The sequence below is a fragment of the Caloenas nicobarica genome, chromosome 5, assembly GCF_036013445.1.
Source record: "Caloenas nicobarica isolate bCalNic1 chromosome 5, bCalNic1.hap1, whole genome shotgun sequence".
In the NCBI taxonomy this organism is placed as follows: Eukaryota; Metazoa; Chordata; class Aves; order Columbiformes; family Columbidae; genus Caloenas; species Caloenas nicobarica.
The window spans coordinates 44186707-44246669 of NC_088249.1; the positions used below are offsets into that span (position 1 = coordinate 44186707).

General features: G+C 45.4%; 2 protein-coding genes across 2 annotated transcripts; both read right to left on the reverse strand.

Annotated features, from left to right (window-relative positions):
- Window positions 1–22776: 22776 nt before the first annotated feature.
- C5H11orf96 (chromosome 5 C11orf96 homolog) lies at window positions 22777–23895 on the reverse strand. The gene has a single exon (XM_065636342.1). The coding sequence runs from the start codon at window positions 23462–23464 to the stop codon at window positions 23102–23104; it is 363 nt and encodes a 120-aa protein (XP_065492414.1). The 5' UTR covers window positions 23465–23895; the 3' UTR covers window positions 22777–23101.
- Window positions 23896–35875: 11980 nt separating this feature from the next.
- On the reverse strand, window positions 35876–59715 carry ALKBH3 (alkB homolog 3, alpha-ketoglutarate dependent dioxygenase). The gene is made up of 9 exons (XM_065636969.1): window positions 59490–59715; window positions 58542–58654; window positions 57271–57305; window positions 55289–55336; window positions 53621–53724; window positions 52345–52433; window positions 49020–49229; window positions 40381–40479; window positions 35876–39852 (listed from the first exon to the last, which is right to left on the reverse strand). The coding sequence occupies exons 1-9, from the start codon at window positions 59575–59577 to the stop codon at window positions 39760–39762; spliced, it is 879 nt and encodes a 292-aa protein (XP_065493041.1). The 5' UTR covers window positions 59578–59715; the 3' UTR covers window positions 35876–39759.
- Window positions 59716–59963: the final 248 nt, after the last annotated feature.

Sequence of the window (59963 nt, forward strand, 5' to 3'; positions counted from 1 at the left end):
TGCCCACGGAAATCGGGCAGGAGGCCACCACACATATTATTCCCAATATATTTTAAAATTGATTTAGAACTGGTGAAAGATGACAGCCCCAGAGCCTGAGATATATCGCTAAGATAGAGCAGCAGGGCAAGCTGCCCAGATACTTCCCATTATCAAAATGCCTTCAGGGAAAGGGGGAATTCAATCTTCATGGCCTGCTCCATGTTTTCTTTCCTGGGAATGCCAATTATTGTTCAATTGGGCATTTTCTAAAATGTAATTTTGAACAGTTTATGAACTCAGTGAAGATCATGAACTCACGGGAGACCACTGAGTGGCCATGAGACGACTGTCAGCGAGGATTTTTGGACACAATTAGCCAGGGTCATGTTCTAAGCAGCGACTGAGAAATGAGTGTCCCTCTAACCTTTTTGCCAACCTTGCTTCTTGCCTCCTAACGATTGCTAAATTGAATCTGAAAACATCCACACTGATGACAGGAACAAGAGCTCTGATTCCAGGGAACAAGTGTTGATGACAGGGGAATTGCTGGCTTTAGCAAAGCATTGGTTCCTGGCCTCTGCTCTATCAGATGAATGTTTCCTTGCTATGTCCCCAAAATCTCTCCTGGGCAGGGGAACAAGCAGTAGAAGCACACTCAGTTATTTTTCAGAGACTTTCCCCTCTTGGTTGTCAAAGATCTGAAGGAGCTGGCGACCAGCCCACTCTTATTCTGATAAATGCTATTTGCAACTAAAAATGGATTAAAATAGCCTCTGAAAGCTTGTCTGAAGGGGAACAAGCAGTCTTGTTCAGAGATGCCATTAGCAGAAAGATGTGGAGAGGGCTATTCTGAGGGCTGCTTATTTTTGGGTTTCACCCCACTTTGTCATTTGCCCTGACCAATGCAGAACAAGGAGTTTATAATTAGCACTTGGGGCACTGTTGATGGGAGCAGAAATGGGCCCTGGCCAAAATTCAAACTCAAGATTCCTCTGGTTATTCTTCTGTTCCCCTTCCCAGGATACAGACCCGGGGAATCTGGGCTTTGGCCACTGAGTCCATTAGAGAGCATGGATTCTCCGCTGACCACAAAAAGGTGATACTTCGGGAGCTAGGCACTGGCCATCTTTATTGCCTACACGATCCTGCTCTCGGTCTTTTGGAAATCCAAGTCTTCCCTTCACGGCTAGCTGGAAGTGAGGGAGATGCCAGACTTTCAAGGGTTAACAGAGGGAAAGTACCAATTTCCAGCTATCATTTTCAATCACTAAATAGTCATATGCAATTAAATGGTTAAACCGGGAGGGAGGGGTGAGCTGAGGCAGGTGCAGAGTGGAAAAAACAGAGCCTGTGGTCTTAGAAGTTGAGCTGGGTGGCAGCAGCAGGGCAGGATTTCCAAAAGCTCAACCCGCCGCTGCAAGCCAGCAGCCAACAGCAGCACTGGGGGTTTTGCCACGCATTGCACTGGGAGCAGAGCGAGTCTCTGCGCCCAACGTCCACCACAAATGCTTCCACAGTCACCAGGGTTAGCTGTCACAGCTCAGCTCTCCAAATTAATGCTTCTCAGATGGAACAACCCCACCAGACCCCAGACAGGCCTAAAAAGAGGAAGATAGGGCCTTTGTTTGCTGAGGTGGTTGGTCTGTAACCCCACCTTGTCACCACCACGCGTCTCCCCAGCCTGTAGGTCAGGTGCCCATTACACTCCCAGCAAACTGCTGGTTAACTCTTCCCGATCTCCTGGGGCTTAGGGTACCTTGTCAGAGGCCACGGCGTCCTTGCACAGAGCAATATTCAGGCTTCACAGTGAGGTGGGTTAGGGTCTGTTTCTTAGAAATCATCTCAGAGTTTTGTACTAAGAAATTCCCCTCTGCAGCAGGGAATTAGGACAACGGGGATGCTCAATCTCTCATGTCCTGTTCCTGCAGCACCTCACAGTTGTTGTGGCTTTTGGTCCTCTGTGCTGTAGGTCTGAAGTTACTTCAATATAAAAGCACTGTGGGCAGAGAGTGCTCCATGATCCATGGTGGGAGGCATGCAGGGGGCAGGCAGGAAATTCTCATATGCCTTTCCAGACTTTAGGGTATCCCACTCGACGGCAAGTCTTCTATAAGATGCAGCATGACTCAAGAGCTTTGCTCTCTTTCCCAGTTTTCTACAGTCTCCAGACTCTTTCTAGGCTACAGGGGGCTGTAGCAAGCCTATATGACCAGCCTTTTCTTCTCCTAGTTGATATTCTGATAATCAGCAAGCCATGAATAAAAAATTCAGTTACTGCTGATACTAACACTGCACCTAATGTGGCAAGCTTGCTACTGCTTAATAGCAACAGCCTTCTACCTCCATGTAAATATATTTTTGTATTGAAATACTTCTGCTTTTCACATTTATCACTCAGAAAGAGATTCATGTAACAAATAAGGAATTAACAAATTAGACCTGTGTAAGTAATGAGTCATAAATGAATGTACAATATTCTCCCTTGAAAGCATCAGTGGTAACTGTAAGGAACTACTGTGGTTGTGTGATTTCCACGTGCATCTTCTGCTCCCAGGGGAGAGCACTTGCTCCTGCTTCTCCTTAAGGTTTAGCTGGAAAAAAAAGTGACACTGAGGTTTCACATCACCGATAGTAAACTTCATGTTGCAACTGGTGCTAAAAATAGCTAAGTCATGTAAGTAAGAACAGTAGTAATAGGCAGATGAACTAAAATTATGTTGTGGCACCTGATTTTCATGGTGAAGCTTCTAGGAAGATCTTCTCAAGCACAAGATTGTCACACATTAAAAAACAAACAAACAAAAAAACAACCCCTCTCCTCCCAGACAACAGCTACCACCATGAGAAAAAAGGTATGGTGTTCCTCTTTCAGTGAGGCCTCTGTTTCCTCAAATCAACTCCTTCTGATATGAAGCTGCAAGAAAGTCATGATTACTTCTTAATAGTTGATGCATTTCCCCTCTCTTTTCCCAGCCTACTGAGAATACTGGAATCCCACTTTCAAGCTTTTTCTTTCCATAGACAGGAAGTACAGAAAGTGTTATAAAAGCAAAAGCAGAGATTTTTGCCAAACCAGAGGCTTCCAGGAGCCAAGATAGTAAGGAAAAAAAATCCTTACAAAAGATTTACAGTCAGACCTGGGATTTGGAGCTGAGTTACAGTGACATGAGTTACCATGAGTAACTGGCCATGCACACAGGATGAGCCAGGACTTTTGCAAGACAAATGAAATTAAACTCAGCCCATGATAAAAGATGATCAGCTCATACTTGGCTGCAGCACGTACACACAGGCAGCTCCCCAGCTCAGCAGCATCACCGTAGCTTGCAATGGCTTAGCAACGCGATGGCGAAGGGGAGCTCTTCACAACCTGGAGCCCTTCAAAGCAAACCAGCCCACAGGGATGTCCTTGTCACTGGGTGTCAGACTGAGTGACAGAGGCAGGAGAGACGACCACAGGGCACTGCTGGGCCTTCCCAGAGCAGGCTGGGTGTGCGCCCCTCAAACTGGTGCCCCGGGGAGCCAGGGGAGAGGGGCTGTGGTGGCAGGGGGAGCATGCAGCTAGGGGAGAGAGCTGTCACTGCAAGAGGAGTAGTCATAGCCCCCGGGTTCACCCCCTCTACCTTCTTGCATGTCTCCTCCATCCCCTTCCCATACCACTCACAGCCAAGCCCTCCTTTTTATGCTTATCTGTTTCCATCCACAAAAACATTCCCTCTCCAGCTTTAGGTCAGCCGCCTGCCTGTCTCTGTGCAGCCAGCTTAAACAGCAGCAGTGACACAACAGCTGTACTGCAAACAACTCCTAACGAAGCTTCAGGAAGATAAAAAGCCAGTGCAGAAAGTGAATTCCCCAAAATCCCCCCGGTCTGCAGCCCAGAGGCAGCACTTCATTCATTACTGCTGTGATGGTGCTCAGAAAATGTCTGAGGCGTGACAGGAGCCACCGCGCCGCACCAAACACATCACGTACTGGTACAAGATAAATGAACTGCTCTTCCTCTGTACTAACTCAACCCTACCTCCTATAAGAGGAAGCAAAGCTCAGTCCTAGAGAGGGCAAAACTATACCTACCCAGTACTGCAGGAGAGACTTACAGTGGTGGGACCAGTGTCCTGCAGTGCCCAACTCATCCCAACACTCCCTGCCTGTGCACACAGCTGGCTCCAGTACAGGTGAGCTGCTGGGCTTTCATTTCACAGTGTGTTGACTCTGAATGCTAAAAATTGTCCTGGAGACTTCCTCACCTGAAATGCCAAGGGGATGTTTTAGCAGAAGTGACCCTGAGATTGTGGTCATGAGGAGCCTGGTGCTGGGGATGTCCCATAGCCCTGTTTTCTCCCCAGTACCCCCACTCTGATCCCGGGGCTGACAGACCTCACTCACCTCACAGGGCTTTTTGCAGCAAGGAGGCAGGATTAGAAATCAGTGGCAATAAGCACACAGCAAGGGAAATATTTTGAGATAGGCTAAAAATAGAGTTCTGACCCTGCGTGTTTATATATAGTGAGGTCTATACGTACACTTGCTGGCAGTAAGTCAGCATAGGGGCAAGGACGTCCCTGCAATGTGCAGAGAGAGGAGAAAGTTGAAAGAGAAAAATTGCTGGGTGCGGCTGCCAGGCAGCCCCAAAACAGTGGCTCCCAAGGGCAGAGGTGCAGCAAGCACGGCCGCCCTGTGGGCAGAGGTGGCAGACCCTGACCCAGAGCATGAAGTCACAGCACACGCAGCTCCCACCTCAACAGCCCTGCAGGTGCCTTCTTCTCCAGGACATCAGATGGAACCACATCAAGGTGCATGACAGGTGATGAATCCACAACGTGGGGGAGCAACAACAGCTCAGGGCTACGGCTGGAGGGGTAACTTCTGCCAGGACTCCTCCAGCCCAGGACTTGAGTAGCATCCATGGGAGCCCATTAGAAGCAGCTGCAGAGCGGGAAAGAAGGTACAGTGCTGCGCAGAGGAAGATGGAAGTTATAGGCCTTGCAACAGGGGTGACAACTCCAAGCACAAGAATTCTGGCTTATGTCTTACACCTGGTCTGGACACAACCAAACCCTCTCCTTTCACCCCTCTGCCTCAAAATGCTGACACTCCAGTCTGGCACTTCATCCAGACCCCTGTTGCTTCAGATTTTATCATTATCAAGATACATTTATCACTATCTTTAAACCCTGGCTTTTGGCTTTGCACAAGACTCTCAGTTTCTGCTCAGGAAAGAAAACGTGTTTCTAGTCCTCCTGTGTATAGAGAAGTGCTCGAGACTATTGACCTAATTGTATCCAATAGGATACAGGCTATATCTGAAAACAAGGAAAGGGAACCAAAATGCATTCTTTGTTTAGTCTCGAAACTTTTTGTGCACATAATTCATGTTTTTCACAGCCTGGAGTCATGGCTGAGCAGGCAGAGGTGAGTGGCACAGATTGCCTCCAAGTCCTCTGTCCAGAAGAGGATCAGGTGTCTGATCCTGTTACATCAAGACACTGCTCTAATGAACCTGTATGTAGAGAGTAATCCTCTCTCTCTTGCCTTAGGCACCTTGAGCCCTCCGTGTGTCCACACTAGAAGAACTGCTTTTAAAACCCACCAGGATTATACATCTCAAAGAGCAATTCAAAACTCTGTATCCTTCTTCAACACCACATTGCCCATGAGGTGTGTATCATAGACCTCTGCTGGCTGAAACCAGACCTGGTCTCGGAAGCATCTCCTGAGACGCTTGTGAGCTCTGGGATCAGAAGATGTTTTTGAAATCATCTCCCCTCTCTGAGATGCTTTGAGCAGCCACTGTGCTGCCTCACCACCAGCTCCTCACATGCCGCTGCTGTGCTAAGACGTGGTTGCGGTTGGCAGCAAGCAGGGCTACGCTCACAAACGGCCCAGTTGCATGGCAATGCTGGGCTCCCAGGTGTCTTCCCACTCACGAACAGGAACAGTCTAGAATTAGGTTCCCAGGGCTTACTTTACAAGGTGGGGAGGTTTTCAGGTTGTTAAGCTAGCAGCAGAGCAAGCTGGAAATCAGCCAAAGTAGCCAACAGGAATGGCCAAGGAGAACGGCGTGGATGACAGCCTCCTGGCTAAGAGCAGCAGCTCTCTCCTCAGGACTATGAAGTCTGAGACCCTGCCTAGGGTGACAAAACCAGCCACAGAGCTGTGGCCAGGGGTTTTGTAGACACCTCTAGCTACACTGTCCTCCAAGATGTGGAGGAATCAGGTTGATTCCCAGCGTCAAATCAGGCAGAGTAAGGACAGACACAAGTCTTGGTTTCTGTCCCGCCAAAAGTTAATGCTCTATCGGCTGGATGGTGGATAAAGTAACACACAAATGCCATTGTTTGTTGACATTTATCTGAGGTCTATTCTAGGAGACCTGATCTGAGGACAGCTATGGGGTCAGGCCGGTCCTCTCTGAGACTTCAGCCAGCGCTGTTGGGCAGACAATCAGAAAATTGATTTCCACAAATAGCTGAGCATCTATAGGTTTAAACAGGAGTGCTTGTGACACTGAAATGTTAGGTACAAATTCCTAAAGATATGGTGAGTCCTGTTTTGGATTTAGGCCTTCAGGACTAGGAAGTGCTGACTTTGGGGTGAATGTTCAGCCTTGGCTTTGCCCTCTGAGATTTGGCAGTACAACAGATTCAATATCTGGTATTGACAGGACTAACTCTGCTCCTGCACTAAGCAGATACCTGAATGTAAAATGCATAAATAAAATAAAAAGGAAAATGTATTAAAAATAAATACATAAATTAATATAGATCTACAATAAATAATTAAATAAGTTACTAAATAACATCTTCTGCATACATCTAGTTCTGCAATCCTGTTTTCTGAAGCTATGGCCTAAATAATATACCTGCCCAGAGCTGAGCAAGCTGGAGTGCCCCTCATCTGCAGTGTGGCTTTGGCACAGCCCTGCCAGTTGGTCCCAGGGAAGCAAAAGCCACTCTCGTTTGACCACAGTAGCCCAAAGAGGTCTGTGGAAGCCCCAGAGCCACATTGAAAGCTTCTGCTGCTCTGCACAGCTGTGCACACAACTGCTGCACCCTCATGTGCCATGTGTTCATGCGTAAGAGAGCCAGGATAGCACAGAATACATCCCTAATGCCCAGCACGCTTCCCCTTTGCTTGTTATCCAGGCAAGGTCCACTGATCCAGACAGATGACTTTCTTACCTGAAGGTTGTACTGATCCATGGATAGATCCATCCTGCCTGGGCTTGGACCCCCTGTCACACCAGTCCAGAGTAAAGCTCTTCTGCTGCAAGCTGGTCCCCGTGGAGAGTGCAACATGCTTCAAACCACATCACCTACTTGTTATCAGCACCTCCCGTGAGTTGTTTCCACGACTGTCTTCCTACCCAGGAAAAAAGTGCTGGATCAGACTCATGGAAGAAGAATTACATCCAGCAGCCCCAGGCTGCTCACCTAGGTTGATGTCCTGCAGACAGGACACCGAGATGCATCAAGGGCACACATTGCTACGGTCAGGCACGAGGCTCTTGGGAAAGGAAGCGTGCAGGCAGGGAGGGCGAGCTGTGCTTCCCACTCACGCAGAGACTTTGGCAGAATCAAGAAAAAATTATTAACCACATCCCTCATTTCATCACAAAATCCTCTCTGCTGACCCCCTTGTTAGAAGCAGAAGTCAGAAGCAAGGCCCCAGCGAAAAGCAGCAGCCTTAGGTTGGCCATGCAGTGCCCTGGCTGTACTTTGCACTTTAGAAGCTAGTATTTGGTTTTATTGCTAAAGATACAGAGATATGTGGGTTCCCACTGCATGAAGAGCATTTTGTTCTTTGCACTAATCGATAGTCAGCAAGCAAGCAGAAATCCCTCTTCTAAAAGCCTTTTTGGATCTCTGTCTGCTGGAACCTGATATGTGAGGAGCTGAGGGTTTATGCATTTGGTGTCCAGGGAACATTGCACAGAGGGAAAGCTGCCGGCCGTGAAACAACAAAGCCAGGTGGCTGGGACACACAGAAAGGATTAACAGGCATCATTTATCTTTTGGATTTTATTTGCTGTCTCCTTGTCCCAGGACAGCTAACTGCAAAGGAAGCCTGACCTCAGCTCAGATATAGCCCTGCAGAAAGCACGGGGAGCACAAAGAGGGGCTTAAAGCAGGCTCGGTGGTATGACTGAGGGCAAAACAGATAACAGAGAACACTCTTTCATAGAACCACAGAATTGTTTTGGTTGGAAAAGACCTTTAAGACCACCAAGTCCAACCATTAACCTAGCACTGTCAAGTCTACCTCTAAACCAAGTCTCTAAGGACCTCATCTATGCATCTTCTAAACACTTCCAGAGATGGTGGCTCCACCATTTCCCTGGGCAGCCTGTTCCACTGCTTCACAACCCTTTCAGTTAATAATTTTTTCCTAATATCTAATCTAAACCTCCCCTAGTGCAACTTGAGGCCATTTCCTCTTGTCCTATCACTTGTTACTTGGGAGAAGAGACTGGCACTCTCCATGCTACAACCTCCTTTCAAGTAGTTGTAGATAGCAATAAGGTCTCCTCTCTGCCTCCTTTTCTCCAGGCTAAACAACCCCGGATCCCTCAGCTGCTCCTCATCAGATTTGTGCTTCAGTTCCCTCACCAGCGTTGTTGCCCTTCTCTGAACGCTTTCCAGCACCTCAGTGTCTTTCTTGTAGTGATAGGCCCAAAACTGAACACGATATTTGATGTGCGGCCTCACCATGTTTATTATCATGCTGCCCATCTGCACGACAAGACTTCCAGGGCCCAACCTGCCCTTCCTAGTTCTTCTGCAGCCTGATGCTATCAGGCATCATCTTTTTTCAGTGTCATACGTGGCTTTCCTAGGATCCAGAGTGGTACCAACTTGCACAGCTTGTCACAGGCTCGGCATTGCTGGGTGTCAAGTGTCAACAAAGATTTCCACAGTGTCCAAGACTTTGCAGCATTCATCTCTGTTTTCCTCTAATCTTACACTATTTTTTCTGCCTCACTTAGCTTTCCTGATGGGAGACAAAAGACAGCTCTGATACCTTCATGTTGCCTCCAACAAGAATCCTCCTCAAAATGCTCAAGAATTTGGGGAACAAATAGCACTTCGGCTGGCCCTTCCAACCTCAAATATTTGAGTACTAGCAATCAGTACCACAAAATACAATAAAGTAATCCTGCTTTGATTTTGTTTCACGGGAGAGGAGCAGAATGGCACCTGTGTGATTATGCTTAGAACACCACAACTGAGGTTCCTGTTCTTTATTTTCTAGTAAATGCTTTATTTCCAGTAAATGCATTAACTCACATCTGCAAGTTTCCTCCAAGGATTGAGAGGGCTACTAACAGTCCCTGGCACACTCAGCCTTGTTCTGGACTTGCTTGTCATTCCCCTGCTCCAGCATGTGCATGAAGAATGAGAAGCCTGGGGTGAAACCTTGGCTCACAGGCTGTGACAGTGGCTCTGCAAGCCAAGAGGAGCCCAGACCTCCTGCCTCAGCCTCTTTGGGCACAACCGTGACACCAGCTAAGCTAGCAGTAGCCCGGCTTGCTTGGAATGCTGTGCCTTAGCAAAACCCACCTGAACCCCTCAGCTTATTACATGGTCACTGCAAACTCCTGGGTAGACCTTAAACCAGAGCCTTAGGCTATGTCCTTGTGAGACTGCAGCTGAAACACAGTGAGCACGATCCGAGAACAAGCAGTCATAATTTGATGGTTACTGGTGTTCTTTTTATGGCTTTCAGTTTTATGGACAACAAGCACTTGCATTGTATGTTATTCATAGCCCCCTTCTCGGCAAGCCAAGGGCTGGTTTTGACTTGTCAGAAATGCATCTCAGTGCCACTGCCACTAATGGCAACCACCTTTTCCCTCTAGTTGTCCTGTGCTGGCCAGCTAATATCCTACAGTAATTGTCACTTACTAGTGGATGTATATACAGTATTCAGATACTGAGAAACCAGAAACTATTTTCCACACACTTTTTAGCCACTAAAGTGCCATGAAGTCCCACCTCTCAAATACCGGTGGCATTTCAGTTCGAGATCTGCCTTCTATACACTGGTCATCCCTAAGAGCCTTGCCCGCTCCTGCATTTCAGTCAGTGCCAGAGACGGTGGTTTCCTCCGTGTAGTGAAGTTTCCAATGTGAAGTGTAGTGCGGGCACACAGTTGTGCGAGGCATGTCAGAGCTTGCACGTGGCTTTATGGGTGCTGCATAGTGCATGCGCGCTCTTAGGGATTTACATACGGAAACACATGGAAATCTGCACGCAGGACATATGCTAAGCACATGCATTACTGGGCAGCACGTGGAGCTGTGCGTGTGGTTCAGGTAAATATTGATGCAACAGTTTTCTCTGCAGTTCAGTGTGACCACAGCAGCCCCAGACTACAAGGACTCTCCGTGTTGGGCTCGCAGCTCTGGCTGTGCGGGGGCCAGCTGAAGCGGCTTCAGTAGCACAGCCACCCAGCAGCAACGCTGTGCTGGGGGCAGCTCTCCGCCTCTGCAGCTTCTCTCACGGAGCTACTTGGCCAGCTTGTCTTTTACTGCACACACGGGAGAGTTGTATTCCTTGAAAGACAAACGCTGTGCTGTGAGGACACATTTTGCATTCAGTATATGCGTGTAGTGCCAAGGTAAGCAAAGCTCTGAGTTTGTGTTTGGTGCACTCGAGCAGGAGGTGCACATGATCTGCTGGGTTTGTGTTTAGGGCACACATCTGTGAATCACAGATAAAATCAGAGTGCTTCAGGTAACCACGGGTAGGCTGTATCCCCTGTTTTACAAGTGCTGTGTGTGGGTGTTAGGGCATGTTTGCAGGTGGCTGGAAGATCTCCAAGGAGCTGCAACACAGTGAGAGCAGCTGGGGCTGGGACTGTATTAACCATGCTAGATGAGCAACACGAAAAGGTCAGAGCTCTTCCTGAGTTTTAATCAGGTTAAAGCACCCCCAAAGGCAGGCAGGGCTGAGGCACACTGGGCTTAGCTGTCTGCACTAGAAAACTTTAACCAGAGCTGTGGTCCCACAGCTCATGAGCGAGCAACGTGTGCCCTCGGGACAGGCGAGCGCCTGTGCCTGAGCCGTGGGCTGCTCCCATGCTCACACAGCTGTCCTCAAGAAGCCTTTTGCTGACAACAAGGGAGCCCTAACGCTTTCCTATTACACCATCGTTAACTAAAAAGTCTTAACAATGTTTTTGAAGTCTGAAGACTCTGACAGAGGCACTTGAACAGTTTTTACAGGAGCGACTGAAAAGGTTACCTCGGCCTGCTGCTGATGTGCGGCAGGACGCGTTTTCTTCCAGCCCTCTGCCTCCGCACCCGGCTCCGTTGGCTGGCGCTGAAATCGACGGCAGCTCTTAAGAGTCAGGCAGAAAAAGAGGCAAAAATGGCTCTCTGTCTAGTGAGAGAAACAAAAGCAGAGCATTTTGAAATTTTTACTTTAGCTATCGCTTGGGTATCCCCCCCCTTCCCTTCTGCCTGAGTCCCCCCAAAATGGTACACCACCCTCCCTGCCTCGCCAGCACCCTTCCTGGCAGCCCTGCCTCAGCCCCAGGGCAAGCAGGGAGATGCCTTCACCCGCCCCAGCTGAGAGGAGGGCAGTGTCCGGCTGCTGAGCTGCCTCCTGTGAGGGATCACTGCAGGAGAGACAAACTCAGATTTTTCCAGTTTTAATCAAGAACAGGTATTTAAGCTGGGCAAAGAAAAAACAACACAGCACACAAAATAAGCAAGTGATTTCCTGGCCAAAAAAAAAAAAAAAAAAAAAGCCCACAACATTTTGACAGGAAATATTTACTTATTAATATCTTTAATTAATTATTCTACATGCTGTGGCACTCAGAGGTAGGAGGAGAGATCTCCATAATGAATCCAGCACAATGCAGAGGTTTTTGCAGGCATGCACTAAGTGAAGCATGTGGAAAGCCTGATTCTGGCTGGGGCTGTGTCCGGGGAACCATGAAACAAGGCTGGGGATGGACAGAGAAGCCTCATCCCACTCCGGGGCACAGGCATCCCTCACCCAGGCAGCCTACGTGACGCTCCCACCTCATTAGGTGTGATAGAAGCTGTTGGCCAAAGCCTGGAGCAGCCAGGACACAGCTGTGAGACCTCCTTTCATATCAGTGCCACCAACAAGCAGAGGGAGACAGTAAAAATAACACTCGCTTTGAGAACTGTGATGTACTTTACAAGCTGCTAAGGAGGCCAAGTCTGACGTGCTGTCCCACTTGAGCACACATCAGGCCAAAAGAGATATAGCAAAATGGAAAATGTGAATCTGCTGAGGTTACAGAGACAAGCAGTCGCCGGGCTGTAAATCAAAGTTGCAAGCGCAGGGAAGACTAGGGAGCAGCAGGCAGGCAGCGCAAACAGTAAGCACAGTTACAGCTTTCAGTGAAGTTTGTTCACTTCAGGATGATGGCAAAAGAGCAGAGCACTGTGATGGACGGGGTGCACGGCAGTGGGAAGGGGTGCTCTGAGGGCGCAGCGCTGCTTCCTTGGGGCAGGTTTTATTCAGCTGGGAGCACTAACAAACCAGAGCTTCATGAAACAAAATGTACTTGGGAAAGGCTGAGGTAAACATTATGTCAACCCTATTTATATTTTGAGGAACACAGCGAAAGAGGTAGCTTGCTGTGGGCTGGACTCCTTTAGTGACCCAGAACTGGTGCTTCACGGGGACACAGCCACTGGAGGTGCAAGAAAATAGCCCCCAAAGGTCCTGAGTCCTGCCCTCCTTTTCCACGCAGCTGATGTGCAGAGAATGACCTGAAGCAGTCCAGGAGGCGCCTGGGATGTAGCTCCCAGTCTGCAGCGAGCCCGGCAAAGCCCAGAGCAGCCAGCTCACTGCGGTCTGACCCCGTGTGTTTTCCTTATGCCCCTCAGGTCCAGCACAGTCTTAAGATGTTCACAGAGGACACGGCAGCATGTTGCAGGCTTCAGGCCCCAGAATAGGGGTGACCTGGATAAAGTGCCCCTGTGCGTTTTTACAGTACAGGTAAAGCAAGCAAGAGGAGAGATCAGGGGAAGTGGCAGGATTGCTGGTTTCTGCTCAGCTTTATATGTGAAGGTGCTCCAGGGCTCAGAACAGGGCCACTGGAGGTTGGGGTTCCTGGGGTTTACTGCTTGTTTGGGGACAGAAAATGCTGTTGTGCTCACAGGGAGAGATGGAGAGTTAGGGGGCAGAGTGCTGTTGGTGCACTGCATGGCCCTGAGCAAGCTGCTTCTCTCTGGACCTCAGTTTCCCTGTAGGAGAGTCGGAAATTTGTAAGTCTTGGTCCATTAATTCCTGCAGATGGAGGTCTGTTGGTTTGCAGCCACGGGAGATGCGTTTGGTCGGTGAATGGATTTATTCAGAGGACAAATGCCCAGCAATGTGATGTTATGGATTATAAAATGCACAGCTGTGCGGAGAGACCACCTGTGCCAAAGAAGGAGGCTTTGCTTTGCCAAAAAGCCTCGCTCAGAGCCTGAGCCCCTCTGGTCCCGACTCCCCATGTCGCCCATCAGAGGCTGCATGCAGATCCTGGCTGACCAGAGGCACCTCCCCTTTGGGGACATGCACATACTTTCTGCTGCTCAGCAGATACTTTTGGCGACTGTGGAGAAAAAATTGTCCTGCCACTTGCTGGTGAATTGTGCTAGGATTTCAGGCTGAGAAAGCTGATGAATAGTATTTACATGTTACCAGCCTTGCACGTGGCCTCAGGTGTCCCATCCCCTTGCTCAGCGACCTGAGCCTGGTGGCTCTCCTCCCTCTGCCATACAGGGATCTCATGTTGTTTCTACATTAGGAAAGGACTTATTTTGTCAGCATGAACGTGACTCTGGATCAGGGAGGAAAGAGAGCTTAATGTGAGCATCCCAGACAAGAGGGTGGCATCGTGTCTGAGCTGAAACACGGTTGCTTCAGGAGCCTAATGAAAAGGAGCTGACCAGTAGGATATCAAAGTATGTGATGGCTGAGTAGGTCAACCAAGACAGGAGCAATACTTTATGTGAAAAAAACCCTGAGCTGAACAACATAGCTAAGTAAACAGTTCCAGCAAGTACCATAAAGTCCTTGCAGATGGAGATGTCACACCTCAATAGGATCAGTATATGACTAGGGTGGTGATCCAGAGCACCCAGAGGGGATGCTGCAATGGATGAACCATTCTGACGGAAAAAGAGTGTACAAAGGTAGTCAATAAAGCAATAATGAGAAATTTCACCTAACCTCATACAGGCCAGGTAAATTTTACAAAAGGGCCGGATGGGGATGCTACGTTTTGGTACTATAAGCGGTGCTGTCCAGTGCAGCAAGTCGGAGCACCCAGAAGCATCAGGGGGCTGTTGATTTAGCTCAAGGAGTATAAAGATGCAATAAGGAAACACTTTGTGACAGAGATAATCAAGCATTCAAATTTCGTGGCTCTGTAGGGTGAAACTTCATCCCCCCATACTCTACAGTAAAGCCTGAGCTTCAAGGAAGAAAATTAAAAGAAGTCAAAAGAGTAAAAAAGGATTGCAGATATCTAGACTCTTTGGATATTAGGAGTCTTTTAGCTACCAGAAAGACTCTTCAAAAAGAATAAAAATAGCTAGCATGGTTAAATAGTAGATTAAAGAATATTATTACAAGTAAAAAGATATCCTGCAAAAAGCATCAGTCGTGTCCAAAGGTGGAAAACAGAAAGGATCATAAATGCTGGGATGTTAAATGTGAAATCATAATAAGACATGCTTAAAAAAATATTCTGGAGAATGGCTTGTAAAAGACTAGAAGCTTCTGCTATAAACTTTAGCAAAAACATTGGAAGAAAGAAGCTTGCTAGAAAGTCTTTGGCACTCTGGCTGAACAGAGACTGAAGTGAACAGTCAAGGAGGATATGGCAATATCAGAAATCTAAGTCTGTTTCCTGCAACACTGTACACTACATATACTTGACTATATATTCAATATAAAGTACTCTAAAGCAGCAATAACTGATGATGAAAGAGATGCTGGAGTAATTTGGGATAGTCTTCAGTCAACTTGCTACTCAGTAATTATCAAGTTATAAGAAAGCTGACAATTACTAGGAAAGAAATCAAGAGCAAAACAAAAATCCTAATCTGACAACTGTCTAAAATGACAGTGCTCAGGTATCTTGAGTATTCTGTTTAGGTCTAGTTATTAAAAAGAAAAAAATCAAAAAAGGTATCTATATTTCCTGCTGTTGAACAGAAATTTAATAGAGCAGGAGCTTTTGGTTTGGAAAAAAAGAAAAAAGGAAGATAGGAGGGAGATTCATGAATAGTTTGCAAAGATCAATGAGGAACTTCTCAATTATTTCTGACAATACAAGTGCTGGAGCAGCATATAAGTTATTGGACAGCAGGTTTAAGAAAATTAAAGGAAATATTTTTCTTGCACAATGGATAACAGAATCACACAATCCACTGTCAAAGGATATTGTGGATGCCAAAAGTTTTAGCCTGCCCAAAAAGCAATTTGGCACATTCCTAGGAGAAAGGTTTATGCAGAGCTAGTAACAATCACATGGGGACAGGGGACAGAGGCTTCCCCAGCAGCATCAGGTCTCTGATGGGAAGCAAGCGCTGGTGTGGAGGGAAGCGTTCAAGGTTGTGGTGTTTGCTGCACAGATCTTGTGTTGAGGCAAAGACTGGTGGAAATTTTTGGTAGGAGCCAGGCAGTGATAACGTGCCCAGTATGTGTGCATGTGTGTGTGTGTGGTTTTTGGTTAGTTGTTTTCAAGCAATTGGAGATTCAGCTTTATAAGCAGAAAGCAAAGATTTCTGTGCTTGTCCTCCCATGTCCATGTCCCTATGGACGTGTGCTATATCTCCTACCCTTTGCTTAATTCCTGCATAGGCAGTTGGAGACTGATCTTAAAGTGAGCATCAACACCACCTCCAGAACATATCTAAATAAAGCAGAAGTCAAGTGCCAGCATATGGTTCCTTTCCAAATGCCATATTGGTCCTGCCTGAGAAAAAGGTTATTTTTATAGGCTGTAGGGTTAACATTTCAAGGGGCATGATTAGAAAAACAAAATAAATGTCCAGATAAAAACAATTGGGCCACATTTTGCAATGACTAAGCAACTCCACTCAATACATGGAATTATACTGAGTGAGGAATAAATCACCCCAGAATTTGGCTCAGGGTTCATTGCTGGAGCCCAGACAACACTAACTGGTAGACTGGGATTGTAAATAAAAAGCTGGGATTGTGCCTTTCCCTGCTGTTACTAAATGCGCAGTGCCTATTTTCATCAAGTACGTTCCTAGCTCACGTATGATGGGCTGAAAGCTCTTGTCACCCTGTGGTACCCTTGCTCCCTACAGAAACACACTCATACAGGTGTGCAAGGTCTTGGCTGGTCCTCATGGCTTGGCATGTTTCATGCTGCTTCTCTGCTGGGTTTGGATGAGGCCAGTGAAACTCTGGAGAAGGTCCTGGTGTTGCTGAGGGTATTGGACCCTCCTGCTCGGAGCTTTCCAAGTCCCCTCCTTGCTCAGCTCCCCAGGAGACCTGTGCCTGTGGTTTCCTTGTGCTCTAGCAGAAACTCGCAGCCTCAGAGGAGCAGGACGGGTGGTCACCCTCCCTAGTGCGACCACACATAGATACAGTCATAAAATTAATAACTGAACTCCTAAAGCTAGTGGATTGGTTATTTTAGGTTGATTTTCTGGGAAAGGAGGAGTTGGTTGGTAACTCTCACATTTATTTTGAGAAACCAACAAAAATGTCACATAAAAATGTCAATATGCTTCATAACTAGAAGCAGCAGGCAAAGCTTCATTTCATTTCATTGGATCCCAAGGGTGTGTAAACTCAGGGGTGCTACTAAAGGAAGCTGATTAAAACCAGGCTCTCTTGTTTGCCTTCTTAGGCAGGTGGGCCACATCCAGTTTCACTCTGAGGTTGGGTATTTCTTTCCTTCCTGCCTCTCCCTTCTCCCTGCACCATTTGGTTCTGCTCCAGCAGCTCAATTCCTGCTTTAACTGCCTCTCTGCAAAGTGACAGAGCTGCGTCCTTCCACGTTTTGGTGCTTCTACATCTTTCCACCCTTCAACACCTGACCATCCAACCTCCCTCCAAAACACAGGGCAATTTGAAGCTGTGTGGGTCACCACGATACCACATCTGTGAAACCCCCCTGCATACATTCCCAGTTGATAAATGCCAGCCACATATGGTTGAAATGCATCCAACTCAGCTTAACAACAAATGTTTAACAGTAAGTACGAGTGATAACCTATGTTTCCAAAGCTGCTTTCCTTCTGTTTACTTTTACAGAAGGAATGGTGGAAAAAACATGTCATCTCACTGAATTTCCCCTAAAAGATTCAGCAGAGTGCAGGCTCTCTCAGACATTAGAAGTTGTTGCAAAAAGAGACAAAAATGGGTCTTTAATGATCGTGGTCAGGACCTCCAAATACTTCTCAAAGGGAAAACACTGCCTTGCCAGAACCCAAGAATAAAAGTAACAAGCACATAAACATCTTTCACATGGTTTTCTATGAGCCAAGAGCCATTTCACAAGCGAGCTGTGTTCTCTTCCTCCCTCCCTCTCTTTCTTCTCGCCAGTCCCCTTCCCTCCTGCCCAAGAAAGGTCATTTTCTTCACAAGATAAAAAAAAAAATCTTCCACAACAACAGGGTTTTAAATCAAGCCAAGGAAGAAAATTTCCCTTTCACCAGTTCCTAATAAATAACTTCAACCTCTTCAATGCAAATATTTCCAAACAAAGAATGTCTGTTCAAGACAGAGTAATAAATTGTCATGGTAGCTCTTGTTTTGTTTTAAATTGGATGCAGGCGAACCTTGGTTTGCTTTCAAAGAAAGTCTTCTGCAGTCTCACATCAGTATAGACTCACAGAGGAGCCAAAGGAAAACCCCCTCCCCTCTTGCCCCAGCTCCCCCAGCCTCTCCCCATCACTGCTGCCAGCTCCCACTCTGTCTGGGAGCAGGGACCAAATGCCCCAGCCAGGTGAGCACACATCATCCACCCTGCTCCCAAAGCACAAGGCTGGTTAAACTTGTGTGGGGTTGTGTGAAGCCTCCGAGCATCCTGGGCGTGACAAAGCAGGGGATGCATTTCAAGCCAGTCCAGAAACGTGCTCAGTGACATCAGCAAGTAGCATGAATTCTCATGGGGCAAATCCAGATCAGCTCCAGAGTACAACTGGACCAAAGCCAGTCTCACACCAATGCAGCCAAAATCAGGATCTGACCCTATGCTATTTATAGCATACCATGACCTTTTCTAACACAGTAGTTTTAAGTGCATAATTACTGAGTTCGCACACTTAATAGCCTTAAAGCTGATGCTCTGGCACAAGAAATGGTTACACGACTCTGACACCACAGTCATTGGTTATGCAGGAAGTTTTTCCTTCTCCTCTGGCACCAGTTAAACTAATTGCACCGTCAATTAAATATCTGGAGGTGCTTTGCTCTACAGTCAAGAGAAGGGCTGCTCTGTTCACAGCACTCACTCTAGACTAGGCAGCCCAAGCACAGGGACACATACACGCATACATGTGATGAGCTGCTCTTTGGGAGTTAATGCATTCCCCCAATTAATTAATTCTCCCAAGTTCAGCCAGCTGACTTCAGGTGGCTGCTCAAGTGGAAGTGAAAGACCACATACCACTTCTTGCCAAAGTCTGAAGGGCTGAGCTGGCAACCTCTCCATACTGTGCCATGGCCTCCTACTTCAGAAAAAGGTGAGTTCCCCTTGCTTGTGCTATTAATGGACTATTTTTTGGTCAGGATGTAATCTTGCATCTTTACGGCTTATAAAATTTCCCTAAAGTTAGGAGCCAAGCTTGCTGAAGCGCTGCATATTTAAGATGACTGTGAGATGCTAAACTGCAAATCCAGGGCACAGGTGCATCTCTGCACAGGCAGCCTGAGTGCTGCTGAGGGATTTCAGGATATCTGCACCTCCCCAAGGTTTTTTCCACCACAGAAATGCAAGCCCCATGTCCATCTTGCACATATACAAAAGACAGCTCAGTCTGAGCCATGCCATGGGAGCTGCGGATCAAGCAAGGCTAGATGCAGCCTGGAGAACCATGCTGATCTCTCAGGTCATGGCTTCAAAAGCCCACACCTAAGGCTGGGGACACAGAGTCTGATGTCCATGCACACACTGTGCGCTGCTAACATTGCCGGGAAGCTCCAGCCCCTTGGAGGGCAGCCAGCAAACTGCCAGCACTGCCAACATTTGATAAACCACAGCAACCAGATTTGCGAGAGCTCGCCTGTCAGCCTGTTACACAGCAATTTGTTCACTGTCAGCCTGACAGTTAAATAGACGCCTCAGTTTTGTTTTGTCCCACGGCTCTGCTGTTACTTTGGAGGTTAGATAACGATGGTTGTGTGGTGTTTCTTACCCAGGGCTGTGTCCCACAGCCCATCCACCACACTTCTGCAGGATCAGACCCACAGTACTGGTAAGGATCAGAAGACATGTCATCATAAACCACCTCCTAAAACAAACTCATTTGCAGGATGCCAGCACAGAAACCTTCAGGAATAACAAGCACCTTCTCATATTCATTCCTGACACCAGCTCCACTCTGAAGTGTCCCCAGTGAGTCACTGGAAACCCAGAGATAAGAGAAGTCACCCAACAGCAGAAACAGTGCGCATGCCACTAGGAGAGTAGACTGTCCTCAGCCCCTTGGGGTGGACACTAAATTGCAACCAGAAATCCTCCATGAATTTATTAAGTCAAATTTAACTAAAATGTTTGGGGGAAAAAAAGCAGGAAAAGCTTACCCATAAGACGCACAGAGGGGACTCTTTTTTTCCTGATGCCCGGAGAGCAATGATATCGCACCATTCAAAACCCCTCTAGGCACATCAGGTCAACATAAGGCATGGAGGTACAGCTCTGCCACACCAGCGCAAGTAGCTTTATGCTAACACAGAATTTCAACATGAGCACAGAGGAAAAATGGTGACGAGCTTGAAGAGGACTGGACACAAAACAGGAATAGAATTAAATAACTGATTTCAAGTTTGAGCGTTTATTTACTCCGCCAGCTGTGCCTCTCACCACAGAGGACAGGATGATTTACACATGAAGCTATCCAAGAATAAAATACAAGTTGCATTCAAGACAAATTCTGCTGTGTGATCTCCTGTGAGAAATAGGGCTGAAGACATCCCTGGGGTGCTCAGTTGCCCCTCTGCCCTGAGACCCATCCTGCTGCTTCGTGAGCATTTGGCTCCCAGCTCCTTCCTGCGCAGACGTAGGATGCTCGTGCCTACTCACTGGCATCCTGAGCATCACCATAAGTGGCAACTGCTGGTTGCTTTTAAATTGTGAATTGCTGAAGGGAAATACACAGCCCACATCTCAAGCCTGGGTAGTGGGTGACAGACTCAAAACTATTGATACAGTCATTACCCTCAGTAAATTGAATTTATTAGGTCTTCCTGAAATCCTTACAGGACAGATGTCTATGGTGCTAAAAACCATTGCAAGAGAAACCTTCAAAATTAGCAGCACAGGAAGAATGGAAGGGAGGTTTATTTTTCCAGCTGCATTCAGAGGGGAGCTTTCCAGGACAGAGCTAAAACACTCTGGCTTTTCACCCTTTTGCCTCAATCGTAACTGTCTGGAAGATAAATGCTAGCCTATCTTTAATGCTGGCATCTCCCATGTTATTCACTTTGAGATAGAGCAGAAAAATGTTAACAAAGAACAGTCAAAGGGAAACTTATTTATTCAGCCTAACCACAGGAATATGGCTTTTTCTCCAATATTATGCTACAACAGATTCTCAAACCCTCTTTGTTCTCTGTGTTAATATCCACACTTGTCTCTCAGAGGAGAAAAGGGAATATGGGTATTTCTCCCTTCCAGGAAGTGTGTTCCCAGTGTGCTGCTGCTGGCTGGTGCAGCACAGCCTCCGGTGCCTCCTGCATAGTAGCAGCACAGCTGCACGCTAAAGCAGAGATGGGACGGGCAATGGTAAATGGGCTGTTATTAATCCCAGCCGCCAAACAGAAAGGATGAGGGGGGAAGAAGATTGTGTGCTCACAGCCTCTTGAAGCTTAGAGCTGAAAGCAAAGCAAGACTGAAACCTGCAGCATGGGAAGGATGCTATACAACCTCTGGAAATCTTATGGAGCTCATTAGTCCACTGTGTACATTATGCAACATTCAGGCACAAGGGTACAGAGTTCCTATAGATGTTTCAAAACTTTGTAAAACCCAAAACTTCCAGATTTGTAACACCATTAGGAATTTGTTGAGGAAAATGAGCCCAGCTGCTGGTAACCTATTATTTCTTACCAAGTCCAGTTTGCCTGGCCAAAAGCTGTTCTGGAGATCAAGTTGCTTTGCACGTGGGTATCGTGTATGTTTGCATTCAGTCTATACAGAAAGCAGACATCAGGGTCTAACGGCCAAGTGAGACAAGCTCTTTCACAAACTGTATGCAAAGGGGCAGGTGGGGTGGTTTAAATGCTTTTTTCACAAGGACATCAGGTCAGAGCTCAGATCTGTTTCCTTACCTGCTGAATTGTGTGCATAACTCTCCCTTGATGCTCGAGGTCAGCTGGCTTTCCTACTGCAAGAGTTTTTTTAAAACTCTTCCTGTACTTATGAAAGTTGGCAAAGGGACTGTCCAAAACCAAGCACCCCCACCCTGATTTTCTTCGGATTTAAGGTAGAGAGAGACAGGCATCAGTTGTGCCCGGAGCCAGGAACCAGCACTGGGCTCCTCACACAGCTCATCTGCTGTACTTCAGTGCCCAAAGAGTGCCAGTCCATAGTTGCCAGCCCTAACTAGGCACCCTGTTCTCCATCCGCATCACGTTCATCTTTTTCCTCTGCCCCAGCCCTAACCTCCCCTGATAAATTCACAGAATAATGTTTATGCCCGTTTATCAGTATGATCGCACTTTGAGCCAGAACATAAGAAAAAACTGTAAATCCTCAGAAAACCTTACCACAGAAATGTTAGAGGTTACAGCTCATTACCCTAATAAGACTGGGAAGTTTCAAATGTCTGAGGCTTGCCTTGAAGGAAGATGCTCCGGTGGGATTATACTATTAGCACAGGAGTTTTTCAAGAGAATGGAGAAGACACGGAAAAGATTCCCAGTCCAAGAATTTGCTCTTCCTTCTGTAGGGAGCTTCAGATGCTCTGCAGCACATACGCCATGGACAGAGAAAACCTTACAAAATCTTACACGTGCCTGCACACACACAGAAGCCCCAGGTAACTCCATGCCTGTACCACATCAAAATACCCTTGCTTTTCAACTCCAAGAAAAGCATATCCACATAGTACCACTTGCTCTAGTAAATTAAACTGCATGATATCCAACTACCAAACATCTCTGCAGCACTAAACAGTTTATAGGTCAGAAGGGGAAGGTGAGAAAAGACAAAAACAACTTGGATGAGAACAGAAAGTATCTACGCACTTTTGCGAATGCATGAGGCTTGCCCAGTTGCATTAAGGTTCTCTGATACAACCAGTTATAAATGCTTCTTAAACGTCAATTCAGGTTAACACGAAGGTCTCAAAAAAGCAAATAAAGTCGTCTAAAAATCACTCTAACTTGGCTCATTTCATTAGCATGTACCTGACAGTACCGACTGCAGCATCCGAGCAGCATCCCTGAGGACAGCATTACTGCTTCTGCATTAGCTGTTGACAGCCTTTAAATCCCTTTAGCCTTCAAAGGGGTAAAGGAAGCTGAAAGAGGACAGTTAGATCCCTGAAATGAGAACAGTCCGATATGTACTGTGCAAATATATCAGATTTTATTACTTTTATGGAAATAATAACAGACATTCAGGTAGAAACATATTAAATTAATGCAGTCAACAGTTTAAATGCAAAAATAAATATAAAGTCCGGCAGCTCAATGCATCTAAAACAGCTCATTTCTTCTAACGAATAGAAAAGATTTTTTTTTTTTTTTTTTTTTTTGTCTTTTAAACGGAGAGTTTCATACAATCAAATAGAAACGAAGGTACAAGCGCTTTCTTAGAAAACATCCCGACCCGGCTGCCCGCCCCGGGCGCTCCTGGGCCGGCGGCGGGGCGGCTCCTGCAGCGCAGTCCGTGCCGCCGCCGGGCCGGGCCGGGCCGGGCCCCGCCGCCCTCAGAGGGCCGAGTCCGAGTCGCTGGAGTCCAGGCTGTTGCGGAGGCGGCAGCTGCCGAGGCGGTCCCGCTGCAGGCTGAGGTTCTGGGTGCTCCGCCGCAGGCACTCCAAAGACTGAAGGAAGGATTTCTTGGCCTTCTCCTCCTCCATGGGGGACACCCCCTCCTCCTCGACCTCCTGGATCTCGTCGAAAGTCACCGGCTGCGTCTTGAAGCGCGACTGTCGCGGCCGCCGCAGCTTGCCCTTGGGAGCCTTGGCGGGGCGGGCGGGCGGGGGGAACTCTTCGGCCACGCAGACGAAGTGGGGCATCACCGCCTGGTAGCTGGAGCAGATGCCCATCAGCTCGGCCGGCTTCGCGGCCATCCTGCCGCCCGCGGGAGCGCCCGCCGCGGGGGCCGGCGGAGCGGGGCGCGCTGCTTCGGCCGTGCCGGGCGCCGAGGCTTCGGCGGGCAGCGGCGGCCGGGCAGAGACGGACTCCGCGGAGCGGGGCGGTACCGTGCCGAGAAGTGCGGGACGGTGCAGAGCGCTGCTGTCCGGAGAGGTGCGGTACGGAGCCGTACCGGGCAGTACGGAGCGGTACCGGGCAGTACGGAGCGGTGCGGCACGGAGCGGCACCGGGCAGTACGGAGCGGCACGGAGCGGCACCGGGCAGTACGGAGCGGTGCGGCACGGAGCGGCACCGGGCAGTACGGAGCGGTGCGGCACGGAGCGGTCCGAAGCGCAGTGCAGAGCTGAGCGCGGCGCTGAACGTCCCACCGGCTTCACCAGAGCCGCTGCTGCCGCCGCCGGCGCCTCGGTGCCGCTATATACCCCGGCGCTGCCCCCGCGGGAGCATGCTCAGACGGCAGCGGAGCCCACTTGCCGCCCGCCGGGCCCTTCCCTTCCGCCTGACGTCTCCCCAGCCCCGCTGTCACCGCTGCCACCGCGCCGCCGCCCCCGGCCCCCCGCCCGCCGCGTCCCCTGGGGAGGCGGGGGCAGGGCCCGGGACGGGAGGGCTTCGCCGCTGCCCTCGCCGCTTCCTGGCCCCTCTCGCGTTCTACCGGCGGCCCCGAGGCATCGCTCACCCGGCTCCTCGCCCCCGGGCGCCGCCGCCGCAGGGACCGTCTGCCCCGGCCCCTCTGCCCGGGGCGCCTCCCGCCTGCCCCGCGGGGCGCCCGGCGGGTCACCGAGGCCTCGCTACATCCCGGAGGGCCACAGCAATAACTCAGCTTTCTACATCTCACCTCGCAGCCTTTTTATCAATACCAGGATTTCTGTGGCTGTAAAAGGACACTAACAGACTTGTTACATCAGCTTTCAGCAGGGATCGCTACCGTCAGAGTCTTATACACATGGTTAAAGGAAACCCTGAGGCAAGCCCAAATCTGTTTCGGGGTGAAGTACCCTAATGCTACAATGACTCAGATTTAAACTGCAGAGATCACATGGGACAGTCCCAGACAAGGAACCATCAGCAACGAAGGGTTAATCAGGACTCAAAGCACTGGGATCTTTTTCCCAATTCTGCCACATCTAATGTAAACACCTGCCTCAGCATGATTCTATTTCTTTTCCTTTTAGAAGGGTTCTTAAAATTTTCCATTCCACTGTGGGCTCTGGAATACTTTGATATGATGCAGAATCAGATCCCCAGACAGAAAAAAAAAAAAGGCATACAAGTACTACTGAGCTGAAACAAAAGCTTGCAGATTAGCAATGGCTGGGACTATGCTTTAAAGCTGTATGCGCCAAGGAGTCTCAGTGATGGAAAAACCCAATGGCGTAAGAGAAACACACAATAAGAATAGGAATACGAAAGGAGCTGGAAAGAAGTGGAGGAGAAAAGCATGAGGGAGGAAGAGCCTGAAATGGTTAGTCTGTCCCCTCTTCAGGGCTAACGTTAGACTGTTCCCATAAAGACATTCTCCAGTATAGCTTCACCCACTCAAGAGGATATTTTTAAAGCTTGGTTAGGAACCAGGAAGGAAGCAGAGGCTTAGCAACGGCATCGGGAATCCTGGTCTGTGCTGGCGAGGGGACGGGAACAGTACGCTTGGGGCCTCCAGGAGTTGCCAAGCAGTCAGGAGCCCGGTGCTCAGAGTGCACACGTGGCACAGCAGTGCAGCGTCAAGGTACCCAGGGCATGGCACCTCCAGCCAGTAAATTAGCCAATGGAGAGATTTGTGCTTACCCCGGCAACCCTGGGTCCAGTGCCCAAGCTAGCACATCTGCAGCAAGCTGAGTTTGTTGCATTTTGCCATGAAATATGTTCTTTGTGCAGAGGTAGACAAGTACTCTGAGAAAAACCGGAAGCTTACATACAGCACACGCATCCTGTGCCATAGCCTGGCACACAGAAGGGGTCTTGTTTTAGTGAGTTCACCATCAAAAAGTCTCGACTTCGTCTTTAGGTAAGACTTGGGACTGGTCCCTCCTCCTTGTAAATTGCCATAGCAGTGACAATCTTTCAGAACCTGCACTGGAAACAAACTGTTGTAATTACAGCCCTGTCTCAAACAGGATAAAACAAAACCAGAATACATCTTTGGGAGAGGGTGGACCGGTGCACTCATTAGGGTGTTTCCAGAAGGCTGGCTCCTTTGCCTCCTGCCAGTGTAAAAGAAACATTAAGAGCCTTGGCTTTATGAAGCACCTGGCTGCAATCTCTCAGCTCCTTGGCTTCCCAGAGCAGCTTTACGGCAAGGTTTGGTTTGAAGCCTTTTCACTGGGAGACATAATTCGCTTAATAAGGGAAGAATTTTCTGTTTGGTTAAATTGAATTATTCCAGCTTGGAGAAGGCTGTGTTTTTTACTGTTGATCTTAATAGCTAGATTTAGCCCCAAAAACCCTTACTGCAGCATGACAACTTTCTCTCCAAATGCCCCGTTTACAACAGTTTTTATTCCTGACAACTTGATTCTGCAGCACGGCAAGGGCTGAGCTATGTTTTCTCAGCACAGCACTCCAAGAGGACGAGCCTGCAGAGGACGAGCCTGCAGAACAGTCTGGAGGACTCCTGGGGCTGAGCTTGTCTATCCTGCAGAAGCAAGGCATGGGGTGTCATGGGAGCCTTGTTCTGGCACTGGAGAAAAGCATCTCACATTCATATGAAGCAAGGTGAATTTAATCTGCTCTAGCACAAGAGGATCCAAAGTTCTGCTGAAAAAGGCCAGTTGACTTGATATCTGAGATTCAACACATGCATCCTCAGTCCAAACTGCCTGTTTGGTTTCATACAGAAAGTTCAGTATGAGGGCAAACTGGCTTCAGTCCAGGTAGAGCGAACATTTAGTTCCTTCATAATTCTGATTCTAAAATGCTCTGGGAAATTTCAACGCTGATTTGGAGCAACATCACCATGGTAATAAGCAGGAGGCCTTAAGATTTTGAGACAATTCAGAAAAAATATCCTGTGACACAATCCCCCAAGTTAGGTCTGCAATGCGCTAATGTAAAAACTATATTTACTCCAGTGGTTTAAATCAAGGCTTTAATCTCAGTTGCTCCCAGTATTGAAATGTGACCTCATGATATAGATTACAGAAACTCTCTGCCATGTGGATCATCAGAGCAAATTTCTTTCCTGCATAGTACAGGGCTGAAGTCACATTGTATGCCAGGGCACTGCACAGGGCCTGGAGGGAACCCTTACCACGGGTTGGGAACGTTTCAAATGCTGCGTATTTTACACAAAATATCAATTCAACAGCTGTTAGGGGGCTTGAGAAATTAAAACACCAGTTTCATAGGAGGAGAAATGGCTAATGCTGCTGAAACAGCAGCATGGAAATTAGTTTATGTCATCAGGTCACTCATTTAACAATGCAATTATAGGAAATATACACATAGCCTACACACAGCCCATTAATTATTATTCCTCTTACTGGCTATTAGGTTGAATGCCATAGAAGGGAAAGAGTAAGAAGGTGGTGGAGAGATAGTCACCTCTTTCTGTAGAAAAAGAAACTTTTCAAAGGCCAGGGCTGCCGCAGAAACTGCCTGTAGTTGGGCAATCCCAGTGCGGATACCCTGAACACTGAGGTTTATGCCCCGAAATGGAGCAGCCCTTCAACCCCGCCGCCAGAGCTGGCAGGGGCTCCCTTGCCAGCCGCCGGGATCAGCCGCTTCCCGGCAGCATGCCCGAACCCCTCCCCAGCAGGTGGGTTTCGCATCCCCTCTCAAACACAGTTGAGAGTAAAACCTGCCTCTTCCCACCCTGCCAGGCGGCATTTCCAGTCACGCTTGGTACCGTCAGCCACCACGCGGTGCCTCGTTGTGCACATCATCTCCTCAGCATTCTGCTCCGTGAATTAATTTCCATGAGGAAGCAGGAAGGAGTTGCAGTTCCTTCTCCAGGATAGTTCACATCCTGAAACAACCATTTTTAGACTAATAATAAAAACATTCAGCTAACTGCAACCTAACAGATACCGGCTTGCAAATAGAAAAGGACAAAAGAAATAGGCAATCGATACGAGCTGCTTCTGAAAGCAGAAGATAAGTCTTCTCATCTTTTTCTCTGCATGCACACACAGATTTGAAGTTGAAATTGTACATCTCTGACGGGGGAAACATAAGTTATTCAACAAGGCCAAACTGAAACCCACTCTGAGTCTGCTACCTGGGAAAAGCAAACTGTTGGTATTTTCTAAATATCATAGCAAACTAGCAGCACCACCGAGCAGAGCTCAACTTAGGCCAAGCCTTCCTCAAGCACATGGGAATGCTTTTACACCAGGGAATTGACAGGTTACTTGCAAGGCCTATGCACTAAAGGTTGCTGTATCTCTTTCGTTATGTATTTGGTTAGATATTCGTCATCTTCCTTTCCAATATTTCTAGCCAAGACTTCAGCAACTTTTAAACATTTTTGCTTTTTTAAAAAAAATAAATAAAAGCGAGGCTATCTCCAGCAGCTGACTGCCTGAGGGTAATCCTACACTAAGGACCACACACCTGCACGCTTGCCGTCAGGCAGCCAACAGAGCAACACACGGCCAATGCTTTAAAAGCTTGACGCGTCCCTTGAAATATTTTCCTAAAGACAGATCCCTCATGTCGCCTGGGGCACACCGAGGGGTTTCCTACCTGGCAGCACTTGGCGGCAGCCCCGAGGAGCCCTGCAGCTGGCTGCGCAGGTGAGGGGTAAGCACTTCTCCCCTCTGCAGCAGGCAGGTATTTAGCTGCAGGACTAGAAATCTCTGTTGGTGAGGAAAAATAGGGCTTGTTCTGCAGCACACCCTGACTCCAGCCTTCCACAGGCCAGGGCTCTCCTTCACACCCCAAGCACCGTGATTTTGCCCCCTGCAGCCGCGATGAGGCAGAAGCCTCAGGCAATAAGGCGTGAGGAAACTCCCCTGCGGCACTTACCGTGTCCTGGAGGGCAGACAGGTTCAGCAAGGCACCACTGGGCAGCACTGGGAGGCTCACGTCCCTGGTGTGGTGTTTGCAGGCAGGTTATGAAAATTATTTCTAAAAGCTCTTTCCATAAGGGAAGCTCTTGCCAACATACCAGGGAGTTGCTAGGATGAGGAAGTTCTCTGAGGGATGCTTCAAAACGGATGTGTTTGATGCATAAACTATAGGTGCATGGAAGGATTTTTTATATCTCCCCAGGCAATCTGCCACAGAAATTGCGCCACCTTGCCACATACTGAGATTTTAAGATACTTGTCTAGACAAAAATAGCTTTTTAAGAGAAAAAGTTTGTCTCATTTTTATAGAGGCTTGGCCATTTTAGCTGAAACATTTCCTTCTAAGTCAACCTTCAGTAATAAGTCTGTTTAAAAATTAAATTCAGCTAAGTTGGCGATTCCAACTCTTTCTTTTTACAGATAACTTCGCGGCGTGATCCTCCCTTCCTCAGCCCATCCCTGAAACCTGGCTCCTCTTCTTCCCTGTCTTCCAGCTGTGGCTCCTGCTCCCTCTTCCTCGGTCACAGCCACTATGGTTCTAGCAACACCCACGTGCACGCAAGCCCACCAGCCCTGCAATGCGTACCGGCACCAGGACGGCGTGGTGTTCACCATCCCCACTGGTGCCTCCTGTGCGCTGGGAACTGACCTGGAACAGAGGGAATGTCACTCAGTGTTAGCCATATGAAGTCTGAGCTTTGTTCCTCCCGTTAGGTATAAATATACAATTTTACAAATATTTATAATACATAAATCAGTGCCATGCTGAACCATTTCAGGGATGCGGTCGCAGGCTGAGGACACTGGAGATGGAAGCCTGCCATGGATTTCCACTGTGATGTAAGTCACCAAAACCCACATTTCAGCTTCCCAGAAGGGCATGTGAGAAGAGTGGTGTTAACCAACAGCAGTCAGGTCAGGCTTGGGCCACTTTCAAATGAAGACCATAAAAATCATAGTCAGGTTTGGTAGGAAGGACGAGTTGAAATTAGGAACTCTCAGAAGCAGAGGAGCCAGATGAAGGCAGGAGTGCAGTGAAGGCCAAGACAGGAGGGAGCAGGAGGAACAGTCTGGCCACATGGGCTGGTCCAGAGCAGAGCAAAGGCCGGAGCTACAAGCACAAGGGACAGAGTGTGAGGTCAATGCCGACGATGGAAAAGCCCATCAGGGTGTGTAAAGCACACTGCCCACAGGGTACATGGCAGCCAGCCTGTGATGAGATTGGGGAGTGGGTCCACTGCCTCTAAGTGCAACAGCCAGTGCTGCAAGGAGCGGGTGTACCCCCTGCATGACTGCAGGTCCTGACAAACACGCGTTAGTACTTGTGAGGACCTCCTGATGCAACATGGTTAAAACAAAGCATGGGTATTCAAAGCTCCTGCCCCCTCAAATGCCTGACTTTCAGTCTCGCCTGACTTTTTATGAGCTGAAATAAATCCCATAAAACTTCTGCCCACTGCCACTAGGACAAGGTACTGACTAAAATGTATGAATGTATTAATGCTCCTCACAGAAATAGATTATTTTATTATCTGTATCGAATTGTTTTAACTGTGAAGTGATATCTGAAGTGAGAAGTCAGTGTTTCAGCAGCACATCACAGGGTAACAGCATTTGGCTGTCATCACACCACTAACGATAAATGTAGTGATAAGACCCTGTTTTCAGAGAGAGCTGCAAAATGTTCCCTGATGGAAACTGCTACATTAATTTTTCCTTGTTTGGCCTGCTGGGCCTCAGAAGGGATGGGCAGCTTTTCCCTGTGCTGTTACTGACGTATCAGGCCATGGTGCTACAAGGATACAAGATAAGAGTGCAATTTAGACAAGTGGAGACCAGTGACTGCAGAAAACTCAGCTGTTTAAAGAATGAAACTGCACTTTTAACCAATTAAGAGACAGATTGCTTTGAACAGCCCTGCTGAATTTGGTACAAGCTGCTGCCACTTGTAGCAAAATTAACTTGTAACCTCCCATGGCTTTAACTGTTGAGGTATTACATGTCTGGTTGTTACTGTGACACTATCAGTCAAGCAGTGCAGAAATGAAGATTTCTATTTCAAGAATACATTTTGCAATTAATAAAATCCATCCTGTCTCAGGTTGAGAAGCTTGAAAAAATGTTTTTCCTCTACAATATAAATTAAAAAAAAAAAAAAGTTTTCAGAGAAAACAAGCAAACAACAAAACCACCTTTTGCATGTGTGGGAGAAGGCTTTGCTTATGAATCCTGGGAGTTTCTGCCCCTCTGCGTGGTCCATGCTGAGCTGGTGGCTGGGATGGTGCTGGGGCCATGTGTGCTGTGCTGCCTCCCAGGCAACGTGTCAGCTGCAGGAGCAGAAACGCTTTCAGCAAGGGAGCGAGGGGAGGAGGATTCCCCTGCTTTTCGCGTACAACACAGCTGCCTGAGCACAGGACGCTTGTTTTGGTTTCTCCTCTGTACCCAACTGCCGATTTTTGCAAGAGCTGAAGAAATGTTAACTATTTCTGTGACTTTTCTTATCCTCTCTCAGATTTGGACAAAACTGACTATGAACTTCAAAACAAGCAAGGGTGGGCTGACCAGCTGACAGCATGGCCACAAAGGCTCTGGCTGCTTTGGAGCTCAGGCAAAAAGGAAACCCTTCCTACGAGAGCTGAGATTAAAAGTCTTAAGTTGGTGCCACAAATAGGATCTTGGACCTTCTGAAGGATTTTATCTTCCACTTTCTCTGCAGCTAAAAATACTGCAGAGCATTCAAGTATTTCAGCAGAATACATTTCCTTTTTTCCTCTCTCTTTAAGCCTGTTTGTAAGTGATCAAGAAAGAAATCATCTGTAGTCTAGAGATTAAAACAGAAGTTAGATAGAATTAAATCTGGCCAGGGACATCAAGGGCAAGAAAAGCTTCTATAGGTACGCCAGCGGTACAAGCAAGACCAGGGACAACGTGGGCCCTGTCAGAAGGAAACGGGAGACCTGGTCACCCAGGATATGGAGAATGCTGAGGTACTCAGTGACTTCTTTGCCTCCGTCTTCACCGGCAAGAGCTCTAGCCACACTGCCCAAGTCACAGAAGGCACTGACTGGAAAAGGGGAAACATAACCCCCATTTTTAAAAAGGGAAAAAAGGAAAAACTGGGGAACTACAGGCCAGTCAGTGTCACTTTGATCACCATGATCATCAGCAAGATCATGGAGCAGATTCTTGTGGAAACTATGCTAAAGTACATGGAAAATAAGGAGGTGACTGATGACAGCCAACGTGGCTTCAATAAGGGCAAATCATGCCTGACAAATTTGGTGGCCTCCTATGACAGAGTTACACCATAGGTGGATAAGGGAAGAGCAAGTGACATCATCTACCTGGAGTTGTGCAAAGCATTAGACGCTGTTCCGCATGACATCCTTGTCTCTGAATTAGAGAGACAGGGATTTGATGGATGGGCCACTCAGTGGATAAGAAATTTGCTGGATGGCTGCAGTCAAAGAGTTGCGGTCAATTGCTTGATGTCCAAGTGGAGACCAGCGATGAGTGGTGTTCCTCAGGGGTCCATATTGGGACTGGTGCTGTTTAACAGCTTTGTCAGCGACAGGGACAGTGGGACTAAGTGCACCCTCAGCAAGTTTGCTGATGACATCAAGGTGAGTGGTGCAGTTGACACACTGTAGGGAATGGACACCATCCAGAGAGACCTTGACAGGCTTGAGAGGTGGGCCCATGCAAACCTTACGAAGTTCAACACAGCAAAGTGCAAGGTCCTGCACATGGGTTGGGGCAATTCCAAGCAGAAATACAGGCAAGTGGAGAACGGACTGAGAGCAGCCCTGAGGAAAAGCACCTTGGGGGTGTTGGTGGATGAGAAGCTCAGCTTGAGCCACCAATGTGCCCTTGCAGCCCAGAAAGCCAACTGTATCCTGGGCTGCATCAAAAGGAACATGACCAGCAGGCCGAGGGAGGTAATTCTGCCCCTCTGCTCCTGTGAGCCCCCACCTGCAGTACTGTGTTCAGCTCTGGGGTCCTCAACATAACAAAAACATGGACTTGTTGGAACAAGTCCAAAGCAGGGCCATGAAGATGATCAGAGGGCTGGAGCACTTCTCCTGTGAAGAAAGGATGACAGTCGGGGTTGTTCAGCCTGGAGAAGGCTCCAGGGGGACCTTATAGCAGCTTGCCAGTACCTAAAGGGGACCCACAAGAAAGCTGGAGAGGGACTTTTTACAGGGGCGAGTAGTGATAGGACAAGGGGTAATGGCTTTAAACTGAAAGACGGTAGATTTAGATTAGATATAGGGAAGAAATTCTTCACCATGAGGGCAGTGAGGCTCTGGAACAGGTTGCCCAGAGAAGCTGTGGATGCTCCACCCCTGGAAGCATTTGAGGCCAGGTTGGATGGGGCTTTGAGTAACTTGGTCTAGCAGAAGGTGTCCTTGCTCATGGCAGGAGTTTGGAACTAGATGATCTTTAAGGTCCCTTCCAACCTAAATAATTCTATGATTCTAAGTTTCTTGACAACAAACTGACTTCAAGTAACCATATCCTGCAGACTGTTCTTTACTCAGTCTCCACACCTTTTCAGGAACTTTAGGCAAAAATTACTACAACCACATCAGTAAACAGGTGGGCAGCACTGGTTCCGCAACCAAAGCCCTGCTTTGGGGAGGTGATCCAATGTGGTGCTAATGCTGGCAAGCAGAAAGAAAAAAAGTGTAACCCCATCCCTGTCAGATGAAAGCCCATAGTACCCAAAGGTGAAGAATTATCTTAGTCGCACTGGGAAGTTATTTTTCTAAGATAAAATAGATCTACTTTGGTCTTTGCAAGGGAAGTGAAGCCAGGAGTTGACTGGGGAGGCGACCAAAGGAAAGACTGAACCATGTAAAAGAGATGTCACGGAGAAGCAGCCAATGCTCAGGCCATTTTATTCTACCTGTGGCTGCTGCAGCACCAAGATGCTGTGTCCCGCGTCCAGCACACAGCGCCTCACTCCATCGCTTTCCTTGCCCCGAGGCCTGGGAGGATTTCTTCATGCTGGCTTGTCAGCCCATCCCAGGGAAGCAGTCTCTTCTCCAGTGCAAGCTGTGAAGGCTTCACTGCCCCTGGGGAAGTGTAGACATTGGCAGATTTTGCCTTACGCACGGACACCTTCCTGCCGAGTCGCTCGCCCCCGCCCCTGTGCAGAGGTGGGTGGTGGGTACTGGTGCTGCATCCTGGCCCCATAACCAGGGAGCCTGCAGCCACTCACTGCTTCCTGATGGAAAACACCACCACCAGGCAACTGTAAATCCCTCTTCCATCACGCCACTTGCTTCTCACAAATAATCAAGTAGCCTGCGCCTTGTGGCCCCCCTCCTTTCCAAGCCCTCGCAGTTATTTCAAGCTAAAGGCATGGCATGCCTGTCAGGCAGGCTGTCTCCTCAGCGCAGTGCAGAAACCCGGCACGGATCTGCCTCCAAAAAGCAGGACGTGGGGAAGGGGGGATACTGGAAACCATGTTAGCTCTGCAGCCTAACAAACCAGGCACCAAACTGGGATTGCAGGTTCTACGTCTAGGCCAGTACACCCTCTGGCAAGTCATGTCTCTGTTCACTCTTGCTTTATCTTTTGCTCTCTGAATCACAAGCTCTTCAGGGCAAGAAGTCCTCCCGCAGTCCTCCCTGATGATGACAAGGATCCAATGGCCAGTGACGAGTCACAGCCACAACTGCCCCGTCCCATGCAACGCTGGGGCTCTTCCTAGCCTGGGGCTTCTGCCAGGCAGCCTGGTTTCTGCTCTTTTCTGCCTTAAGGGATCACACTTGGCCAGCTTGCCTCCCAGGGTCTGGCACTGCACGGCAGCCCGCCCTGCGCAAGGCATCGCTGGGAGCACATGCCCAGAGGCAGGGGACTGGCACTGGTAACTCAGAGATCAGCTGTAACGTCAACCCACTCTTCAGCGGGGGTTTATGTGGTGCCTCCACCATGGCACTAGAGAGAGCAAACACCACCCTCACGTGAACAGCAAAGCAGCTGCACGTGCAGCTCTAGGCAGAAATAACATCATTCTGGATCCAGTGAGCACCGTCTGTCTGGATGACCCCCTGTGATGGGAAAATTCTGCTCTAAGTCTTGCTCAGCCAGCAAAATCTCCTGAGTGATCAGAACATCGGGGAACCTAAACCAAACGATGGAGGCCATGTGACAGCCCTTCTTGTGCCCTCTGATTGAAACTCCTCAATATGGTCTCCACTTTATTTCCTTAAAACAAGGCCTCCTAGCTCTCCCGAGTTGTGCCTTCCCAGTGTGAGCCACCAAAGACCTGCCAGCTAACCTGTACTTCAAGGGAGCTTGAAATAACTCCACAAAGCCACACTGAACGTTACACAGAAGAACGTGGTAAATCAAATAGGGCAACAGGGGAGAAATCGCTCATCTGTCATCTTGCTGAGTGAAAGGCCCTCTGGGAAGGGCCAGTGCCCTTGTAGCCAGCTGCTGCTGAGCCCCCATAGAGCCCTTCCAAGTCACCCCGGGCGTGCCAACAAGAGGAGAGGACACCTGCAAGATCTCAGCAGAGGTTAGGTGCAGGGAGGACAGGCCAGTGAGATCCAATTTAAACAAATGGCCCAGGTTGCTATGGAAACTTTGAGGATGGAAAAGCAGCACTTTGAAAACAAAGCATAGTGAGGCAGATTTCGTATCCACTCTGAAAATGTTTACGACCAGAAAAGGCAAAGTGGGTGTTAAATGCTTCTTAGCTAAGGCAATAGTAGCAGCACTTGAGAAGGAGGCATTATGGATTCGCAGCACCCATCATACCTCTTCTATCCCAAACCCCAGGAGAACAGTCTTCTGTACTTTGCCAATACTATGGTATGAAAATTCTGGTTTTTTAGCCCCTTCCTGGTACCTTGTCTCCTAGGTTACTATTGTAGCTATAAATCACTGTATGTAGCTATACTAAGCCCATCAGTCCTGACGAGTGGAAAATACATAGCTAATCTTACACAGGCTGAATAAAATTATCTACAACTTCAAAGCTAATCAAAGCTGAACATCCTAAAGAGTTAGGTCTTATTTCCTAAAAAAAAAAAAACAAAGAAAAAAATCAACCCCTCCACCCCCCAGCCACAAAACAAAACAAACAACACAAACAAAAAAAACAAACCAAACCAAACCAACGAAAAACCCAAACCAAACCAAAAACCAAAAAACTTTGCTATTGAATTTAAATGGCCTGTGCTCAGATCAACCTGGGGTGGCCCAACAGTATGGTATTCATTCAAACATAATCTAATCTCATCAAGAGTTTGAGCTTGAATATTCACGTATTCTGTGATTAAGTGACTGTTGTAAGTAGCATGGAGACAGAGCAATTCCTGACACCAGTATGGTTAATTAATAATGTCATTGTTTATACAGGTGTTAAATAAATGAATGGTTACATAGTGTTGATTGAACCAGTTGCCCCTTTTCCAGAAGAGCTCCATCCTGCGCACTCCCTGCGGGTGGGAGGCCCCCACCCATCCTTACCAAGGACAGCTTCCATTCATCTGCTCCTCAGCATCCAGCCCGAGGGCCATTATGTTTTGGAAAAGGTGATGGCTAGTTTGAAAAGGGAATATTAACCGGGGTAACTAGTAGACTCAATCTATTTGAGACCCACAGACAACAAACAGTTTTGAGGAATGCAATTTTTCAGCTTTTCTTGAAAGAGACACACATATTCTGCAGAAAAATAACGTTTCAGGATGAAGAAACAGGAAAAAAGTAAACCCACAGTTTATACCTTCTACATTAAAAAAAAAATCATCACGCCTGCAGCAGGGAGCATACAAGAGATAAATACGAACAAATGAAAATGGGAGTGAGAGGGGGAAAGAAAAAGGCTACGAGACACAGTTCGGGAGACACATGAGGAATACAGGCAATATGGAAAATAAAATTCAGAAGTGCTCTGAAGGCAAAGCAGCTCTTAGCACCTGCTCCACTACCTCATATGGACAGGCTTAGATTAGCAAGTCTGGTGATAGCAGCAGAAACAAAAACCCCAGGCAACCCATCGCCCACCCAACCCCCCCAAATCCTTTGTGTATATATAAACCTTTGTTTTCAGATAAAAATATATTTTACTTTAAAGTAATGTAATGAATTCTGAGTTTAAACCTTTTTTCAAAAAGCTTTCGGCTGGGAACATTGTACAGTCAAAACAGTCCTGAGGAGGAAGAAAGTCTTATCAGTGGAAAATAAATCTTTTGGGTAGCATTTTTAGAAATATTGTTACATTGTTTTCAATAGGAAAAAGGTTCCTCCAGCTATCTTTAAATTAAAGAATGGAAGCTAACTACATATTTAGCATTCTAAATAGATTACCCTCTGCACTTGACTCCAACATCAGAAACAGCTGAATAGTAGCACTAGAAATTTTCAGGTTGGCTGCTCTCTAATGAAAAATCTTTAGGTGCCATGAGAACACCAACAGGCTCAAGACTTCTCAAATCTCACTCTTGCACACATTCATTTTGAGAACTGTAAGAGTGTTTGCAGCATTCAGGAGCAAATTTCTGCCTAGAGGAAAAATGTCCCTGCAGAGAGCTCTCCTGAGGAGATGTGGGTTGGAATCTCCTCTGCTCTCACTCATTTCCTGCTGTCCCGGCAGGCAGGAGGTTGCAATCCAGGGCCACCTGGCTAGGTGACTTTTTTTGGAGGAGGTGGGGGGAGGAAGGAAGGACCCACAAGTTCCCAGCTGACAAAGAAACTTGACCTCTTTACCAACTGTTCCTCTTGCAGCCAGGGCCCTCAGGACAGGGGGAGGAACAATGCCACGTGCCTTCTCTCCACTGTCAACCAGATTAGGATGTGAGCAGCAGCACAGCCAGCACATGAGAGAGAGCAGCACACAGCAGACACCAGCAACAAAAGGGTATCACCCCAAGAGAGCTCTGTAGGATACAGCATTTCTCTTATAAATAATTTTATTCCTGGAATGGAAACCTTGGTCTTCTCCAGATCAAAGGAAGCAAAGAAACTAAAAAACCAATTTGCTAACATTATAAATTGAAACTGAGAAAGGAAGTGAAAAACTGTTTTTCTGGAGCAGTATCAGCCTCCAGGACCCCACCATCAGTTATGTGCCACAGCTTTACTCCAAATGAGTTGCAATTTCCACAGGCTGAGGTTTGGGGGGCTTAAAGTTTCTGTCTAGTCCCCACCTCCTACCCTCTCTTGCGGCATGACTGCTCTTAACACAGTGTAAATAAATGTAGCTTGTACGAACTGATAAAGTCTTGTCAGAACACCTGGAGAAATTAGCGCTGCCCCTTGGTTAAGGACAACCACGCTCTGTCAGCACAGCCAAAGCTCTGCACGCACACAGGGATGTGCACACAGCTCCAGTTACCCAAGGAAAGTAAACGTGAAAGTGTCTGCCTCCTTCAACACTCATTCTCAGGAGACACATCACAGAGCCTGGATCTCAGATTCGCATGCAAGGAATTAACATTTGAAATACTCCCAAAACATATTTCTATACAAACTGAGATGAAAGTAAAGACATTATTAGATAACAAAGTAAGTTTTCTAATAACATTCATTCATTTTAGAAGAACAAGCTATTTCAAAAGCTGTATGGTGCTTCAATTAGAGAAGCTGCTTTTAGAGTTGTTTGATATACAAAGAAAATTATTTTGCCTAATTTCAGAGCACAGAGACTGAAATGACCCGACAGTGTGTCCTTCAGGTCATCAATAACATTAAAACATAGGCATAATTCAGTATTAATAACTTGACTGCTCTCATTAAATAAGAATTTTAAACTACAGCAAATGCTGGCTATGAAAAGGCAGATATTTTCTAAACAACAAGTTATATTAGCACTGAGGTGGGACACTAGCTTGTCACTTGTGAACCTGTTCCTAGGCACAGAGTATTTACCCACGCTTGGATCGTACTTCAGGCACAAAGTGAAGAGAGGTTACCAAACCTGTGTTGATCAAGTACCGTGGATGTCATTCAGCTGCAGTGAGAACTTAACCACGCAGGCAGCACCTGACTTACCATCCAGACAGCAGTTACCAGCTCACTGGTTCCTACCAACAGGTGAGATGTCCCTAGGGCAGGCAAGGTTGAAGAATTCCAGCAAGTCAACCTAGAATCAGGTCTGAGCTGCTGACTGCTTCTCTGTAACAGCAGAGGTTCGAGAGATAACCCTCCAAGTAATATTCTTTAACACAATATGCATTGACCTAGGAGCAGTAGGACCAGACTGAGCACTGCAGCTGGTGCTACGACACTCTACTTGGTGTAGCTTTGCAACTGACTGACACTGTGGTTATAATAATTTGAGTCCAAATCTTTGGACCAGTTATTCTGGGAATCAAATTTGGCAGCACGAGCCTAATTTTTAGAGATGCTGACATTTCCTGTCCAACCTGAAATCACTGGAAGCCACAACTTAGTTGTGCTAAAAAGAAACACACAAAAAAGAAACTAAGCAAATTCTGAAAGTAATGTTTTTCATCTCTTTGTGTCTATTTTCCTGCCTATGACACAAAGGTAACCAGTTTTAAGCCAGCATGGATGGCAAACTTAACACTCCAGCAATGGGCAGCTTCAACCTGGTTAAGGTGTCTCTGTTGTTTCCCTCTGTCTGTCTTGACTGCATGGACAAACAGGATAAAGTCTGACCACAGAGTGCATAGCAGAAGGGAGCCCTGACCCTCTCTTCTACTAGACATTGGCATAATTCATGTAGTTATATAAATAATGAGACCGATTGCTTCATTGGAAAAGACTTTGCAACCTGCAGATAAAAAGTAATGCACTACCCCATGGTGAAGTGAGGAACACTCAAAGGTCAGCATTAAGTGCAGCTTTGTCATTTCTGTACACACAACACAAATACAGCTGGCTTTACATCAGAGATTCCTGTCTTGTCGTTACTTAGACCATAGATCACTACCTGGGGGGAAAGTGAGACAAGAGAAGGTGCAAAAATAACTGCTCACTGCATCTTTCTGCTCCAGCCGGTGTCTCTCAGATCTTTCATGTGCTTTGCGTTCTTTTAAGAATGATCATTGTTTTTTTCCATAAACTTTAAGTCTGTGATTTAGTATCATACCATTGCTGAAAACAAACCAGCACTGTCCACATAACACAGGCAGCTTCTGATTATCAAAGATCTTCATGACATTCTTTTCCTCATCAGATATTTCACAAAACTCTTCCTGTAAGGCTTTCTTTACATCTGTAGCAATCCAAAGTTCTGGATCTGCTGTGGGTTTATATCCAACGATGCCCAAAGTGCCTCCTCACTTCCAAACTCCATCAGGCTCTGGATAAATGATCCTAAAGGTCAAGTTTATCCGTGCATCTCTAGAATGATATTCCTTAGGCACTCGATGCTGTAATTGGCATCAGAAAAAAAAAAAAAAAGCAGCATGAGCTTGTGTATTTAAATACAGCTAATCGAACAATGTAAGAAACTTCCATTTCACTTCCTGTGATGGCTTTTTATTAACACTTCTAAACATTTAGGTAAGGCAAAAAATTCATGTTCTGACTGCTCAGGGCCACTGAAAACAAAAGGTCTTTGTAGATTACTGTAGACTTGTTAAATTAAGTTGCAATTATTTTCTATTCCAAGTTCCTAAATTGATTTTGTTCCTTCAGCTGCAGGCTGCAACCTTCATTGCTAAACTTTAATGCTGGAACATCTAAGCTGATTCCTATTACATCATTTAGCAATAGAACAAAAAGGCATTGTTTCTGTGGGTGCTTTGAAATTCTGAGGCAGAAAACAATATTAATGTGGTGGGAAACAACTGTGTCACTGGAAGCAGAATGTCCCATACCTTTATGGGAGTGCCTCATGCATATTTAGAAAACTGCACTGCAAGAAAAGCACACAAACGATGTCACGGAGTTCTTACCTGCCAATCCTCCTGGGTAGCTTCTTCCATCATCAGCAGAGTCCCATGATCAAGCGGGATTTTTAGTCTTTCTACATAAGTATAGTCCCCATTTTCTTCCTAAAAAGAAACATTAGACACTGAAGAAACAGGCACGTGCATTTGGTAGAAAACCAGTTCTCTATAGTGGAGCTTAAAGAGCTGTGATGGGAGAGGAGGAAAGGAAGTTCTTACAAGGTCAAGAAGCCTAACTAACCCCCTCTGTCACCATATTTCATAAAGCGTTCAGCAGCTGAGCATTTTAAGGATGAAAGAAGCCATTGTGTCTCACTGCCTGTACAACACAGATAAGGTTCAACAACCAGTTCCTACATCTAGTACAAAATTCTGGAGTGAGGTTGCAAACCTTTTGGAAACATCCACTCTTGAAATAAACAGTTCTGTTGCGGAGACATTCTGTGGTAGCCACACTGACTGCAACAGTTAACTACTTCATCAAAAGTATATGTCTTCCTTCTATCCTGACTTCGTCTCTTTTTGGACATTTCATGTTGGTATAGTATTATCTGCTAGATTAATAACTTTCAAAAAAAATCTCCTTTTCCTACAGTACCTTGTAAAACAAGTTGTCTCAAATTTTATCATCATTAAGCAAAACAGACCGCTAAATTATAACACGAGTAATTTGTGAACTTTTTGTTAGGCCTTCGGATTATGTACAACATTTTTTTTAAGCACAAATACAACTGGACTTGGTAACACTGCAGTATTAGCCCCACAGGTGCCACATCAGTGGGAACAGCAACTCTCTGTTGCTTTGCACCAGCCCTTCCCATTTTAAATCAGACTAACACACTGCTAAGTCAAAGTGCTCGGGCAAGTCTATTGTGCCAACACAGTTCTCTTTGTAAATCATGACAGGAACCTCTCCAGGAGATCACACTATGCCTGTCATGAACTATCGGCCAGAATGCCACATAGGGAGGTATTATCATGCTCTGTGTACTCCTTTAATATTTTCTGATTTTAGCCTTTAACAGCTGCAGAAAAAATTGCTGCAAATCTTGAACAACTTCCATTTAACATCTTACCTACTTAATGCTGGCACTTTGATTATTCCATTGAAACGTGAATAGGAAAACCAGGATTTTCCCCAAATACAAAATGGCAGTATATATTTTGCCTTTTATAGATCTCTATTGCCAACTTTGCGAGCTCTCTAGGGTGAGTGGAAAGCAACTCTCTGAAATGAGGAATTCAGGCAAGTTTCAGATAGGAAATCACCTGCAAAATACAGAGGTTCATTCAGAGAAAGGGGGAGTTAGAGCAACATTTTAAATAGTGTTGAAAAGGAAGGGGCTCAAGAGGTCTTTTATTTTTAAGTTATAGAAAGCCATAGATAACTGGAAAGTGTAAAGTGGATAATAAATGTCCTCCACTGAAAAAAAGAGTACGACAGTTTCTGTCTTTACATTGTAAAGTACAGGGTTAACCTTGTTCTGAGTATACTGCATATAGCAAACGGAAAGCCTGAATGCATATTTATTATTGTACCACTGCCTCTAGAAGCAGATACTGGCTTTTTTCCAGAGAGATCACCAAATTAGTTATCCGTTCTTGAAAGAAACTACAAAGAGATGAAAAAAAAATAATTAGGCCAGGTCTGAGCTTCTAAAGTATGATGGTGTTCTTGCAAGGGACCATACATCATGGATGGTTGCTGAACAAATGCTTCAGATTTTTTATTTTTTTAATTGGACAGTATCTTCTCTACCAGTTTCTTATAATGGACTCCTAAAGTCACACTTGCTGAGTGTTTAGGAAGAGGTAATGGCCAGTTATTTCAGATCTAGCTGAAGGCAGCAATTACTCCAGACTCAAGAAAACCTGTTACTACCAGAGTGGCATTTGTCACGTTTGTCATGTAAAATGAAACTGTATTTTGGAGGGGGACCAAAAAAAAAAAAAAAAAAAGAAAAGAAGACTTATGACTCAGAAAATGGAATTATCACAGTAAGATTTAACCCAGCTTGAGGTGCAGGTACAGCTACTTCACACTGACACAAGGACACAAGTCTGGAGTTTCTGAAACAGAAACAAACGTTACAAGACCACCAGACCACCAGGCATCAGCTGTATGTTGAGTTACTCAGGAAAACTCACAGGGCTCTGCACAGACCTGGCAGCTAGAAGAAAACATTAACAGGTCATAAAAAGGCAGACGCAGTCTTCTGAGAGCCATTAAAAGACCCAACAGCTCTCATCCAACATATTTTACTGCTTTTACAAAAAATCACATTTTACAAAAAATCGCATTTTACAAAATCTTAACTAACTTCCTTGAAGCTTAATTCTACAGTGGCCCAACTTGATGCACGTTTGTCTTTTTTAAAGATCATGGCTTGCTGAAAATCTCAAAATAACGAGGTAAAGTCTCAACTACTGGGAAGATTATGTCTTGGACTTAACACACAGTCCAGTTTTCAGAAGAACAACTTGGGGTGGGGAGGTGTAAAAAAGATGAAGATAAAGAGAGGACTGTAAATCCTCTAAAATGCAAAGAGCCTGGGTGGGATCAAATCAATTCCTGATAATAAAAAGCATCACTTAATATAACTGACCATATATTTGCACATTTGCCACTTTCTGTTCATGTCTGGGATTAGAAGTCGCCATGTGATAGAACAAGGCTATGCAATTCGGGTAGCACTCACTGGCAATTCTGGGTTTGTGCACTTCTTGGGGATGCCTAAGGCTGCACCAGTGATTAATTAAGCTCATTAAACCTCTGGAATCAGGGAGTGCTGAAGGCACTCGGAATCTTCTGTAATATGTATTCTTTGTAAAGACGACGTAAAATATACTTTTAAGCTTCTAGAATCATCAGCCATTTATCTTGCTCTATTAAGAGTAAGCTGTAATGCCAAAAAATCTTCTTCAACTTCAGAGGAAACAAGGAAAAAATTTCAAAAATAGGTATTGTAAACATGACTGCTGATGAAAAGCAGAGAAATACTATTGCATGGCTGTTTTCTGTTTCACAGGATTACATCATTTCACTTGGTGGATGGACAACAGTGGACTTATTTTTATCTCTTGCTCATCTTGATTAAAAAGGAATTCTAAGAGAAATTATTTAGGAGGAAACATCATTTTGGCTTAGAAAAGTCAGTGTGTAGAAGCAGTAGTTACTTTCTGCTTTAAATGGGGAATCTCTGAGCTTAGTTTTATTTAGAAAAAGATTTTTATGTCAATTGGTTTTGCAGAGCTGGTGAAGTTACACAAAACTTTTCTACTGTCTTACATGTTACTAACACTGTCCACCCAATCTCTTTTCAGAACTTTTATCTCTAGAGCTGATGTTAGACATTCAGAAAACTCAGTCGAGTTTCACAGGTCAAGAAGTTTATGAAGGAAATTCCTTTTTGACATCTAAGGAGGAAAAGACTTTTTAAAAATACTGATAACAAACACAGAAAGAAATGCATTGGGTAATTTTTATGTGGTCAGTTCGTAACTCTATATATGTATTACGAAACCAGCTGCTTCCAAGAACAGGTCTAGTAAAGCAACTATTCTGCATCTTAGTATATTAGAATTTTCGTAATCTTGAGTTGCACATTTAATACAATCCGCGCCTTACACTATCCAAGTACACTAGCTAAAACTGGTCTTTAATTTAAAAAAACATTCAAGTAAATACAGTTAATAAGTGAGAAAACCTCAGCATGAGTTGATGGGAAGCTGTGAATATAAAATCTGTATGTATTCCAGAGCTCCATCAAGGCTTTTTTCTTAAAATGCTATCAAAATCAAAAAGGTAGGAAAAAGAAAAAAATCTAGTATAAATGTATATAAATCACCTAAGTTTGCTTCTTAAGTCTCAGAAAAGTTTATTGAAATAATAGTAGGAAATGGGTTCTGGATAGTGTGGAAGCATTTTCTATTTTAAGAAAAGGAAATGGGAATGTCCCCTAGAATAATGTGTAAATAATAATGCAATTACACATGCAAAAGATGCGAAATTATTTTTAAAGGCTAAAGACAGCAGCCCTCATGGAGGGTGCTGACTTCTAGTCTTCTGCTTTATCTATTTACGTATTACCAAAAGAATTATCCTTACAAAACTTCTAATCTCACATTTTTCAGACTTCCCTCTTGCTTGTGTCCTTCTTGTCCAGTTTACTTCTCTACCACCAGTTGTGGAAGCACCCTCCTCCAATAAAGTGTGCTTATCTATCAATACTTCTGCATCTTTACTTGTTTATTCTCACTGCCTCTGATGAAATCCTCACTGCAGCTCTTTTCTTTACGGATTCAGATAGAATGAATATCGGTCATATTGCCCTTTCCTCATGTAATCCACATGCCCGCCTCCACAGGACTATTTTAAACTCCCTCAGTCTTGCTGCAGCTGACCCAGCAGACTGCCAGTGCGGCAGCTCTAAAGCACTCGCGTCTTCCAGTCTGCTTGTCCACGGCTGCTCAAGTCCTGCCAATCCTGGTGAACACCTCCTTCTCCTCCTCTGCAAGACACTGCTGTTTGCGAGTCTGCTTCATGCCAGTCTAAAACTTCAATCCTCCTTGTCCTGATCCAAGCGCCGGTTTCTACTGTGCTGCATATATTCCCACGTGCGTCTTCCATTAGGCCTGCTAGGATATGAAGGGTTATTTTCCTGCTGTTTTCAGAAGTACTAGGAGATCTTTCACTTCTGCTAGAACAGCTACTCAAGGACAGAAGAAAAGGACTGCGTTTTAGTGTTTTCATTTGAAGGACAGACCCATCTGAAGGCTGATTCTGAGAACACCACGAACACCCCGCTGTTATCTGACGCACGCATGAAGCTGCCTCCCTTCCCAGCACCCAGCAGTTTCCTTGGTTACTGATGGAAGACGAGCAACCTGACAGCTGCCTTTCTAACTCCGTCCACAGCTCACACAGCAGTTTGTTGGACAACTGTACCAAACTGGTCCTCAGGGCACCCAGACGTCTGCCGCAGAGCTGCACCCAGCGGGACCTGGGAGCTTAGCGGGACAGCAGGTATCACCCTTCACCCCTGAACTAACATTTCGCACCCAGCTTCCAGAAAGACCTAATCAGATAACGTGGCATTGTCTCACTGAGTTGAGAAGTGATAAGCAACAGCAAAAATGGTGGTGAGACTGTATCAGAAAGACCCATGTAAGACAGTGAAATGAGCTCCTCTAGAGTAGGACAATTAAGCCATGTGTGAGTGGGACAGGGGCCCTGAGGCTGAGCAGAGAACAGGAGGAGGTCGCGGTGCCGCAGAGGCAACAGGTTTGATGTGGGCAAGTACAAGAGGACTTGTTGGCTAAACCAATAGATTATGTGTGAATTATGTACGAACCACAGCACTAAAACAAAGCATTCACCTCTTGGTGTTGGCAGGAGCTACAGCAATGGGGGGAACCAGGAGGAAAGAAAAAGTTTAAGTAATTTACTGGAACTAGAAGTAGAAAACAAAATAAACCAGATCACTTCACTGTAGACTTTGAACTACCAAGTAGGCATCCAAAACATCCTAGGAACCATTTAAATCAAAGGCAAAATATCAGCTACAACCACACAACAGGTCCAAATAAAGTGAAAAAGCAGTATTTAGAAGAAAGAATGCTTAAAAATAAAAACTCCAGCAAGTACAGTTTCAGGCATTGTGTTAATTTCCATGAAAAGTCTCCTTAATGCCAGTGGGGAATTTATTCCTGAAATGTATTTGTAGCTTTTTTACATGCACTGGGCTGAAATTTGAGTAAGAATTATTTCTACTTATCCACAAGGGATGCCTGTAAGTGCAGATTCAAATCGGCTATGCATGTCTCTGCACTCCTTTACCATCTATTATATGATGAACACTTACTCATCCAGTACGGTACTCACCAAAAAGAAAAACAGAGGACTGAAACTTTCCTTCCCCGTATCCTAGAACAATTTCCAGAAGAAAAAATATCACTTGCACCTACATAACTTTTTCCCCCCACTCCATTTTTTGCCAAGGAAAAATGCAGAGGAAGGATAGAAAGATTTCCTTTTGTGACAGGTTTGGAGTAGCCTATATAAACACCACCAAATTCCTACCAGACGAGTGACAAAATTCACACAAACATGCACAAAAAAAACAACCCACCAACAGTACTGGTCTTCTTTGCAGATAGAGAAACAGGATTTTATTCTCTCATAAGTTCATCCACCTTTCAAGATATAATATGGAAAATATTTGTGCAGATACTAACATGAACTGAAGTCCCTGAAGTCTCTGATCTAGTATTCTTCAATAGTCCTACACGATGTCACCTGACTTATGGTACTTACTGTCTTGCACCCAATACATGATCACACACAGGCAACTGCTTTAGGGTTTTTTTCCAGTACCATTTATCTACAGTGAGCCACTACCATAGTACTTCTCATCTTCTATTTTCGTTACATCTTTCCACCTTTCATCTAAGAATGCTTAAAAAGCACTTACAAGAACAGAGGGAAATGAAGGCCTTTGAAACTCTAGAATCTGCAATACTAGAATGATGGCGCTCAAACAGATTTAATTTTGGGAGGAAGAGGATTTACTTTCCCCTTCCCTCCTCAGTGAAGACTAACTCTGTAAAACCCACTGTAGTGATACTGGCAGATTACAAACCAGGGAGAGCCGGCATGCCTGCAATGACCGTTAATCTGAATCCCGTTTCCCTAGACGACGTTCCTCTTGCTGTAACTTGCTTTTGAACAAAGTAATGATCAAACTTCAAATATCTACAATCAACTTTAAATTAATGAAAGAGCGAATGCAACATTACAACAGAGCATGAAAACTACTTCTATGGTGGTATATCCTGAAAGGCTGTAATTTCCATCAGAGCCTCTTGTAACTCCCACTTGGCAAAGCATCTAGTGTCATAGGATGCTCTCAGAAAATTGCAGGCTTTGGGAACGTGCAAAGAATATATAATGTGTGCCATATAATTATTAAGTATGAGTTCCCTTAGGCACAGGATGCAGTTAGTAACAACTTATTCAAAGATCACCCTGCACATGGGGATCATACCTTAGAAACAGGTATGTCACGCTTGCAAAAGGAAGACACTTCATAGGTAGCAACACTCAGCTAGTGAGAAATATCAGGTCAGAGGCAGTGAAAAAAAATGAGATGAGCTTGAGAGATAGATATATAGGAAATCATCCATCTCAGGAAGAAAACAGAAGAAATCGTGTAGTAGAGATCAAAGGCGATGGCCAATTATAAATGGCAGACTGAATTTTCTCCTTTGCTCATAGTGGGTGTCTTTTCAGGAAACAGAAAACAGAACAAAAAGACAACAACAATGTTGAGCAACATGCTCAAGAACTGGGTTTGATTTTTAGGAGGGAAACAGCAAAGCTCATTCTGAAATGTAAGTGGCTTTGATTCTGATCCATTGCAGGGGATCACATGCACTTCTAGAAATGAATCCAAGCATCATTTACAGTTTCCCAGAGGAATGAACTTTCCAGCTGACACTTTATTATCATCACAGCATCAAAGATACTTACTCATGCTATGCCCACTGATATAATGCACTGCTGACATGATCTCATGCTCAGGGATCAGGATTAAATTCACTTCAAACACCAAAGGATTTACAAATTAGACCACTGGTGAAAAATACAAATCGTTTACTTCTTTTCTGGTTCAAATTCTGACCTTTGCTGTTCATGACTAGGTAACCCAAGGTGACCATTGACGGGCAGACTTCAGCACGTCAGCACACAGTTTTCTCATAGGCTGACAATCATCACATTTGCTTTCTGCATTACTTATTCAGAATAAGTAGCTACATAAGTAGACAGAAAACTTCTTCCCAAAGACAACACATGCAGAAAAGACGTCTGAAGCAGGATACCCTAAAATGAGTCCAGTATTCTCAGCACAGGAATGTGTGATTCCTTTACTTGGATAAATATGAATTGCAAAATTTAGGTTTTAAGTTATCTTGTAAACACAGCATTCTCAAGCACAGAATTTTACCTAGAAAGAGTATTCGCTACCAAATCGCCAACTAATTCCTGAAAGGATACTCCTCACATGCCTCCATATCAAAGTAATGATTTCTGTTTAGTCTGTGAACTATGATGCAACAGTCTGGTATTTTATGGAAAAGAAATGAGCTCCTTCCCTCTGTTCACTGTCCCTCAATCTGAACCCACTCAAGTCAAAATGCAAACATTATTAAGAGGAGTTTTACTTAAAAGAGCAGTCAGAGCTGCTCTCCATCCCACATACACTATGCGTTACATAGTGTTTGCCTGAGTTTAAGAAAACGGTATCAACTCTTTGGTTCATTTACACAGTGAAAGGCCCCTTCCACCATCACCGACTTCAGTTTAAGTTATGGTAAAGGCCCTTATTCAGGCAGAAGAGTGCCCAGGTTAGAGTGTCACTGCAACACTACACTGCTGCACATTGAGTGGTCCCATTCCCATTCTCAAGCTGTCACATTCCATGAGATGGGCTTCTTGATCTCTACACTTATTGCACAGAACTTTATGAATTGTGCTTTTATTAACTACTATTAAATGCTTTTAGTAATTAAGTTCTTTAAACAGAGGGAAAATACTAAACATATTAGTAACTAAAGGATTCTCTGAATGTGATATGAACACTCACAGGGGAGGGTTTCTTCCTCATCTCAAAGGTCCGGGTAGCACCAAAGCTGAGAGAGGCAATGACAGGATTTTTTCCCAGTGATGGTTCATCATCACTGTGCCAGTCTACGCTGTCCTTCTCATTTCGGTAGAGGTTGCAGAGAAGAGAGTTGAAGGTATGGCCAGTGAACTCTTCAATGCGCTCCTTTAGCATGGTCAGCAGAGGATGCCACTGTAATCAGCACAGCAGGAACAGGGTAAATATTATGAAAGCAGCCCAGCAGCAGATAATCATCAAGACATAAGGGCAAAACTACTAAGAAACAAAATATACTGCACCTTAATCACAATAAACTTGAAATCAAACAAATGCCTCTGAAAAATTCTGATTATATTTTTAGTAAAGCTGAGGAATGGGCTTTCTGCAAAATATGCATGTTACCTATCACCCAATACTAAATCGTCTCTTAAAACTATGAAGCCAGTTTGCTTTTCACACTAACGTAGCCATCCACCCCAATTAACTGGAAGGTGAGATGGCAGACAGGGTAAAACCTGCTTGAACTGATCATGGGTAAACATTGGGAGTTCTTAATTGAGGGAAAAAGTGTGCGACTTGTCCCATGCACACCTGCTTTTTTTTAACCTCCTAGCAAAGCTAGAGGAGTTTAACACAGACATGGGTCTGAGTTACTTGGCCATTGCTGGTGGGCACAGTGCATCCAGCAAGTTCTAACCAGTGACTAAATGACATGCTGTCAATTGCCTGCAGCTGTTGACACAGAACAAGAGGCAATGGTTGGCCTAACACTGTCACAGTCCGGCCCTCTGTCCCCGCTCTGTTAGCAGAGCTTTTGAGCCCAGCTCCTGGGGTTTTGACTCTGACATTATAACTTTTCGGTGGTTCACAGAACCAGTGTCACAGGCCCTGAATTTCACCCTTCCCTGTGCTAACATCTTGCTGAGCCCATAGCCCACGGCAGCTCTGCACATTCCATTACAACTCAGTCCAGTGAATCATTATTTAATGTTATAAACTTACATCATGACTTTCATCTGACAGATGAGTGCTTTTACATACTATATAAGTATATAAAAAAGTCAAAGCAATGTAGGCCAGAATTTTTGCCCATTATATAAGCGGAAACGCAGATCAAGAGAGGATAAAGAACCAATTCCAAATCTCCCAGTGCATCGCTGGTGAAAGGAACACACAGCAGGAATTATTTCCTAGTATCCACCTCTAATAATTGAGTTTGCACCACCTTTAAAAGGTCTTTAACCTACTGCCTACACTGTAGGAGCCTCAACACACCATCTTTCTCTATTAGGGGTATTTCTAGCTAAGTCACCCCTTCAGTGACTAAGCATCATGTGAATAATTAATTATACATAAACATAGCTTGCAGTAAGGAAATCAGTAACACCCCAAAAAAGCTACAGTTTGGAATTGGTCTGCCTGAATGTGCAGTTACGTGCAAGCCATGCAATGCAGTGACAGAAGAGGCCAACAAGAATTACTGAAAGCACTTTTCAGTGACCAGCTAGGACTGGATTCCTTCAATTCCTATCACAAAAGTAGTTACTACAAAAATTTTTACCATATGGTGAATTTTACAATTCAGTGGAAACCCCACTACAAACCTGCAGCAACGGAAGTAATTTTGTCAAAACATTACTATTTCACCAACTACATCACTGCTTACAAAGAAACATTTTTCTAATACCAAAACAATATAGGCACGAGCACTGGATTTTACCTGGGATGCTGCAATCACACCCAGTCTCACCAAACAAAAATGAGGGGCACAAAGCTACTTACTCCTACAGATCAAGTGTTCAAAAGAGGTAACTGGCTTTGGCTGAGCCATGCACTAAATTGCATTTTACTCAGGCTATTTTTGTGACATTAACCATATTCTACAGGTAAGGACTGGGCTCTTTACACCATCCACTGCTTCTTCTAGGCTCCAGGAACCCCCACCTACAAAGCTGAGTGAAAGGGCAGAGCGTCCGTGCGCAGTCCCCCCGTACGTGTGTCCACGGGCAGCTGCCAGCCGGTGCCAGCGCTGGCTCCCAGCTACGCGAGTTTGCCACTGCACCTCGGTTTCCGCTGGAGTTCCTTTCTCTCGGTAAAAAGGACAATTATTCAGGGATAAAAGACTGGATCAGCATGTGTGACTGATTTGGACCTCTTGCATGAGAAAAACAAGCCAGTGGCCCAATGAGTGCTGACTCTGAACTTTATGCAAACCGAACTGAAACCATGAATTCAGGGTATATATACAACCTCCGAGCAGCAACGGCCTCCACACAGGCAATTCTGAACTGGATTTAAATCATTAGTATACAGCAGAATGATTTTGAAGGGGCACTTCCAATCCGTAAAGCCATTCAGCTTCTAGGAAAGTCAATTTAAAATAATATTCCACAAATGAGTACCAAAAACCTACAAATTCCATAGGCTATGGAGTATTTGAACCACAGTATTTTTGAGACTACCAAATCTTCACAACTCATCTTGTTAAATAACACTTTTCCGCTTTTCCCAAACTGAGCTTTGCTAGGAGGTACCCCCTTTTGGCAGCAGTTTTGGGACTTGGGACACCTCTCTCATATTATCCAGCCTTCAACAGTCACACCTATTTATGGTTCAGAACATTACAGCCTACTGCCATGGAAATTTCAAGCAAAGCAATACCAAGAGACAGGTCCATGGGACAAAAGGTTGGAAGCCAGAGAGAGAGAGACTGAATATGAGTGAAACAGCCATGAGTCACTCAGAAGGTTTTTAACTCTTTCAAAATAGCATGGGAAATTACATCATAAAAATCATAAGAGCTGCTGAGCAGGCAAGCTGTGGGTGTGAATTTCATAGCACTCACACAGGAATCAACAATATGCCTAAATTCTCATTTAAGCACTATTGAATCTAAGTGTTTCTGAAAGTAACTATCCCAGTAATTGATATTACTATATCTTACAACACACATCTCAGTATGACTCTGTACATTACAATCTCCCATATAAAGATGCATAGAGTAAGTCACAAAGAACAACTCAGAGTTTTGTCCAAAGCTACAGTGACCCCAAAGCAGAACATTAAACTCTGGAGATTCCTTTTGCCAACATTTAGCAACTAAATCATGCTCCTCTCAGTCAAACCACTCATAATGCTTGTTTTATGAAGTCATCCACATTCCACTAGAATATGTTGCTGATCACAAATGAAATGCTGATAGATACTCTAGATAAAAACAGATGACAGAGGGAACTTTTGTGTCTCATTTTCTGCAAAGGATTTCTTTGTAGATTATAAGAAAAGAAAACTGTGATCATATACATACATTTGGGTTTGGCTGCATTGTTATCCTGGAGTATGTGTAAGGAAGTTCCCCATACCAGGAGGTAAGCCTTGGTTCCTCAAAAGATACTTCTAAAAAAAAAAAAGAAAAACAGGAAGATTTTCTCAGTTGCCTTATCAAAGCACTTAAAAATGGAAAGATGATGTAATTCTTCCAAGAAACTTGATCAAAAAGGGACTGTACACTCACCTAAAGTTAAAAAGCAGCCCCCCAAAATCCTCAGCCTTACATAATGAACTCAAATGAAGGCCTGTCTCTGCAAGAAGAATTACCTTGCCAAAATCTTGGAATCACATCAGTTTTCTCATCCCTATACCAGACAGGGCAGGGACAGGACAAGTTAAAGACAGCAAATGAAACTGAAATGTTATTTATAATTCTGGCTTGTTTTATATTCTCCTGGTTCCAGTGCCCAACACACTGACATAAGTTGCAAGATGTAGCCACTGGAAAGGATGAAGTGGAAAGGAATGCGGCATCAATGGGACATGACAGAAACAGAATGTCACAAGACTGGACAAGTAATATTTTGTCAAATACGTGTGTGCTCTGTGGTGTAATTCAAACATCAAGTTAAAAGTACTTTCAACTTCTGAAAAGTCTATCTTGGTAGCTACTTCTCATGCTTGACAGGTAACATTCTCCGTTATACTGTACCTGTATTGCAAGCCAATAAACACAGATGTTGAAGACATTTTCCAGCCCTTTCAGTAACTACTCTGATATCTTCTATCTGTTCTTGACTGAAGGGAAATTTAGCTACAACAGGTGCCCCTTAGTGAGCAAATCCGGAATAGCAGTTTCCTCACCTAACTGCATACTGGAACTAATAAGCAAAGACAAGGGAAAAGAAACGTGCTCTGCCGGGATTTTAAGTGCAAGAGGCAAAAAATATTCCTGGTAACAGCAGACTCAAAGAACATAGCTTTTGCAGCATCACTGGGAGACAGTATGAAGGGATGGAGCACAGATTTAATCTAAAAAAAGAGTGGGAAAAAGAACTGGAGATGACAGAGGAGGCAGTAAAATTCAAATATTTTTAAGACAGGGAATTTTAATTTGAAAAGATATCATTTAACTGGCAATAGAACATGGTGATAGAGATTGAAAAATAAACAGCAGTACTCTTCAGATATGCACAGAAAACCTGGAAGGAAATATGTGAAGGAGTTGTAATATGTAAAATTAAAACCAATGATGAAAATGCATGGATTTTGCTATGGGAATGACCTGAAGAGTTGGTCTATGCACCCCTTACCCTGTCTGATGTGAGTTCTCTGACCCCAGGGTATGTCTTGGAGGAGCTGTTGAAACATCCAGTCTGCTTGTTCTGAGTCAATAAAGCCAGGAATCAAATGAATCCTAAGGAAGAAAAATATAAAGATGGAAAGAATGCAGACTTCTATATACACTTTGATAAAATATTCTCATTTCCGGGATTCCCAAAGGAGATAAGAATGGCTGTAATGCATCAGACCACAAGTCAAAGCCCAGTATCCTATTTCTGACCACAGCCAAAGGCAGGTGTGAAAGAACAGAAGGCAGCAGGAGCTCCTGATCAGTCTTCCCCTCATCAAACACATCTAATTGCTTTTAAAAACCTCTAAAAACATATAACACCAACAATATCCCATGAGTCCCACAATCAGCCATATACTGTGTGAAAAATGGCATCCTTTGCTTGTTACTAACTTCACATCTGATAAATTACATAGCCCTGATTGTGGTACTACAATCGACATAAGTAAATAATTGCCCTCTATTCACTGTCTCCATGCCACTGAGAATTTGATAGCCCTTTATCACCACTGCCATCCTATCCTCTCTTTTCCAAGCAGAAGAACCCTACAGTATTTAACCTCTCCTATTTTTACATTTTCATGTGTACATTTTATATGTTGACTGTACTAACAGCAGCATTCGAAAATTCCAGCCACTGTGGCAGGCTGCAGAACAGGAATGCTGTTCACAAAAGGTTACTCTCATGAGTATTCAGTGCTCCAAAGACATCGCAATAAGAATATATATAGTGAAGGTACTAAAAGAGATTCAAAATCTGATGATTAACTTTCCAGAAATGTATACATTCCACCACCATATTAAGAAAACAAACTCCAGAAATAGAAGAATAAGCCAGCTGGTTGTGTATCTTTTCTCTTTCCAGATGGTCAAAGCTTTTACTTTTCAAATTGGTATAAAACCTTACTTGCAGTTTTAGCAGAAACCAAGATGAAAGCTTTGAAATAAATGCACAAAAAGTTACTGTCCTTGGCATTTTTCCACTATTAATAAAATCTATCAAATTCAGAAGAAAAGCATTAATACTGATATTGCAGCTAAGTCAGCAAGATTAAAAAATGCTTTTTAGTTAGTAGGAACCACAGTACAAGCAGGTTTTATTTGAAGTGTCCTGAAGCTGAAATAATTAAGACATAGCATGTAAGCAAAAGGGACAACCCTAAAGCTACCCAATCTGCCTGAAGTTAAATGCTTTTATTAGATTAATTTAAAACAAGTCCAATTTACGTCTAAAAGTTGTTGGTTGCTCTTAACTACACCACACAGACATCACACACTTGCTAACACAGGAATACTAATCCAAATTTCAAGCAGCAACTTACTCTGGATCATGAAACAAATGGACATAGCCCCTTCTCCTTATTCCAGACAAGAACACCAGATGCAGCAAGCATTAGATGTTAAGAGGTTCATTTTTCTTCTCCTCAGTGCTCTTCAAACTGTGGACGTCTCTGCTACCTGATACTCAAAAGTATTTCCAGAAGTACTCCGAACAGAAGATACACAGGAAGGGCAACATGCACCTGCTGGAGTCCACATGCAGAGTCTAGACTTCAGGAAGCTGAGTATCACCACCTTGTTCTGCAACAGCAAATACTAAGTTTCAAAAAACATCCAATTCACTTACCTAGAAATGCCAGTTGGTTCTTTGCTGAGCTCATACACACCAGGCTTGCTGAGGATGCAAGAAAGGGAAGAGTCATTAGATATACAAACAACAAGAAATTATCATTCACTGAACGGCATGGACTAGAGTTGCTGTAAGCCTGGACTAGGGACAGTACTCTTTAAAAAGGAAAATAAAAAAGCTTCACACTACTAAGGGAAGCGATAATGTTCTGGAGACAGCCAGAGGTCAGAGTGAGGCAGTAAGGGGTGTTGCAGAAGCAAATGAGTTTGTGTGGACTTCCCACCTCTCGCTCTCATTTCACCAAAGGCTCAATACACGGTTTTAAGGGTCTAGAGATACGCAAATGTGGGATATCACAGGGAATCTAAAGGAAACAACAACACAAGACCGTGCCCTGACTAGGCACACAAAGAACAAGAGTGTAACTGAAGATGCAAAATCCAGTTTTCAGTCAGATGACTGATACCACCATCCTGCTAACAGCAAAGTGTTCATCAACCTGTGTGACACAGCGAAACTGAGTTACAGGCATTTTAAGTGGTGTAGCCAGTACAGGGGGTAAACAGTTCTTCCCTGTTATGAGTTGCATTGTCATAAAGTATTACTTAGTCTCGTACAAACTGCTTGCTTCACCTGCTCTCTCATTTTCTCCTAAGCTAGCTCCAACCTTTATACTGCTCCTTTTGCCAAGGACACTCCAGGAGTTAAATGCTCTCCAGAATTCCTTCTCCATCAACTCAGGAGATGATCACATACTGTGTTTTGCATTGTGCTGTATTTAAGAAAGCTAAATAAACAGAAACGTCTGATCTCTTCTATATTGCACATGCAGAGCATAAACCGTACTATATTACCTGTAGCACATTGTCATGATAAGAATAGCATCTGGTTTGTCTCCTCTATATTTTTATCGATTCGTAAATAAGTCTAACAGATGAAAGGTCAGTGAACCTCTAGAACACTTCTAACATACTGAATTTACTTAATAGCTAGATACTATGTTAGTACTACTAATCATAAACGATATGCAAAGAACGTATGGCTGTCTCATTCATACTGAAACGGCAAGTTAAAACATATGCAAATCTGTTAAAATCTGTAAGTGCTTCTGGGAAATTCTGTAACTATTTCCAGCAATATTTTTCATGACTCTTGACAGAAACACCTCTCACAAAAAGTAGGTCTACTTAATGAAGTGTCCGCTACCATACTGGCAGTGGGAGGGCAGCTGAACATCTCATCTGCATTATGCCTGCTCTGCACAAATACTCACCCAGCATCACACCTGAAGTTGCTACAGAAAGCTAAGCCCAGGTTCCTCCATGTAAAAACAACATGCAAATTCGAGTCAAAAGCTGAATCTGTAACTTGCACCTTAGGAAACACTAAGTAAGAAAATCCTACCAAGATAACCAAATTGAAGCCAATTTAATTTTCAAAACCTGTAACTTCACCATACACCATCACACCTTGTCACATTTCATGGTAAAGTTATTCTGAGAAGATCCCCATGTCAACACAAAGTGTAAGTGATCTACGAATATTTAGCTTCACTATAACACTCACTAGCAGCTATTTTTCCAGACCTTCAAAGGAAGTGATGTTGAGCTGCCTTATCAGCTATATTCTTTAATAAGAAGCAAGTAAATTCCAGCACAGGTTACTCAGGGACTGTTCTAGAAAAATGTATCCTGTTAATCCAAGGAGATATATTTGAAGTTCTACTTATCTAGGACGTCCAGTCGTTCATTCTTGCCAGCTTCTACAGCTACGCCAAAGCTATAAAAATCAGTAACATGGATTCTCCCCATCATAAATTCAGTTCAGGATAAAAGGACTCAAGGTCTGTATCCTGTATTGAAATTTCTTCCAAAGGCATGGCAGTGGTAAGTGGAGAAGGAGCTTTTCAGCAGACTCCCACTGACCAACAAGACAGAAAAACCACAGGCAGGACAGTTAAGCCAGCAGTATGTACTCACTCTATCACACCTGCCTCAGGAACTTTGCGCTCCACCTGAAAGGTAACAAGACAATACATGAGGAATATTAAACTTTAAGTACCCGGCATGGTCTAGTCAAAGAGAGCTAACTGCCATCTCTGGTGACCCTATATAGCTGCATACTGGTATGTCAGTGAGAAAAACATATGTCTGGACAATTGGTAAGCAGTAACAACCCACCCACTCTCCCCACGTCCCAGAAACTCTCAAATGCAGCTACCACTGCAGGTGGTTTTTAGCAATCAATTGCCCCCTAAAGGACATTAATTTCTAAATTATTTGGATTATTCCAATACTTGCTATTTATCAACTGCAACCAGAAAATTTCCTATCCTTCCATTTGGAAGTAAAGATCTAGAGCAACTATAGAAGGGATGAACAAGTCTCAGGCCCCAGGCAATGAGCAAAACAAAAGACAGACCAGACGAAGCAGGAGCTAACGCTTTAAAATTGTCTGCACAGCTTGAGATAGCTGGGTTTTGTTTGAACAAAACAAAACAAAAAAATCACACACAGTAGTTTAATCCAGCCTGGATTATCATTCTGGTTGTCTCAAGGATTTGTACTTCTCTTTGAGCTCAGTGGAGTGCTGAGATGCAAGCAGTCACTGAGCTGCGCAAGCAAAAGGGTCAAAATATAGTATTATTTTTTATATTTTTATATTTTATATTTATTTATTATATTTCCAGGGCTCTGCCACAGGAAAAAGAGAATCTTCCCAGGCCATCTCCAACCCTTCCAAGCCAAGAGGACAGCCTTTAGAACACTTCTGGCTCAGAAAGAAGCGTTCAAGATTTTTCTCCCAAGCAAGGAACCGCCCTCCCCTTGCACAGAGCATGATATCCTGCATCTGCTGACAGGACATGAAGCAAAGTCTATAAACCAAATCCCATGCTCTTCCCCTGTAGCAAATGAGACAGATATCCCAACTGAGGGAAACAAAAGAGCTCAAATCATGCCTAGGACATTGCATCATTCTTTAGGAGAAGGTATTCTTTTGGCTCTCTGAAAAAAGTAGTTATGAACAGATATACAACGAATACTCAAAGTCTGAGGTTAAACACAGGGGCCATAACTTTATTTGCCATACATGCAAGACAGTTGCAAACTCTGCTTGGTAAAAGCCCAAAGAAGTTCAGCTCAGTTGAGTTTTTAATTTGTTTTTAAACATTATACTATAATCTCAAAGTCTGATAATTTTTATCGTTTCAAGCTTAATGAAATTCTTCTAGTTACCGTGTAATTATTACCTCTGACGGCTTTTCAAAGACAAATTGCTTTTGAGTGGGAGAATGATCTTTCCTCCTCCATGCTGGTCCAGCGCCTGCAGGGGCAGGGGGGCTGGCCACAGGTGCCTCAGGTGCTAAAGCAAAGAGAAACAAAAAGGTGCACATGAAACAGAATTTCACCATAAAAAAGTAGTATTTGGAAGAGCTTACGGAATCATTCTTTGTAGTATTCTCCTCTGCTTGGGAGAGACTCCAGGGAGCAGCGAAACCTGCATTACATAGCAGTTAAAACTGCACAGAAACTGGAATTTTTACATATGTATTTGTTATTCATAGACAAACAAACCCGAAAATCTTCTTTTATCAGAAAGGATGACATCTAGTACCTTTCAATTCTACCACAAACTCCAGCCCTTTCAATTAGCGCTGTTTTGCAATGTTTTCACTATGATGAGATGAAGGAAGACACATGATACATTTTATGGAGAAAAAGCAACTAATAGTTATTACAGACATTAGTTCCACCAAATCCTATTCGTTCCATTCAGCTTGCCCCAGGACAGCAGCGCTGCGCCCGCTCGCCCACAAGCACCAGACCGCCACTCGGGGCCGCGCCGTCCCCACCACACGGACAGAAATTCCGTCAGGGACACGTCGCGGGTGTCGCGGCCGCTGCCGGCGCCCGGGCCCGCACCCCCCGAGGCCTCGCAGCTGTGCCGGTTGCTCCCCGACCGCCCCCCGGGGCAGCGCCTCGCCCCGCACCACCCGCAGGACACGGGCAAGGCAGCCCCAGCGCCCCCCGGCGCCGGACGCCGCGGGCGAGGCGGCTGTCACCGCGGCGGGGCGGCAGGGACCGGGCTCGCCAGCACGGAAGGGCCCGGACAAGCCCCTGCGGGCCCGGCGCCTGCGGGGCGGCGGACACGGCCCCTGCGCGCCAGAGCCAGGAGCCGCCGCGGCCCCGGTCGTTACCTGCGAGCCGGGCCTTGCCTGCCAGCCGCCCCGCCGGGCCGCCGGCCCAGCCGCCCTGCACACGGGCTCGCTGCCGCCTCTCCATCATGCGGCCGCCTCCGCGCCGGCACGGCCCGCCCGGTGCGCCGCCCGGAGTTCCGCTCCGCTCCGCGCCGGCTGCTGAGCGCACAGCCCCGCCCGCCGCAGCGACTGCAGCCGCCCCGCCGAGCTGCTTCCCCGGCCTGCGGCCCCGCACCCGCGGGCGAGGCGGGCGCTGGGCGGGCACGGCCCGAGCCCTTGCCCCCTCTGGCGGCTGCGGCGCACGGTGCAGGCGGGCGGCGCTCCCGGCCCCGCGAACAGGCCCGCGCCGCCCGCGCCCTGCGGACACGGGGGCAGACGCCTCACCCCACTCAGACCCCGTTTCTTCCTTTAAAACAAGGGACTGAAAACTCGTTCCGGCTCCTGCATCGCACCAGCGGCAAAAGCACTGCCGCA

Excerpts from the sequence above, each read along its gene's own strand:
- C5H11orf96 (XM_065636342.1), bottom strand. The coding sequence starts at position 23,464 with ATGGCCGCGAAGCCGGCCGAGCTGATGGGCATCTGCTCCAGCTACCAG.
- ALKBH3 (XM_065636969.1), bottom strand. The coding sequence starts at position 59,577 with ATGATGGAGAGGCGGCAGCGAGCCCGTGTGCAGGGCGGCTGGGCCGGC. Across the intron at positions 40,480-49,019 it reads TGAGGAAGAAACCCTCCCCT|GAAGAAAATGGGGACTATAC; the intron begins GTGAGTGTTCAT and ends GTTTCTTTTTAG. Across the intron at positions 39,853-40,380 it reads CTACCCAGGAGGATTGGCAG|CATCGAGTGCCTAAGGAATA; the intron begins GTAAGAACTCCG and ends TGCCAATTACAG.